A 72,089-nucleotide genomic window follows, 5' to 3' on the forward strand; every position below is an offset into this window, starting at 1 on the left:
ATTTTCCCCTAGTCCCATCTACCTGCACTCAGACCATAACCCTCCATTCCTTTCCCATCCATATACCTATCCAATTCATTTTTAAATGATAAAAAAAACGAACCTGCCTACACCACTTCCACTGGAAGCTCATTCCACACAGCTACCATATAACCATATAACCATATAACAATTACATCACGGAAACAGGCCATCTCGACCCTTCTAATCCGTGCCCAACACATAATCTCCCCTAGTCCCATCCCCTCATACCATAACCCTCCATCCCCTTCTCATCCATAGTCCTATCCAATTTATATTTATATGATACCCATGAACCTGCCTTCACCACTTCCACTGGGAAGCTCATTCCACACAGTTACCACTCTCTGAGTAAAGAAGTTCCTCCTCATGTTACCCCTAAACTTCTGTCCCTTAATTCTGAAGTCAGGTCCTCTTGTTTGAATCTTCCCTACTCTCAATGGGAAAAGCTTATCCACGTTAACTCTGTCTATCCCTCCCATCATTTTAAAGACCTCTATCAAGTCTTAACCTTCTGCGCTCCAAAGAATAAAGACCTGACTTGTTCAACCTTTGTCTGTAACTTAGTTGCTGAAACCCAGGCAACATTTTAGTAAATCTCCTCGTACTCTCCTCTATTTTGTTGACATCCTTCCTATAATTAGGCGACCAAAATTGTACACCATACTCCAGAATTGGTCTCACCAATGCCTTGTACAATTTTAACATTACATCCCAACTTCTATACTCAATGCTCTGATTTATAAAGGCTAGCATACCAAAAGCTTTCTTTACCACCCTATCTACATGAATTCTCTGCATGTATAATGTTCTCGCAGGTTTACGAAAAACATGGCTAGGAGTCGGTGCACCTTGAACGAAGGGAAGCATAGTTGTATACTGAGCAACAGAAGAGGCACTCCTAAGTGGTTGTGCTTATACATAGACACTTCAAATAATCTGACTGTGACGCCGATGAACTGCATCCAACTGCAGGGACATGGTATGAAGAACACAGCTGTGTTGAATGTTAGATGACCTCTAAAATAATAACTCTTGAATATCTGGCCCGTAGAGTGGCGCAGCGGTAGAGTTGCTGCCTTACAGCGCCAGAGGCCCTGGTTCAATCCTGACCACGGGTGCTTGGCTGTATGGAGTGTGTACACTCTCCCCGTGACCTGCGTGGGTTTTCTCTGGGTGCTCCGGTTTCTTCCCACACTCCAAAGACGTCCAGGTTTGTAAGCCCGGTTTGGTAAAATTGCAAATTCTAAATTGTCCTTATAGTGTGTGTATGAGAGTGTTAGTGTGCAGGGATCGTGGGTCAGCACGAAGTCGGTGGGCCGAAGGGCCTGTTCCCACACTGAATCTCTAAACTAAACTAAACTAATCTGTGCTTTGACCTATGTGTATTATTAGTATTGTTCATGAAAGGAAAGGACCAACAGATTTGGGTACCAAACTAAGATTAAAAATGTATGTTGATAAATGATAGGAGCAGAATTAGGCCATTGAGGTCTATTCCGCTATTCATTCATGGCTGATCTTTCTTTCCCTTTCAACCCCATTCTCCTGCATTCTCCCCATATCCCATAACACCCTTGCTAATCACAAATCTGTCAATCTCCGCCTTTCTCCCCATAAAAAATACCCAATGACGGCCTCCACAGCCGTCTGTGGCAAAGGATTCCATGGATTCACCACCCTCTGACCAAAGAAGTTCCTCCTCATGTCCTTTCTAAAGAATTGTCCTTTTATTCTGAGCCTATGGCCTCTATTCCTAGACTCTCCCACTCGTGGAAACATTCTCTCCACATTCGCTTTATCCAGGCCTTTCACTATTCCCTAAGTTCCAATGAGGTACCCCTTCATCCTTCTAAACTCCAGCGAGTAGAGGCCCAGTGCCGTCAAACGCTCATCATATGTTAACTCAATGATTTCCTGGGACCATTCATGTGAAAGAAAGAGGATTTGCCCACTTTAGGGAAGGCTAGCCCTGGAGCAGATTGGATGCAGTTTATAACATGATTAAAGTAAGAGATTTTTTTGTGCTAACTACTCTTCCCGAACAAGGAAATAAGGGACGGCCAGGGTAGAGTGATAGAGTTGCTGCCACACAGTGACAGAGATAAGTTTATAACGTGCCCAGGACTACCAATGAAGGAGGGCCAGACATACAATGGGATAGAAGATTGCAACCTTCACGTGATCCACCCTGTTTCGACGAATGTCGACCATGGAGGGTTATGGTACGAGTGCAGGCAGGTGGGACTAAGGGGAAAAAAATTTGTTCGGCATGGACTTGTAGGGCCGAGATGGCCTGTTTCCGTGCTGTAATTGTTATATGGTTATATGGTTATATGGAATGCAATCAACCCGGTGTGCACAATCAAATAAGATCAAATAGAACAAGTTGTCATAGAAAATAGAAATTAGGTGTAGGAGGAGGCCATTCAGCCCTTCGAGCCTGCACCGCCATTCAATATGATCATGGCTGATCATCCAACTCAGTATCCTGTACCTGCTTTCTCTCCATACCCCCTGATCCCTTTAGCCACATCTAACTCCCTCTTAAATATAGCCAATGAACTGGCCTCAACTACATTCTGTGGCAGAGAATTCCAGAGATTCACCACTCTCTGCGTAAAAAATGTTTTTCTCATCTCGGTCCTAAAAGATTTCCCCTTTATCCTTAAACTATGAACCCTTGTTCTGGACTTCCCCAACATCGGGAACAATCTTCCTGCATCTAGCCTGTCCAACCCCTTAAGAATTTTGTACGTTTCGATAAGATCCCCCCCTCAATCTTCTAAATTCTAGCGAGTACAAGCTGAGTCTATCCAGTCTTTCTTCAAATGAAAGTCCTGACATCCCAGGAATCAGTCTGGTGAACCTTCTCTGTACTCCCTCTATGTCCTACAACTTTAGGCCGTGCACGCCATACGCAAGAAGAAGAAGACATACTATCAATAATGGCCCCCACCACTTTCACAACCAATATACCACATGTTGGAATAATAAACACATAAGACCATAAGCCCATTAGGCATAGCAGCAGAATTAGGGCATTTGGCCAATCGAGCCTACTCCGCCATTCGCTCAACCCCATCCTCTTCCCTTCTCCCCATAACCAAAGAAGAAGCAGGTGGAGTAGTTTTGAGCAGGTGACTTTCAGCATTTGACTTGGTGACTGAGGTAGATATAACCATATAACAATTACAGCACGGAAACAGGCCATGTCGGCCCTTCTAGTCTGTGCCGATCACTTACTCTCACCTAGTCCCATCTACCTGCACTCAGACCATAACCCTCCGTTCCGTTCCCGTCCATATAGAAACATAGAAACATAGAAATTAGGTGCAGGAGTAGGCCATTCGGCCCTTCGATTCCTGCACCGCCATTCAATATGATCATGGTTGATCACCCAACTCAGTATCCCGTACCTGCCTTCTCTCCATACCCTCTGATCCCCAATACACATCTAACTCCCTCTTAAATATAGCCAATGAACTGGCCTCGACTACCCTCTGTGGCAGAGAGTTCCAGAGATTCACCACTCTCTGTGTGAAAAAAGTTCTTCTCATCTCAGTTTTAAAGGATATCTATCCAATTTATTTTTAAATGATAAAATCGAACCTGCCTCCACCACTTCCACTGGAAGCTCATTCCACACAGCTACCACTCTCTGAGTAAAGAAGTTCCCCCTCATGTTACCCCTAAACTTTTGCCCCTTAATTCTCAAATCATGTCCTAATCATTTGTTTGAATCTTCCCTACTCTCAATGGGAAAAGCTTATCCACGTCAACTCTGTCTATCCCTCTCATCATTTTAAATTTTAAGATGGATAGGAAAGATTCCCATCAGCAACATTAATTTAGAAAATAAATCCATATATTTAATATGACGCTGGATGACGCCTGTATGGTCGTGAGTGATCGCCCAAAGAGTCGTACCTTTTTCTGGTCGCCGCTGGATTTTCACCGTGTTGAAAATATTCGGCGACCTGCTGCGACTTTGACGGGTGTCGGCAGTCGCTGAGAAAATTGCGTAAGTGGGACAGGCCCTTTATAAAAGGCACCAATGCAATGCGCTGGGGAGATGGGTCAATGAATCACAGTTTCAATGCGTAACATGGTTGAGAAACACATGAGGCCATGTGTGCTATTAAGACTGTGCTGACACTGAGGAAGACGGTCAGAAACAAACAATTTTCAAATCCATGCCTTCAAATTATGAAAGGAAATGGGAGACAAAACAATGAAAAAAATGGGGGGGAAAGGCGAAGAATTGACAGAATAGAAAGCAAATGGAACCAGGTAATTCAGCCCAAATTATCCATGCTGGTGCTTGTGTTCTGCAGAGACTTGACCCATCCATCATCTCCATCAGCCAATTGTATCCCTTTATTTTCCTTTATAAGTTCATAAGGTCATAAGTGATCGGAGCAGAATTAGGCCATTCGGCCCATCAAGTCTATTCAACCATGGCTGATTTATCTTTCCCTCTCAACCCCATTCTACGACTTCTCCTCATTACCCCTGACACTAGTGCTAATTAAGAATCTATCTCCCTCTGCCTTAAAAATATCAATTGACTTTCCCCACCACAGCCTTCTATGACAATGAATTCCACAGATTCACCACCCTCTGACATTATTTTCTCATTTCCACATTTGGTTCCCTTTTAAAACTATTGATCTTATGCTGCTTAAACTTCCTACCACTCCTGGAGTAGAGGTCATGCCTTTATCCTCCAATAGATTTATTGATTGTCTACCCAAAGGACTTTAGGAATTCCCACTGTGTGTGCATATTTCATTCTGTGTCTGTGTGACCTGCCTAATGCAATGTTCTTTTGTCGATGCAGGACCGAAGAGACTGGTACTTAATGGGACTTATGTTTTTGACTGCCTGTATTCAGATGATAACCTCTTCAACTGCTCAGTGGACCAAGGCAAAGACGTAATGCAAAGTGTACGCTATGAGGTTAAATATAAGTAAGTCTTCTTGGATTCATGTTCCACACAGTACAATAGGGATGGGCTATGTTCATAGAGTGGGTTATGCATAATTAAAGGCCATAGAGTCGTACAGCGTGGCCACAGGCCCCTCGACCCAACTTGGCCACACTGAGCAACATGTCCCACCTGCCAGTGTTTGGTCCATATCCTTCCAAGCCTGTCCTATCCATGTACCTGTCTAAAGGGTCTGTCCCACCAGCATGCGATTGCATGCGTCTAGCGCGGCCAAACAGAAGTGGAGTTTGCGCTAAGTTTGCGGTAAGTACGTGCAAAGTTCACGTGTGACGTAATTTATGTCAGACTCACCAATCAGCTGGGCAGGAGGCGGGGCAACGGAATTTGGACGTCGCACTGCGTCGGGCGGTGACGTCATCACGCAACAGCACGCGCTAGGCGTACGCTGTCAAGACGCTGCGTACGCCCTCAATGCGCCTGCGGGCGGACAGGCCGTTGGCGCGCGGAATGTTCGGTCAGTGCGGGATTTTCGGAGCCCCGCACGATGTCGGGACAAGCCCCGCACAACCTCATACGCCTCCGCGCTTGGAAGTGGGACCGGCCCCGCGAGGCCGTACGCCTCAAGCGACCACGTTTGGTCGCGCTAGACGCATGCAATCGCATGCTGGTGGGACGGGCCCTTGAGTGTTTCTTAAACGTTGCGATTGTCCCTGCCCCAACTACATCACCTCATCACCTTGTCTCTGCCCCAACTACATCACCTCATCACCTTGTCCCTGCCCCAACTACATCACCTCATCACCTTGTCCCTGCCCCAACTACATCACCCGGCAGCTTGCTTCACACACCCACCACCCTTTGTGTGAAAAAAAATTACCCCTCAGGTTCCCATTCAAATCTTTCCCCCCTTCACCTTAAACATCTGGTTCTCGATTCCTCTTCTCTGGGCAAAAGACTCTAGGCGTTTTCACCAATAGGTTCTTATCTTGATTTTGCTGCTCGAGCTGCTGTCTCACAGCACCAGAGACCCAGATTCGATCCTGGCCCTGGGTGCTGCCTGGGTGGAGTTTGCACGTTCTCCCTGTGACAGAGTAGGCTTCTTCCTGGTGCTCAGGGTTCCTCCCACATCCTAAAGACATGCAGGTTTGTAGGTTAATTACCCTGACGTGTTTTGAGTGTGGATGAGAAAGTGTAATAACATAGAACTCATAGAGTCTTAGAGTCATAAAGTTATACAGTGTGGAAACTGAGCCTTCGGCCCAACTTGCCCACACTGGTATAGTGTATAAGTATAGAAGCTGGGATGTAATGTTAAAATTGTACAAGGCATTGGTGAGACCAAATCTGGAGGATGGTGTACAATTTTGGTCGCCCAATTATAGGAAGGATGTCAACAAAATAGAGAGAGTACAGAGGAGATTTACTAGAATGTTGCCTGGGTTTCAACAACTAAGTTACAGATATAGGTTGAATAAGTTAGGTCTTTATTCTCTGGAGCGCAGAAGGTTAAGGGGGGACTTGATAGAGGTCTTTAAAATGATGAGAGGGATAGACAGAGTTGATGTGGACAAGCTTTTCCCTTTGAGAATAGGGAAGATTCAAACAAGAGGACATGCCTTCAGAATGAAGGGACAGAAGTTTAGGGGTAACATGAGGGGGAACTTCTTTACTCAGAGAGTGGTAGTGGTGTGGAATGAGCTTCCAGTGGAAGTGGTGGAGGCAGGTTTGTTGGTATAATTTAAAAATAAATTGGATAGGCATATGGATGAGAAGGGAATGGAGGGTTATGGTATGAGTGCAGGCAGGTGGGACTGGGAAAAAAAGTTGTGTCGGCACGGACTTGTAGGGTCGAGATGGCCTGTTTCCGTGCTGTAATTGTTATATGGTTATATGGTTATATGGTCAACATGTTTGGTCCATATCCCTCCAAACCTGTCCCATCCATGTGCCTGTCAAACTGTTTCTTAAATGTTGGGATAGTCCCTGCCTCAACTACCTCCTCTGGCAACTTGTTCCATACAACAGCCTCCCATTATGTGTGAAAAAGTGACCCCTCAGATTCTTATTAAATCTTTTCCCCATCACCTTAAACCTTAGAATTAGTGAGAATGACCGCTGGTCAGCATGGACTCGGTGGGCCAAAGGTCTTGTTTCCATGCTGTATCTTTTAATCAATTTATTATAGCAATAAGAAAGGAGGCTGGCAAACTGGTAGCAGATTTATGAGGAGATGGCGAGCTAAAGAAAGATGTAAAATTCCAAAGGAATTTGACAGGCTAGATGCAGGAAAATGTTTCTCCTTGTTGGGGGAGTCTAGAAACAGGGGTCACAATTTAAGAATAAGGGGTAGGCCATTTAGGACTGAGATGAGGAAAAATATTTTCACCCAGAGGGGCGTGAATTTGTGGAATGCTCTGCCACAGAAGGCCAATTCATTGGAAGCATTCAAGAGAGAGTAAAGGGCCTGTCCCACTTACGCGACCTTGGTTTGCAAATTACGCGACCTCGTGGTCACTTGAGGCATACGGGCGCCGTATGGTCGCGCGGGGCCGGTCCCACTCAGAAGTACGGAGTTGTGCGGGGCTGGTCCCGACATCGCGCGGGGCTCCGAAATTCTTGCAGTGGCCAAACTCTTCGCGCGCCAATGCAAGCGCATTGAGGGGGCATGCAGCGTCTTGACATCGTATGCAGCGTCTTGATGGTGTACGCCTGGCGCGTGGCGTTGCGTGATGATGTCACCCCCCAGCGTGGAGTTGCATGATGACGTCATCGCCCGACACTGTGTGACGCCCAAATTCAGTCGGCTCGCCTCCTGCCCAGCTGATTGGTAAGCATGACACAAATGACGTCACGCGCGAACTTAGCGCGTACTTAGTGCGAACTTGGCGTGAACTCCGCTTCAATTTGGTCGCGCCAAACGCACGCAATCGCATGCAAGTGGGACAGGCCCTTTAGATATAGCTCTTAGGTCTAATGGAATCAAGGGATATGGGGAGGAAGCAGGAACAGGATATTGATTCTGGATGATCAGCCATGATCGTATTGAATGGCGGTGCAGGCTCGAAGGTCCGAATGGGCCTACTCCTGCACCTATTTTCAGTGTTTCTATGTATCTTCTGTGTGATATTTCTGCTTGGTTTAGGATTCACTAAACATGCGACGATGGTTATGCTGTTCCAAGAGTCAATTCTTTTGAAAACACATTGAAATAGGCACGGAAGCAATTAAATTTAGCAGTTTCTGTTCATGGAATACTAACCAACTTAATCAGTTCCGTGCCTGCCATTCAAAGAAATTCTTGGTTATTCACAGCTAATGTGATAATAGACCACAAGCATCCCATGGTTTGTCTTCGGCTTGGTACAGGAGAGGCCATTTATTGAAGAATTACACAGGTCCCTCAGGCTAGTGATTTACGATTGTCCCTTGGATTTACCACAGAGCATCCAACTGTACAACATGGAACTGTACTGCTGGAAAAATGTTCCCCATGTTGGGGGAGCCCAGAACCAGGGGTCAAAGTATAAGAATAAGGGGTAGGCCATTTAGCACTGAGATGAGGAAAAACCTTTTCACCCAGAGAATTGTGAATCTGTGAAATTCTCTGCCACAGAAGGCAGTGGAGGCCAATTCACTGGATTGTTTTCAAGAGAGAGTTAGGGCTAAAGGACTCAAGGGATATGGGGGAAAAGCAGGAACGGGGTACTTATTTTGAATGTTCAGCCATGATCATAGTGAATGGCGGTGCTGGTTCGAAGGGCTGAATGGCCTACTCCTGCACCTATTTTCTATGTTTCTAACATGGAATAGGCCCTTCAGCCCATGATGTCTGTGCCGAACATGATGCCATATTGAACAAATCTCCCTGGCTGCCCATGATTCAAATCCTTCCATTCCCTGCGTGTCCTCGTCATAAGGTCATAAGGAATAGGATTGGAATTAGGCCATTCGGCCGATCAAGTCTACTCCGCCATTCAATCATGGCCGATCTAACTCTCCCTCCGAACGTCCACCTCCAGATTCAGGGACAGTTTCTTCCCAGCTGTGACCAGGCAACTGAAGCATGTCCGAAGATCCTCGGGACTATCTTTGATCGGACTTTACAGTAATTATCTTGCACTAAATGTTATTCAGAAGGTCATATGGTCATAAGATCATGTGATGGGAGCAGAATTCGGCCATTCGGCCCATCAAGTCTACTCAGCTATTCAATCATGGCTGATCTATCTCTCGCTCAGAAGTCAGTTGGACAGTTCGTGAAATTCATGGGATTTCATTGTGCATTTATTTCCCTATGAATTTTCTCTCTACAATTACCTAGGGACAGGAGAGTGGAGCAGCGGTAGAGTTGCTGCTTTATAGCCCCGGGGACATGGGTTTGATCCTGACCACAGGTGATCGTCTGTCTGCAGTTTGTATGTTCTCCCCACGCCTTGCGTAGGTTTCCTGCATTTTCCACCCAGGCACTAAAGAAGCACAGGTTGGCAGGTTAATTGACTTGGTATAATTGTAAATTGTCCCTAGTGTGTGCAGGATAGTGTTAGTGTGCAATTCAGTTTGATTTAGTTTAGTTTATTGTCGCGTGTACCGAGGTACTGTGAAAAGCAGTGATCAGTAGGGACCGCTGGTCAGGGCGAACTCGGTGGGCTGGATGTCCACACTGTCTCTCTAAACTCCAAACTATATTCCGCACCCATATTTCATTAGCTCTTTGGGAATATCCAGAGGTAGCAAAAATAAATGTTACAGCTATTTTGCCAATTGAATAATTAATTTTGAGATTTCCAAACAAAAGGTGAAGGTATTTCGAGACCTGGCAGCGAGACCTGGGTGTCATGGTACACCAGTCATTGACGGTAGGCATGCAGGTGCAGCAGGCAGTGAAGAAAGCGAATGGTATGTTAGCTTTCATAGCAAAAGGATTTGAGTATAGGAGCAGCGAGGTTCTACTGCAGTTGTACAGGGTCTTGGTGAGACCACACCTGGAGTATTGCATACAGTTTTGGTCTCCAAATCTGAGGAAGGACATTATTGCCATAGAGGGAGTGCAGAGAAGGTTCACCAGACTGATTCCTGGGATGTCAGGACTGTCTTATGAAGAAAGACTGGATAGACTTGGTTTATACTCTCTAGAATTTAGGAGATAGAGAGGGGATCTTATAGAAACTTACAAAATTCATAAGGGGTTGGACAGGCTAGATGCAGGAAGATTGCTCCCGATGTTGGGGAAGTCCAGGACAAGGGGTCACAGCTTAAGGATAAGGGGGAAATCCTTTAAAACCGAGATGAGAAGAACTTTTTTCACACAGAGTGTGGTGAATCTCTGGAACTCTCTGCCACAGAGGGTAGTCGAGGCCAGTTCAATGGCTATATTTAAGAGGGAGTTAGATGTGGCCCTTGTGGCTAAGGGGATCAGAGGGTATGGAGAAAAGGCAGGTACGGGATACTGAGTTGGATGATCAGCCATGATCATATTGAATGGCGGTGCAGGCTCGAAGGGCTGAATGGCCTACTCGTGCACCTAATTTCTATGTTTCTATGTTTCTATTTCCATCTCTAACCTACAGGCGAATATTCTCACAGTAGGTGCCCAGTATATTATTAATCAAAATGTGTAACGCCAATTAGTGTGAAGTTTGTTTAAGTTTTGTTTTTAGTTTAGTCTGGTTTATTACTGTCATGTGGTGCTGTACAAAGCCTTTATTTACATGCTCTCCAGTCAAAGAAGAGATTTTTTAAATTTAATTTAATTCTTTATTTTTTTTATTAGAAGTACAATAATATGGCACCTTTTTAGTATATATTGGCATGTTACAATTCATGTACAGTTTCTTCTTATTTTTATTTTAACAATAAAAAGGAGACAGAGAAAGAATAGAAAAGAAGTAGAAACGTGTGTGATATCAGAAAGTAAGAAAAGAAAAATGAGGAAAGAAATGAGAATGAAAAGGAAAAGAAGCAGCGGTAGAAAGTAGAAAAATAAAGGAGAGATAGATAGCTATTTGTTGTTCTTGGCCACCATTCACCCAGTCCTGAAATGGACTGTTTCTATGTTTGTATTGCACCGTCTGCTTCCAAGAAATCCACAAATGGAGACCAAATCCTTTGGAATTGGTCTACTTTGTCTGTTAGGAGGAAGAGTCAAAGAAGAGAATCCAATAAACCCATCTGCAGTGCACTGATAAAGGATAAAGGGCACAATATTTAGTGCAAGGTATAACATTGAGGTCTGGTAAAGTCCGATTAAAGATAGTTTGAAGGTCACCAGTGCGGTAGATGGGAGGTCAGTCCCGCTGAGTTACTGCTGCATTTTGTGTCGGCCTTAAAGTCCGATCAAGGATAGTCTGACGGTCTCACCAATGAGGTAGATGGTGGTTCAGCACTGCTCTCTGGTTGTGGTGGGATGGTTCGGTTGCCTGACAACAGCTGGGATGAAACTGCTCTTGAATCTGGAGGTGTGCGTTTTCACACCTCTGTACCTCTTGCCTGAGGGGGGGGGGGGGGGGGGGTGGGGGCGGAAGAGGGAGTGACTGAGGGGTGAGACTGGTCCTTGATTATGCTGGCGGCCTTGCTGAGGCAGTGTGAAGTGTAGATGGACTCAGTGGAAGGGAGCATGAATGGAAAGACCCAGTGACTCCATTTATACCCCAAGGCCAGCAGCATAATCAAGGACGAGTTGCACCCTGATCACTCCCTCTCCCCCCCCATCTCCCATCAGGCAAATGATTTAGAAGCAAAGATCCGCTATAGGATCTTTGTTTAGAAGTGTGAAAACGCCCAACTCCAGATTCAGGGACAGTTTCTTCCCAGATTTATTCAGGCAATTGAATCACCCCTTAACAAGGGGTCACAGTTTAAGGATAAGGGTGAAATCTTTTAGGACCGAGATGAGGAAAAGCATTTTTCACACAGAGAGTGGTGAATCTGTGGAATTCTCTGCCACAGAAGGTAGTCGAGGCCAGTTCATTGGCTATATTTAAGAGGGAGTTAGATGTGGCCCTTGTGGCTAAAGGGATCAGGGGGTATGGAGAGAAGGCAGGTACAGGATACTGAGTTGGATGATCAGCGATGATCATATTGAATGGTGGTGCAGGCTCGAAGGGCTGAATGGCCTACTCCTGCACCTATTGTCTATGTTTCTATGTATCTCTATCCTACCACAACCAGGCAGCAGTGCTGAACTGCTATCTATCTCATTGGTGACCCCCCCACTATCCTTTATCAGACTGTACTGGCTTTACCTTGCACGAAACGTTATTCCCTTGTCATGTATCATTTATACAGTGTAAATGAATCGATTATAATCATGTATCGTCTTTCTGTTGACTGGTTAGCACACAACAAATGCTTTTCACTGTACCTCAATAAACTGTGCACGTGACACATAAACTAAACAGAACTGAATTGAATGAATGGAAGAATGAACACCAATGAGTAATTCCTGCAAATGTATTTCTTGCTTAAATGGACTGTTCTATCCTGACTTTCCTCCAGATTCACAAAACGCATGCCGTTGGAACAATGCGAACAATATTTACAGCAGGGAAATCATAACGTTGGCTGCCACTTCACCAGCCATGTTAAGACCATCAAACAAAACCTCCTCTATGCCTATGTTATAGATACCAAAAACCGAATCAGAATAAGACCACAGACTTTTATGCTTGAAGAACAAGGTATGCTATTTTTTAGGATTTCCTTAAAGTCATTAAAGTAACTCAGCGTGGGTTTTCCTGTGGTCCTACGCTGTATCTCTAAACTAAAGTAAACGTGTTGGAACTGGTGTCCAACAGCATTAGTTTACTGAAAAACTGGAGAAACTCAGCGGGTGCAGCAGCATCTATGGAGCGAAGGAAATAGGCAACGTTTCGGGCCGAAACCCTTTTTCAGACCAACGTTGCCTATTTCCTTCACTCCATAGATGCTGCTGCACCCGCTGAGTTTCTCCAGCTTTTTTGTGTAACCTTCGATTCTCCAGCATCTGCAGTTCCCTCTTAAACATTAAGCATTAGTTTACTGCCCACTAGTGTGTGTAGGATAGTCTTAACGAGCTGGATCGCTGGTCGGTGCGGTGGGCAGAAGGGCCTGTTTCCGCATTGTGTTTAGTTTCGAGATATAGCATGGATACAGGCCCTTCAGCCCACCGAGTCCGCACCGACCAGCGATCCCCGCTCATCAACGCTATCATGCACGCTCCAGGGACAATTTACATTTAAACCAAGCCAATTAATCCACAAAGCAGTACGTTTTTCGAGTGTAGGAGGAAACCGAGTCTCTTGGAGAAAACCCACGCAGTCACGAGGAGAATGTACAAACTCCGGACAGATAGCACCCGTAGTCAGGATTGAACCTGGGCCTCTGCGCGCTGTGAGGCAGCAACTATACTGCTGCGCCACCGTGCCGCTCATCTCGAAACTAAACGAAACTGTATAGCACAAAACAGGCCGTTCGGCCCACAAACTATCCCTCTGTGCACATAAACGCTCAGTAGCATCTGCTGGATCCTACAGTGGGTTCCAGGACTACATTTTGCGATCATTCTAATTTTGTACTGTACCTTATTATCCCAGTGAAAATGAGTCCACCACAAAACCTGAGAGCCGAACTTATCGGGAATGAGACACTTTTCTTGATGTGGGATGTACCAAAGGAAAATGTTTTACACTATTTTCACTATGAGATGGAATACAGAAGTAACCTGAACTACAAATGGCAGGTATGTAGATTTGAAGCTGATGCAAGAGCATATCAGTTCCGTTCAGTTACGTTTAGTTTATTGTCACATGTAACGAGGTACAGTTAACAGTTTTTGTTGCATGCTAACCAGCCGGTGGTTAGATAATACATGATTACAATCGAGCCATTCACAGTCCGCAATTAGGGAATAATGTTTAGTGCAAGGTAATGCCTGTAAAGTCCAAATAAAGAATGTCCAACAGTAGTTCAGGACTGTTCTCTGATTGCAGTAGGATGGTTCAGTTCCCGATAACAGCTGGGAAGAAACTGTCTCTGAATCTGGAGGTGTGCGTTTTCACACTTCTATATCTTTTGCCCGATGGGAGAGGGGAGAAGAGAGAGTGAGTGGCCAGGGTGGGACTTGCACAAGTTTAAATGTGTGGCTTGTCACTATAACTTTCTCCAACTCCACAACTCCGACGACGTACAGGTTTGTAGGTTAATTAGCTTGGTAAATGTTAAAAAAGACACGTATTTGAAGTAACATAGTGAAGAATAAAGAGACATCAATTATCAGTTTGATCCATGTAATGAGGGTGGGAGCGGAGGGCACGTAATCCCTCATCGTAACTCCTCATAAAATACAGATCAAACTTCAAACTGGTAAGTTCTCGTTTAATCTTACTATTTTACTTCGGAGTCACGTGAGTGATTCCGTGAAGATTTCAAAGCTCTGTGATTTCAAACCGTGTAACAGTTTATATCACTCGCTGCCGAAGCCTTTGAGGGAGGAAGCGTGTTATCATAATCAACCAATGATTCTGTTTATAGAAAAACCCAATGGTATTTTACAATAACACTGAAGAATTTTAAAAATGCTCCCCTTGGCTAATTTGAATATTTGCAGATTGGAATCTTTCCTGCAAATGAAAAACAGGTTTTGTCAACAGTTTATAATAAATCATTTCTCTCTGAACGTTTTACCCCCACTATTCTGCTGGAGCCAGGATGTGGTTTATAGGTACGTCCATTCTTTTGCCGTTGACGTGGAAGCTTCTCCTGTGGGATGACAACTTTGACATGTTAGTTTTTTCCCCAAGAGCTTTAACCTGCTTGAGCCATTTCAAAAAAGGCTTGTTACCCGACCACAAGGTTTTTTGTAACCAACCCACAAGGCTTTTCATCTCCCTCGCATAATTAGGTTGTGTCTATGTAAGGTAAAAAAGGGTCTTGGTACATTACCGTGTTCTCTGGCGGGTAAGCCCGGATTTTATGACTGGATAAAGTATTCCTGGTCTGGTTTGACCATTCCCTGGACAAATGATAGAGATCTGGTCTGAAGCTGTGAGCATGGTGTCCAGTTGAAATAGGAGTAGTGACTGGACCCTCTGTGCTTCTCCATGTGCCTTTAACATATGTTTTAGTGCATAGAAGGTTCAGGTTTCGGACTCTGGCTGGTGGGATCCCCTGAAGTGTGGTTAACCACTGTGACATCCCATATATAGGTGTACATTGTCTAGGGGTTTAGAGTTTTAATACCCTTCATTACCACCAGCCAGTGACCCCATGGCCTGTTGTCCTGTAGCTGTTTTGAAAAAGAACAGGCAGGGCAATTCTAGCTGTGTTGATGGCACTGTAGCCGAATCCTTCATCATGATGAAGGTTCTCCAGGAATTCCAGTTCGTAGTACCTGATTCGGATGAGTAGGTTTTCCCCTTTATCCTTGCAGTACTTCTCTTGATGCTGGACAAGTGTTGTAGTCCAGTGGATGTTCAAAAGGATGCTGACATGGTGTCGATTATTCAGTATAACAATCCCAGTCCCAGACGTTTGCGCAGAATCTGCAGCTCAGGAGCTTATTTTCTCATGGCACAGTTGATTTGTGCCCGGCTCCGATTGTTAATAATCCTGGGTACTGGAAAAAACTCCATGCAAGTTGATTGTTCAGTATAACAATCCCAGTCCCAGAGGCTTGCGCAGAATCTGCAGCTCAGGAGCTTATTTTCTCATGGCACAGTTGATTTGTGCCCGGCTCCGATTGTTAATAATCCTGGGTACTGGAAAAACTCCATGCAAGTTCCAACAATCATGTCATAGCGTAAGTTCTGAAACAGAATCCTTTTGTACTGTGCGTTGTTCTCGATTGGTGAGGCAGAAGGGAAAAAATACATAGAATTAATTTCACCAATGCAACATGAACGCATTTGTCTATCAATATTATAAATATATTGTTGAATGACAACATGACCTATAGGTCAGAAAAGTTAATATATATAGCTGACAAGCTTTCTGCTGGCACTATCTGTCCCAGAGAAAATTTTATATATATATGAGGATTCCACTGCCCCAGGGTCTGGTTTCCCCCCGCGACATACATAGGACATCCCCGAACCTCTGGTGATATAGCATTGATGCAAATAATCGATATCAGATTCACATTCCATTTTAATTGTCATTGTCAGTGTGCAGTACAGAGACAATGAAATGCATGGTATAGCTTGATAGCTTTGTTAAACTTTATATGAAAACATCTACTTGATGTTGTCCTTAATTTTTGTGACCTGGTGTCTGTCACTGTATTTTGCTTACCAGGCAGGTAAGTTGTTGATAGTCCAATACCTCTATGGATATACCATTGCCAAATTGTTTTGACCAACTTGTCATACGATACCGACTTTATGCTGCCATATGGTTAATATAGGCCACCTCCATAGTGTAGTTTATTTATACCCATACATGCAAGTGCTTAAACTCATGAATTTCACCCGAGCATTTTTAGATACTTAATGCCCAGTGTAAGTGGTAACCCCACCACTGTCTTTCTGATATTATTTCAGTCGGTAACTTCATGAGATGCTCAATGACAACCTATATGTTGTTCTTGATACTAACATCTGAATCATGTAGACAGCAAATGGTATCATTTTCCCCCAACCACTCTGTTATTTGTCGAGTAGTTGGTAGTTTGACCATTAATTTGTCCCTTGTTTGTGCCAATTCAACTATGTTGTCTCTTGGCAACATTATAGTTACGTGGACTGAATTAATATGAAAGCCAAGATAGTCCAAGAAAGCGCTCTATATGCTGGTAGGAACCAGACCCACCTACCTCCATGGTTATTGGCGGGGTTGATTTTTTCCTTTTTGAGTGTTCTTCCCTGTCGACGTGCTGGCGATGTTGGGGGGAGGCGCATTTTCCAGGGGGTCCGCTGCAGGCCCTGACCTAAAAAGGTCTCTGGGGATAGTGCGGCCCACAGCTTTGACCAGTCGGATGTTCGGGCCGCCGACTGGTAGATACAGTGGTGTGCTGCCGCCTGGGTGGAAATGAAGAAGCTTTGGTATGTTCGTTGCCGGTGGTGCCCTCATGAGGCTGAAGGTCTTAGACGCCTCTTCCATCTCTTTGAGCTGTTTGTTCAAGTCCTTCCCAAATAAGAATGAGTCGGTCTCTACTGATGGAGTTTTGCATAAACCTGTAAATTTAGGATTGAGGGCCGGCTTGATGTTGTCTCTTCTTGGGTTATTCAACTCACATTGTGCCGTGCACAAGAGTGCCAGGACATCCTGTTGGTGAGTGGTCATCTCTACGGTCTCGACTCCCCGCGCATAGGCTGTTATAGCCGCCGTGAGGAGGCGAAGTATGCGCTGTAGTTTGACCTCCTGCCCCTGCAGAGGTTTGTTGGAGAGATGGTTTATGCTGGCAGCCATCCTTGGCTCCAGCGGTGCTCCAACCCGTGGGGTAGCGACAAAGCGGCTTACAACCCCTGGCAGCTCTTCCTGCACACCCTGCTCTCTTTCGGCTCCTTCCGCCTGCCCCATACTCAGACCAGCCTGCCCCTGGTCACCAATGCTAACCTCCCATTCCTGGGCCGAGGTTGCAAAGGGAGGTGCCGGACTCAGCACCATGGAGGGGGCGCCTGTCCTGTCTGTCCGAGAGCGCTGCTGCTCTCGGTAGACCATCCCCTCCAATAGCTGCTGGATGCAGCTTAGGCGGCTGTCTCTCCCCCGCTTTGGGGTGGACATTTCCCCTCCCTCCGACGAATCGGAGACGACCGGCCGTATGGCTTCCTAGCCCCTTTCCCAGTCCGCCGTGTAGGCTCTGGCGAGACTGGCTTGGCTCGGTCTCAGGGATAGCGAAAAAACGCTCTATGAGCGACGCTGCCGCCGGTTGCTGCCCCGCTGGTAGAGTTGGAGCGGGGCAGTTCCTCTTTGCGAGTTCTGCGTAGTGTTCCTGAACTCTGTAATAAAACACAATTGCAAACTCACCTTCCCAATGCCTAAGAGTCGTTCCTGCAGCTCAGGCAGCTGTCTCTCCCCCTCCTGGGTGGAGGAGAGACTTCCCAGTCCAATGTCGCTCCACTGCCGGGTTTTCCACACATCCAGTCCGCATCCAGCCCGCATCCATCCACTGCCGGGTTTTGCACACATCCAGCCCGGTTTTCCACACACCAAGGGCCTCAGGTGCTAGCGGGCTGGCTCGGTCCCGATGTCGGGTTTACGGACCGCCCGGTAAGTGGTCCTACCGCCTGTTGCTGCCCTGACTCTCTCTTGAGCAGGCAGGTGCAGCATTTCCCTCCCAGCCCGCAGCTGATGCTGACGGGCTGGGGCAGAGTCGGGAGCGGGCCGCCGATTAGCGGTCCTCGCTCTCTCTCTCTGTCTGTGAACTCGGGCTGCTGCACTCGGGCTGCTGCTCACCTGCACTCGGGCTGCAGCGCACTCACGCCAGCACTGCACAGTGGGTTCCCCTAACGGCTCCGCAAATGTCGGAAGCCTCCGCCCGCCCGCCTGCCTGCCTCACCTGGACAGTCCTTGAGGGCGAGCGAGGACTGAGGGGAACCCCAGAGTAGTGCTAGCGCCGGCTTCCTGCGCTCTCTTGCGCCCTGTGGAGAGGTATCGGCACCGGCACAGCTCCCATCTATGGTCCGCCGGCCCTGCGGGGAACAAGCAGACGCAAAAAAGGGCTGCCATAGATTTTCAAAGTATTTTTGGCCATGTTGGGCAGGTGGGGTACTTTATCCCCACAAACGGGTGATGGGCGTAAGGAACAAAGCTTAGGGGTTGAGGCAAGGGGACCCGCTACAGGATAGGACAGGTGGGAAGGTATGGACCAAAAGCAGGTGGCGTAGCTGGGACATGTTGGCGGGTGTGGGCAAGTTGCACCGAAGGGCCTGTTTTCACACTGTATCACTCTATGACTACATTATACCTCCATCATGCATGAATGCTTCAAAATCAAGTGATTGAGTTTTATTGCCATATACTCAAGCATAGAAACATAGAAAATAGGTGCAGGAATAGGCCATCGGCCCTTCGAGCCAACACTGCCATTCAATATGATCATGGCTATTCATCTAAAATCAGTGCCTCTTTCCTGTTTTTTTCCCCATATCCCTTGATGCCGTTAGCCCCAAGAACTAAATGTAACTCTATCTTGAAAACATCCAGTGTATTGGCCTGCACTGCCTTCTGTGGCAGAGAATTCCACAGATTCACAACTCTCTGCGTGAAGAAAGTTTGTCCTCATCTCAGTCCTAACTGGCCCGCCCTTTATTCTTAAACTGTGACCCATGGTTCTGAATGCCCCCAATATCGGGAACATTTTTCCTGTAGTTACAGTAGGTGACAATCTAGCAGGCAAGCAGGATGCTTTCACCAACCACCCCCATTTGAAGTCCACTATCTTCCACCGTATCTACCCAGTGCTTGGTACTTACTTCCAGCAGCCACTGGTTGTCCTCAAGGATGCACCGAGCCGCAGCCTGATCCCTGCCGGTCACCTGGGCAAATTCGGCACAGAGACTCTCACGGCAGCGGCGCAACGCTTCGACGCCTCCGACGGCCCGGGACTCTTGCACTGAGGCTGCAGTGAGCGACTCGCCAGCCCGGCAAACACTCGCCAGCCCCGCTCCCCGTCCGCATCTGTCCCCGCCGCTGCTTCCGCTTCCAACACCCGCGGCCCATGCAGTTGATATCAGTTTTGAAATTTTCGTTAATCACAGAATTTCTCACAACAGAGCGAGAGAAATTTGTGATCAGCGTGAGAATTTGGTGAAATGCGTGATTCTCACGCTTAATGCATGGGAGTTGGCAGCCCTGCCTCTCTCTATCCCCCTCTCCCCCCCCCTCTCTCCCCCCTCTCCCAAACTTCCTCTCTCCGCCCCCCCTCTCCCTCTCTCCTCTCTCCCCCACCCCCCTCTTTCTCTCTCTCCCTCTCTCCCTCCTCCCCCCCTCAATCTCTCTCTCTCCTCCTCTCTCTCTCCCTCCCCAAACACTCTCATCCCATCTCTATCCCTCTCTCCCTCCTCTCTCCACTCCCTCCCGTCTCTCCCCTCCCCTCTCTCCCCTCTCCCCTCTCTCCCCCTCTCTCTCTCCCCCTCCCCTTTTCTCTCTCTCCCCCGCTCTCTCTCTCCACTCTCTCCCCTCTCTCTCCCCCCTCTCTCCCCTCTCGTCTCTCCTCCCTCTCTCCCTTCCACCTTCTCTCCCCTCTCTCCCCATCCTCTCTCTCCTCTCTCTCTCCCTCTCCCCCTTGGTCTCTCTTCCCCCTAAATCTCTCTCCCCTCCCTTTCCCCCCTATCTCTCTCTCCCCCATCTCTCTGTCTCTCTCCCCTTCTCTCTCTCCTCTCTTCACCTCTCTCTCCCTCTCTTTATTCCCCTCTCTCACACACCTCCCCCTCCATCTCTCCCTCTCTACACACTCTCCCCCCTCTCTCTCTCTCCTCTAACTCTATCCCCCCCCCCCCCCTCTCATCTCTCTCTCTATCTCTCTCTTCCCTTTCTCCCACCTCACTCTCCCCCAGGCTCTCACTCTCCCCTCTCTTTCTTTCTCCTCTGTCTCTATCTCCTCTTTCTCTTTCCCCCTCTCTCCCTCTCTCTTTTACCACCCCTCTCTCTTCCCCCTCTCTCTCTCTCATTCTCTCCTACCCTCTCCTCCCTCTCCACCCACTCTCTCCCCCTATCTCTTACTCCCTCTCTCTCCCCTACCTCTCTCTCCCCACCTCTCTCTCTTCTCTCTCTCCATTCACGCCCCCTCTGTCTCTCCCCTCTCTCTCTCTCCTCTCTCTCTCTCCCCCCTGTCTCCCTGTCTCCTTCCCCTCTCGCTCTCTCTCCACCTCCCTTTGAGAGTCTGTCCCATCGGCACAGAGACTCTCACGGCAGCGGCGCGACGCTTCCGACGGCTCCGCGGCCCGGGACACTCGCACTGTCCGGAGTGCTCCATGGCCAGAGCTGCAGCAAGCGACTCGCCAGCGCCGCAAACACTCGTCACCGCTGCAAACACTCGACAGTCCCGGCTCCCCGCATCTGTTCCCGCCGCTGGTTCTGCTCCCATCCCTCCCGCAGCCCCTGCTCCCCAACTCTCTAACACCCGCGAACCATGCAGCTTACCCGAGTTTTTACATTTTCGTTGATCACCACTGAGCGTGAGAAATTTCTGATCAGCGTGAGGGCGTGAGAGTTTGCTTGAGGGCGTGAGTCTCACGCTCAAAGCGTGAGTTGGCAGCCCTGCCATGTACCTGTCTAAATGCTTCTTAAATGTTGCAATAGTACCTGCCTCAACTACCACCTCCGGCAGCTCATTCCATACCACCACCACCCTTTGTGTAAAATTCTTACCTGTGTGTCCACTAGTCCTCGATTCCCCTGCTCTGGCCAAGAGGCTGTGTGTCCACCCAATCTATTCCACGCTGTTAGTAATTCTCTCCCTGACTCTTCTCTCCCCTGAAAATCTCTCCTCCCTCAACCTCCCTCTTTTTTTCACACAGTCTGTGCTAATATCTCCTTTAAACAGGCAACAAGGTGCTGGAGTAACTCAGCGGGGTCCAGCAGCATCTCTGGAGAATGCAGATAGGTGATGTTTCGGGTCAGAATCTTCTTTAGCCCTGACGTGAAATGTCCCCTGTGCATGTTCTCCGTAGATGCTGCCTGACCCACGCATTTACTCCAGCACATTGTGTCCTTTTCTGTAAACCAGCATCTGCAGTTCCTTGCTTCCAATATTTCCATTTATGGTTTCATGCCAAGTTTGCCTGATAACACGACCTTGGAAGTTCATAGGTTATGGGAGCAAAAGTAGGCCATTCGGCCCATCAAGTCTACTCCGCCATTCAATCAAGGCTGATCTATCTTTCCCTCTCAACCCCATTCTCCTGCCTTCTCCCCATAACCCCTGACATCCTAACTAATCAAGAATCTGTCAATCTTCACCTTAGAAAATCCATTGACTTGGCCTCTACAGCCTTTTGTGGCAATGAATTTCACAGATTCACCACCCTCTGACTAAAGAAATTCCTCTACATCTCCTTTCTAAAAGGATGTCCTTTTATTCTGATGCTGTGGCCTCAGGCCATAGACTCTCCACACCACATCCACTCTGCCCAGGCCTTTCATTTTTGGTAAGTTTCCTTCTAAGCACCAACAATTACAGGCCTAGTGCCGTCAAATGCTCATCAAACGTTAACCCAATCATTCCTGGAAGACCGTGAGAATTTCTGTAACCATGTTAGATTTATTGTATCAATCAAACATTATTATTGGACAAAAAAAAACTAACTGCCAGAGGAACTCAGTGGCTTATAACAGCACTAGCACAAAACAAAGACAAATGTTGACTTAGAAGAAATCACAGTTTAGGAGTAAGAATTACTGGGGAAATAAAGTGGTACAAAGTCTTTTGAATAATAGGAGGTCGATTCATTAAAAAAAATTAATGTTGTAAGATACTTTCAAATCTATTACATTTTAATTCAAACTGAACAAGGTTCATTCTAAATGAGGGAAATGTAATATGATTCATAAGATCCATCACAGGAAAAAAGGGCTTAATTTCCCCTGGTTCGTGTATTTGCATAAGACTCTTTTGTGGACGATTTTAAGATTTAAAATAAGATCTCCATCCCAATGTATTTGAGAAATGGCTGGCCCTTAATACCCTTTCTAATTCTCCCTCCGAGCTGCATGTAATTCTTCCTGGAGGCACGAGATGATTGCAGAAAGATTACAAAAGACCTCGAGGACAAAGTCCAAAAAGATTCAATTAGTTTGGAAGGCGTGAAGAAAAACTCTGTTGAAATTCAGCCCCTGAGAAGGGCTAAGTTCACCACAGACAAAAAAAAAGTTGAATGTCCTTATCTCTGCACTAAAACCTTTGGGCTTCGAAACGCACGGAAACGCTACCCCTTTCCGTGGCCATCCCTTGACGTGGAGGGAGTTTAATTTTGTTTTTAAGTGATCGGATGTGAGACGGGTAATTTCGACGAGGCCTAGACCTTTCTGATTTCCATTTCCAAATGGAAGTGGAATTGGGAAGAGGTATTTAATTGTTGGCACGGACTATCATTGCTCGTTTGACGGTTCCTCCAGCCCTGCAGGGAGCAGAAACAAAGGCTGCTGCCTGGGCTTCTTGGCTACACACTGTACAATGGAATTTCTTTCCGATTCATCCTGTCAAGCACCAGGGGAGATCAGAAAGACTCCGGGAACCAAAGGCCATTATGAAACCGCGATCTAATCATGAATTTTGGCATCCGATCACAATCACCCCTCCTACCCTTCTGCTACATATTGGAACATTGTTTGAAACTCAGCTTATTAAATTCCCTCTATTCTTATTAAATAATTTTATATTTCGCTGCAGAGAATTCTCAAATGGGTGTAGCTGGGGAATGGCTATCACCTGGCCCTTATATTCTCAGGCCGAATTCATTAAAGTTTAGACTCATTAAGCCATAGAGTGAGAGAAACATAGAAACATAGGCAATAGGTGCCGGAGTAGGTCATTTGGCCCTTCGAGCCTGCACCGCCATTCAATATGATCACGGCTGATCATCCAAGTCAAGTCAATTCTATTCGCCACATACACATACGAGATGTGCAGTGAAATGAAAAGTGGCAATGCTCACGGGATTTGTGCAAAAAGACAAACAAACAAACAACCAAACAAACTATAAACACAATCATAAACACACACATATTCTTTTACATTAAATATTGTGGGCGGAAGGAAAAACGTTCAGTAAAGTCAGTCCCTGGTGAGATAGGAGTTTACAGTCCGAATGGCCTCTGGGAAGAAACTCCTTCTCAACCTCTCCGTTCTCACAGCATGGCAACGGAGGCGTTTGCCTGACCGTAGCAGCTGGAACAGTCCGTTCCAGTGGTGGAAGGGGTCTCCCATGATTTTATCAGAATCAGTACCTCCGTTCCCTCACAGTGGGAAACGTTGATTCCTCTGTGGTGGACGTTCATGTCAAATTCTATCGTGTACTGTGTTTTTTTTATTCGTATCGCTGCATGGTAACCCAAATCTCACTGTACCAATTGGTGCGTGGTAATAAATGTCTCTTGAACTCGTGCTTTCTCCCCATATCCCTTGATTCCGTTACCCCGAAGAGCTATTGAATACATCCAGGAAATTGGCCTCCACTGCCTTCTGTGGCAAAGAATTCCACAGATTCACTACTCTCTTGGTGAAAATTGTGTTAAGAGTGTGGAAACAGGCCCTTTGGCCCAACGTGCCCACACCAACCATGTCCCAGCTACACTAGTCCCACCTGCCTGAGCTTAGTCCATATCCCTCCAAACCTGTCCTATCTATGTACCTGTCTAACTGTTTCTTAAACATTGGGATAGTCCCAGCCTCAACTATCTCCTCTGGCAACTCGTTCCATACACACTGTGTGTAAAAAAGTTACCCCGCAGATTCCTATTGAATCTTTGCCTCTGCTCTTCTCTCTATACCTACTTCCTCTGGGCTCAATTTTAAGAAGGCATGGCATCTCCTTTCACTTTTACGCAGATGATAGCCAGTTATATATGCCACTCAGGAAGGAAGACGCCTATTCTCTAAAATCACTTCAGTCTTGTCTTGAGGACATTAAGTCCTGGATGGCTTTAAACTTTCTGGGACTTAATGAAAAAAGGACAGAGGTGATTTTGTTTGGTCCCAATGGCTGCCGTGCACCTCCCTTTGTTGACTTGGGTCCACTGGCATTGTCCGTAAAGCCAACAGTTTTAAACCTGGGTTTTAGGATGGACGGTGATTTTAAACTAGATAAACAAATAGGCGCGGTGGTTAAGTCCAGCTTCTTTCACCTAAGGAAGCTGGCAAAGGTGAAACCCATTCTTGAGTGGCAGCATTTTGAAACAGTAATCCATGCCTTTATTACATCTCGGCTGGATTACTGTAACGCACTCTACTCTGGAGTCGCACGAGCTTCATTGGCTCGTCTCCAGCTGGTTCAAAATGCTGCCGCTCGCCTTTTAACCGGAACTCGAAAGAGGGAGCACATTACGCCAATTTTGGCCTCCCTTCACTGGCTCCCAGTGCACTTTCGAGTTCATTTTAAAATTATTTTATTTGATTTTAAATCGTTGAATGGGCTCGCCCCGCCTTACCTCTCTGAGCTGCTCCACCCATACGCTCCTGCCCGGTGCCTCAGGTCAGCTGATCAGCTGCTCCTGGAGGTACCGAGGTCTAAGCGGAAGCTCAGAGGGGATGGAGCCTTTTCTGTTGCTGCTCCGGCACTCTGGAACACCTTGCCGTTGCACATCAGACAGGCCCCCTCACTGTCCATCTTCAAATCCGTCCTAAAAACTCATTTTTATTCTCTGGCTTTCGACACTGGCTGAGACATTGCTCCTGTTTTTAGTGCTTTTAATGTCTTTTAATTTTTACTGTTTTATAGTCCTTTGTTTTACGGTTTTTAATGGTTTGTAATAACTTCTTGTCCATGAGTTCTCATGTACAGCACTTTGTGGCAACTGCAGTTGTTTAAAGTGCTTTATAAATAAAGTTATTATTATAGTTATTATTCACCTTAAACCTATGTCCTCTGGTCCTTGATTCATCTACTCTGGGCAAGAGGCTCTTGCATCTACCCGATCAATTCCTCTCATTGTTATATACACCATGCCAAATGTGATACCATCACCATGTGATTGAAATATCACAGGCAAAATGTGAGCAGTTCGACCCACTAATTGGCCGCGGAAGTCGGTTATGGGCACAGATCTGCCGGCTCTGGCTGGGCCAGAGTTCCAGAACACCAGCCGCAGGGAGCAAATTCGACCCCACTGATCAACGCGGAAGTCCCGTTGAGGTCGAGATCGGCCGTCTCACCCGGCCCAGGCGCCACATTTTCATAACGTCATACGTGACAGGAGCAGAATTAGGCCATTCGGTCCATCAAGTCTGCACCACCATTCAATCATGGGTGATCCCAATTCTCCTGCCTTCTCCCCATAAACCCTGACACCTGTATGGGGATTTTCGTGGACTTCCTGCGTATCTCCACGTGCATTTTGTTGCCTCTTCATCAAATGGACCAAGTTCAGTAGACAGGCTGACAGAAGAATGGCAGGGAACAGAAAATACAGATAGGTTAAACTGCATTTATTTCAATGCAAGAGTTAAGAGTCAAGAGAGTTTTATTGTCATGTCATAAACGAGGGAGGAAAAAAAAACTGTTCAGTGTGTGTACATACACACACATATATATAGATCATACATCTATAGATCATATATATATACACACACACACATAGATACGTACACACAAAAAGCAAACAATAATAGTGCAATAGTCTATGTAGTTCAGAGCTTATTTGAGGTTGTTTTGTTTAATAGCCAAATGGCTGCAGGGAAGAAGCTGTTCCTGAACGTGGGTGTTACAGTTTTCAGGCTCCTGATGGCAGGCAGTGGTGAAATGACAGGGTGTGGACAGGGTGGTGTGGGTCTCTGATGATGCTGGTTGCTTTTTTGAGGCAGCGACTCCGGTAAATCCCTTCAATGGTGGAGAGGTGAGAGCCGGCCGGCCTGTGATGGACAATGCGAGAGGCTTAATCTAAGATAGGTGAACTCTGGGCATGGATAGGTACTTGGGACTGAGATATTATAGCTATCGCTGAAGCATGGCTGGGGAACGACGAGACAGGCACCTCAATGTTTAAACACTGTGGGAGCAACAGAGTTGGAGGCAAGAGAGAAGGGGATTTGCATTTTGATTTGGGAGAACATCACGACGGTGTCACGGTGCACGTGACAATTAACTAAACTAAACTAAACCACTTGGAGGGGATATTCCACTCAGGGGATCATCTATTTGAGGCGTTATGAATGGAAATGAGAAATAAGAAGGGGGTGATTATGCTGATGGCCTTTTATTAGTCCTCCTCTAACATCTACCTAATAATCAGTGGAATTTTTTTTTTTTTTTTTTTTTAAATACATTTTTATTAGAGGCATCTGCATATCATAATCCAAACCAGTACAGACTTTGTTTAACGGTTACATATTAAGTATTCAGGTTTCCAGGGACCCAGTTATCCAAAGTAGCTGGGATCCTCCTTCATCGGTTAACTATTAACATTGCCTCTAATTATTTATTTATATTTATAGATAGAAAAAAAATAAAGAAAGATAGAAAGAAATTAGAAAAATAGGATAAACTATCAATAATACAACTTGGGAGATAGGTCCGTAGGTCTGAGAACATAACTATTCATCTAGTCCTGGGTTCAGGCTTCAGTTCAGCCTCCGTGCTGCCCGAACTACCCCTTCAAGTAATCTATTAATGGAGACCATATTCTAATGAATAATCAGTGGAATTTAAAGGAGGAAATATGTATGGAGACCACAGATCGTTGCATCGTATCGTAACAATAATAGGGTTTAATAAAGGGGGGCAAATTTTAAATTCCCAAACATCGACTGTTTTAGTTTTTAGAGATACAGCGCGGAATAAGGCCCTTCGACCATCTGAGCCTGCGCTGACAAGCGATCCCTGTCCCAGGGATCACCTAGTATGTGGTTCCATTCGAGTGGCAGCAGAGCAAGGCCGAGTGGTGAAGAGGAGGTTTAACACACTTGCCTTCATCAGTCAGTGTACATCTTGCAGCCGTACAAGACATTGGCCACGACATTTTTGGGGCACAGTGTATAGGGTCCTGGCCATCCTGCTATAGGCAAGATGTAACGAAACTTTAAAGGGTGCGATAAAGATTTACGAGAATGTAACGCGGTCTGGAAGTTTTGAGACTTTAGGAAAGGATGGACAGACTTTAGACTGGAGATCCAGTGTGAAACAGGCCCTTCGGCCCACCGAGTCCGTGCCGACCACCGATCACCCCGTACACTAGAACTGTGCTGCCGACTAACCTACACACCTGTACGTCTTTGGAGTGCGTATGGAAACCTTCGCTGCCACAGGGAGAATGTACAAACTCCATACAGACAGCATGTGTAGTCAGGATCGAACCCGGGACTCTAGCGCGGCAAGGCAGCAACTCTACAACACTGTGCAGCACTTATTATGCGGTGGCGTGGTGCAATTAATGCCCCATCCCTCTCTGCCCTCCCTCTCTGCCCCCTCCCTCTCTGCTCCCCCTACCTCTCTGCGTCCTCCCTTTCTGCCCCCTCCCTCTCTGTCCCTCCTCCCTATCTTCACCTCCCTCTCTGCTTCCAACCCCCCCCCCCCCCCCCCCCCCCCTCCGATAGATTGGGTTTTTTATCCTTGGACTGCAGGAAGCTGATGGGTGTCCTTATAGAAACATAGAAAATAGGTGCAGGAGTAGGCCATTCGGCCCGTCGAGCCGCGCTGACCAGCGATCCCCGCACATTAACACTATCCTACACACACACACACACAGAGACAATTCTTAATTCTACAATTTTAACCAGCCAATTAGCCTACAAACCTAGAAACATGGAAACATAGAAATTAGGTGCAGGAGTAGAGGCCATTCGGCCCTTCGAGCCTGCACACACACACACACACAAGGGACAATTTTTACCAAGGCAATTAACCTACAAACCTGTACGCCTTTGAAGTGTGGGAGGAAACCAAAGCACCTAGTAAAACCCACGCAGGTCACGGGCAGAACGTACAAACTCCATACAGACGGCATTCGTAGTGAGGATCGAACCCGGGTCTCCGGTGCTATGTTCGCTGTTAGGCAGCAACTCTACCGCTGCGACACCATGTTTGGAGGGATATAGGCCAATAACAGGCAAGTGGGACTAGCTCCATTGGGAAGGAGATAAGGAGGAATTTCTTCAGTCAGAAGATGGTGAATCTATAGAATTCTTTGCCTCAGAAGGCTGTGGAGGCCAAGTCAGTGGATATTTTAATGGCAGGGATGGATAGATTTTTGATTAGTACAGGTGCCAGGAGTTATGGGGAGAAGGCGGTAGAGTGGGGTTGAGCGGCAAAGATAGGTCAGCCATGATTGAATGGCGGAATAGACATGATGGGTCGAATGGCCTATCACTTAAGAACTTGTGAATTTGGTTGGCTTGCAGTTATTGGTCATTTGTTTATTGTCATGGGTACTGAGGTACAGTGAAAATCGTTCTAACCAGTTAGCGGAAAGACAACACTTGATTACAATCGAGCCGTTCGTAGTGTACAGATAGATGATAAGGGAATAATGTTTAGTGCAAGGTAAAACCTGTAATGTTTGCTCAAGGATAGTCTGATAGTAGTTCAGGACCACTCTCTGGATGCGGTGGGATGATTCAATTATAACCAAATAACCATATAACAATTACAGCACGGAAACAGGCCATCTCGACCCTTCTAGTCCGTGCCGAACACGTATTCTCCCCTAGTCCCATACACCTGCGTTCAGACCATAACCCTCCATTCCTTTCCCGTCCATATAACTATTCAATTTATTTTTAAATGATAAAAACGAACCTGCCTCCACCACCTTCACTGGAAGATTCAGATTCAGATTCAGATTCAATTTTAATTGTCATTGTCAGTGTACAGTACAGAGACAACGAAATGCATTTAGCATCTCCCTTGAAGAGCGACATAGCAAACGATTTGAATAAAAAAAAAAAAAAATAAGTGTCCGGGGGGGGAGGGTGATGATTGGCAGTCACTGAGGTACGTTGTTTAGTAGAGTGACAGCCGCCGGAAAGAAGCTGTTCCTTGACCTGCTGGTTCGGCAACGGAGAGACCTGTAGCGCCTCCCGGATGGTAGGAGGGTAAACAGTCCATGGTTGGGGTGAGAGCAGTCCTTGGCGATGCTGAGCGCCCTCCGCAGACAGCGCTTGCTTTGGACAGACTCAGTGGAGGGGAGCGTGGAACCGGTGATGCGTTGGGCAATTTTCACCACCCTCTGCAGTGCCTTCCGGTCGGAGACAGAGCAGTTACCATACCATACTGTGATGCAGTTGGTAAGGATGCTCTCGATGGTGCAGCGGTAGAAATTCACCAGGATCTGAGGAGACAGATGGACCTGGAAGCTCACTGGAAGCTCATTCCACACAGCCACCACTCTCTGAGTAAAGAAGTTCCCCCTCATGTTACCCCTAAACTTCTGTCCCTTAATCCTCAAGTCATGTCCCCTTGTTTGAATCTTCCCTACTCTCAGTGGGAAAAGCTTATTCACGTCAACTCTGTCTATCCCTCTCATCATTTTAAAGACCTCTATCAAGTCCCCCCTTAACCTTCTGCGCTCCAAAGAATAAAGCCCTAACTTGTTCAACCTTTCTCTGTAACTTAGTTGCTGAAACCCAGGCAACATTCTAGTAAACCTCCTCTGTACTTTCTCTATTTTGTTGACATCCTTCATATAATTAGGCGACCAATATTGTACACCATACTCCAGAATTGGCCTCACCAATGCCTTGTACAATTTTAACATTACATCCCAACTTCTATGCTCAATGCTCTGATTTATAAAGGCCAGCACACCAAAAGCTTTCTTTACCACCCTATCGACATGAGATTCCACTTTCAGGGAACTGTGCACAGTTATACCCTGATCCCTCTGTTCACCTGCATTCTTCAATTCGCTACCATTTACCATGTACGTCCTATTTTGATTTGTCCTGCCAAGATGTAGCACCTCACACTTATCGGCATTAAACTCCATCTGCCATCTTTCAGCCCACTGGCATAAATCTCTCAGTAGACTTTGAAAATCTACTTCATTATCCACAACCCCACCTATCTTAGTACCATCTGCCTGATAACAGCTGGGAAGAAACTGCCCCTGAATCAGGATGAGTGCATTTTTGTTGTGTGCTAACCAGTCAGCGGAAAAGACAATGCATAACTCCAATCATGCAAGCTGAAATGCAGGCCTATTTCCATACTGTATATTCTATGACCAAAACATTGTGTTTCCTTGCAGAGACAATTAATACCTGATCGGTCATTCTCCTTGCCAAATGTTGATCCTGCAAAGTGCTATTTTTTCCGTCTAAGATTCACAATCCATGAAAATTATGCGACCAGAGGCTACTGGAGTGAATGGACGCCCGCTCTTATTTGGAAAGGAAAGACTGCAGTAGGTGCTGAATTTTGTTTCTTGATCTTGTAAACACTGACCTAGAAATTAATTTTTGTTTCCCATTCATAAACTTGTCTTCTGAACCACTGACAATAAACATGCAACAAAACTGTCCATTCACTTAAGCTAGAAATTAATCTTCAAATATTTAATTTAGAGAGGTACGGCAGCCAGCGATCCCCGCACTTTAACACCATCCTACACACGCTGGGTATCATTTTTTATTTTTTTTCCAAGCCAATTAACCTGCAAACCTGTACGTTTTTGGAGTGTGGGAGGAAACCGAAGATCTCGGAGAAAACACATGCAGGTGATGGGGAGAATGTACAAACTCCGTACAGACAAGCACCCGTGGTCAGAACACGGGTCTCTGGCACAGTAAGGCAGCAACTCTACCACTGGGCCATGCGGATGACTCGAAACTTGAAAGTGCATTGAATTGTGAAAAGTGCAATTATCATCGCTTCAGAGAGTAACATACATGTTGGTGGAAAGGGAGGATGCATCGAAAGGAGGAAGACAAAAGGATGAGTACTGCAGTAGCTCAGAAGACAGACACAAAAAAGCTGAAGTAACTCAGCGGGTCAGGCAGCATCTCTGGAGGAAAGGAATAGGTGACTTAGAAACATAGAAAATAGGTGCAGGAGTAGGCCATTCGGCCCTTCGAGCCTGCACCGCCATTCAATAGTTTAAGGATAAGGGGGAAATCTTTTAGGACCGAGATGAGGAAAACTTTTTTCACACCGAGAGTGGTGAATCTCTGGAATTCTCTGTCGCAGAAGGTAGTTGAGGCCAGTTCATTGGCTATATTTAAGAGGAAGTTAGATGTGGCCCTTGTGGCTAAAGGGATCAGGGGGTATGGAGAGAAGGCAGGTACAGGATACTGACTTGGATGATCAGCCATAATCATATTGAATGGCGGTGCAGGCTCGAAGGGCCGAATGGACTACTCCTCCATCTATTTTCTATGTTTCTATGTTTCAATATGATCATGGCTGATCATCCAACTCAGTATCCTGTACCTGCCTTCTCTCCATACCCCATGATACCTTTAGCCACAAGGGCCACATCTAACTCCCTCTTAAATATAGCCAATGAACTGGCCTTAACTACCTTTTATGGCAGAGAATTCCACAGATTCACCACTCTCTGTGTAAACATTTTTTTTCTCATCTCGGTCCTAAAAGATTTTCCCCTTATCCTTAAACTGTGACCCCTTGTTCTGGACTTCCCCAACATCGGGAACAACCTTCCTGCATCTAGCCTGTCCAACCCCTTAAGAGTTTTGTAAGTTTCTATAAGATCCCCCCTCAATCTTCTAAATTCTAGCGAGTACAAGCCGAGTCTACCCAGTCTTTCTTCATATGAAAGTCCTGACATCCCAGGAATCAGTCTGGTGAACCTTCTCTGTACTCCCTCTATGGCAAGAATGTCTTTTCTCAGATTAGAAGACCAAAACTGTATGCAATACTCCCGGTGTGGTCTCACCAAGACCCTGTACAACTGCAATAGAACCTCCCTGCTCCTATACTCAAATTTTCAGGTCGAGAACGTTCTTCATACTGAGAGTCAGAGGCAAGGGGAACAAACGATACAGACGATGCTTAGGTGATAATGAGTTAATCAGACCTATCCCACATCCAACAATGGACCATTGTGGGCTCCATTTATCCTTGATTATCGTTGCTTTCTGCATACCATCCATTCATATGTCCTGAGTACTGTATATCTCTCTTGGTCATTGGACTGAAGAAGGGTCTCGACCCAAAACGTCACCTGTTCCTTTTGTCCAAATATACTGCCTGACCCGCTGAGTTCCTCCAGCATTTTGTGTCTATCTTAGATACATAGATAGATGGATACGTGGATAGATTATTGATCTATCTACAGATAGATAGAAACAGAAACATAGACAATAGGTGAAAGGGTAGGCTATTCGGCCCTTCGAGCCGGCATCGCCATTCAAAATGATCATGGCTAATCATCCAAAATCAGTAGCCCGTTCCTGCCTTTTCCCCATATTCCTCGATTCCATTAGCCCAAACAGCTAAATCTAACTCTCTCTTGAAAACATCCAGTGAATTGGCCTCCACTGCCCTCTGTGGCAGAGAGTTCCACAGATTCACACCTCTTTGGGTGGAGAAGTTTTTCCTCATCTCAGTCCTGAATGGCCTACCACTTATGACCCCTGGTTTTGGACTCCCCCAACGTCGGCAACATAGCAGCTGAATAACATACTACGCTGTTCTGGCAAATCACCATCGACCTAGAACATCGATGCTGTTGTTGGGAAGAAGTTATTCTAGAATCTGGTGGTCACAGTATACTGAGAACTTGTTGGTGTTCCCCTGAGAAGGGAGAAGGTTGAGAGTGAATTTGATGTAAGTTTTAAAACTCTGAAGTGCAGATGGAAAAATTCAGTTCCACATGGTGAAAGGGTCAAGTTCCAGAAGACGGAGCGTGAGGGTGATTGTCAAATGAATCAAAGAACCTGAGCAAAAATATTTGGGTGGCACAATGATGCAGGTGGAAAGACTCCAGCATCTACCTGGTTTCAGTCCTAGCCCTTGGTGCAGTTGCCCTGTGACTGCACGGCTTACCCCTGCGCTGTTATGGTTCCCACCAACATCCAAAAACACAGGCTAGCCCTTGCTGTCTCCTCCCATCCCCCCGCCCTCGGGCTCCTCCTCCTCCCCTTTTTCCTTCCTTCTCCCCTCCCATCCCCTATTAGTCTGAAGAAGGGTTTTGGCCCGAAACGTCGCCTATTTCCTTCGCTCCATAGATACTGCTGCACCCGCTGAGTTTCTCCAGCAATTTTGTGTACCTTCGATCTTCCAGCATCTGCAGTTCCTTCTTGAACACTGAAAACACATGTAGGGTTGTTGACTGGTCACCCAGCGGTCACTGCAAATGACCCGTTTAGATGGAGAGTGGATTGCATGGAAAATTTGTGGTAGAGTTGGAATGGCCCAAGGGCCTCATAGACTAGATGGAACTGAATGGCCTCCTTCTAGGTTGTTAGGAAATAGAGACATTTTCCTTATTTTGCACTGAGTGCCTCCAATCTGGAATGGACTGTCAGGCGTGGCAGACGGAGCACATGGTGAACTTCAGAAGGGATAAATACTTGAAAGAAATATATTTTTGTAGCGCGATGGTGAGGGGGTAGATTTGAACTGATTGGACATGTTGAACAGTAGCTAGCTTGGATGGGACATCTTGCTCAGCATGGACAAGTTGGGCTGACTGACCTGTTCCCATGCTGTATGACTCCATGACTTGTGGACAGGTGGGCCCTGAAGCGATGGCCCTTCGGACTACAGAAATATGCCCTTGCATAATTCACCAATCTCTGTCCAAAAGTTTGAGACGTGGAATACAAATTCGCACCCATGGAATTTACTTGAAAAAGTCAATGATATGGCATGATGGCGCAGCGGTTGAGTTGCTGTCTCACCGGGCCAGAGACCCGGGTTCGATCCAGATCATGGTTTTTTCCCAAAGGCACGCTGGTTTGTCGGTTAACTGTCCCCAGTGTGTGTCGGATAGTGTTGGTGTGCAGGGATCACTGGTCAGTGTGCGAAAGGGCCTGTTTCCATGCTGTATCTCTATAACGATAACCTAAGGATGGGCATGTCTGAAGCTTTAGGAAGTTATTCAGAAGTTCACAAGTTATAGGAGTAGAATTAGGCAGATTAAATTCAGTGCAGCAGAGTCACGCATATTGGTAAGAAAATTAAAGGCGTCGATTATTTTCTAAATGGAGAGAATCCAGAAATCGGTCCCAGACTCTCCCACCAGTGGAGACATCCTTTCCACATCCACTTTATCGATACCTTTCATTATTCTGTAAGTTTCAATGAGTTCCCCCCTTCAACCTTCTAAACTCCAGTGAGTAGAGGCCCAGGTGCAATCAAACACCCATCATATGTTAACCCACTCATTCCTGGAATCATTCTTGTCAACCTCCTCTGGACCCTCTCCAGAGCCAGCACATCCTTCCACATATGCGGGGCCCAAATTTGCTCACAGTACTCCAAATGCCGCCTGATCAGCGGCTTATAGAGCCTCAGCATTCCATCTCTGTTTTTGTATTCCAGTCCTTTTGATACGAATGCTAGCGTTGAATTTCCCTTCCTTACGACTAATTCGACTTGCAAATTAACTTTTTGGGAATCCTGCACCAACACTCCCAGGTCCCTTTGCACCTCCGATTTCTGGATTCTCTCCATTTAGAAAGTAAGCTACGCCTTTATTCTTCTTACCAAACATGCGTGACTTTGCTGTACTGAATTTCATCTGCCATTTCTCTGCCCACTCTCCTAACCTGTCCAAGTCCTTCTGCAGAGTCCTTGCTTCCTCTGCACTGCCTGCCCCTCCACCTATCTTAGCATTTTCTACAAACCTGGCCACAAAGCCTTCAATCCCCTTGTCTAAATCATTAATATACACCGTGAAGAGAAGTGGCCCCAGCCCCGACCCTTGTGGAACTCCACTAGTCACTGGCAGCCAACCTGAAAAAGCGCCTTTTATTGCAACTTTGCCTTCTGCCATCCAGCTAACCTGCTATCCATGCTAGTATCTTCCCATTAATACCATGGGCTCTCATCTTCCCTCGCAGCCTGATGAATGGCACTTTATTGAACGCCTGAAAATCTAGGCGAACATCATTTCTGTCTGATCTGCTATTAACTTCCTTAAAGAACTCCAGCAGATTCGCCAGGCAAGATCTTCCCTTCACAAAACCATGCTGACTTTGGCCTGTTTTATCGTGAACTTCGAAATACTGTGCAACCTCATCCTTTATAATTGACTCCAAAATCTTACCTACCACTGATGTCAGGCGAACACAAAGGTTTCCACTCTTTGACATTGATAAATTATGTTTTTTTCTTCTTCTTCTGTCGTGTGTCTTTTAGACCTGTAGCTCCGTTGAGGCGAGCCAGGCCAACGTGTCATCCTCCAGGTCAATCAGACCTCGTTCACCATTGGGTGGCCGGTGTTTGGGGCAACTGGTGACCATGTGCTCCACTGTCTGTGTTGGGTACCCACACTCACAGGAGGCGCTGTCCACGAGGCCCCACCTCTTCATCGCTACTCCATAGCGTCCGACGCCAGTCCTCAAGCGGTTGAGGGTTGTCCACTGCTTTCGGGGGCAGGTCCTGGCCAGGGACGTCCATGGAGTCATCGATGTACTGGTGTAGCCTAGATGGTTCCGCTGACTTCCACTAGTCTCTCCATCTCGCCTTGACCCAGGCGGATTATTTAATACAATCCTTCATTTTGTTCCCCCAGAATCATGTCCCGTGCCGGGGATGAGGACAATTTTCCTGGTTTTCCTGCCAGCGACAGCTCTAGTTTTAGCCATATTTGTTTGCGTGGTCTGTCGAATGAAGAGGTAAGTGAAGGGTTAATGAGCAGGGAGTTGTCATAAGTGTCTCGTTGTCTTCCCCGACACAACGAACAGCGATCACTCTGTTACAGTTATCTAAGCCAGAGTTTCAGTATAGAAGTATAGAAGTTTGAGTATTGAAGTTGGGATGTAATGTTAAAATTGTACAAGGCATTGGTGAGGCCAATTCTGGAGGGTGGTGTACAATTTTGGTCGCCTAATAATAGGAAGGATGTCAACAAAAATAGAGAGAGTACAGAGGAGATTTACTAGAATGTTGCCTGGGTTTCAGCAACTAAGTTACAGAGAAAGGTTGAACAAGTTAGGGCTTTATTCTTTGGAGCGCAGAAGGTTAAGGGGGGACTTGATAGAGGTCTTTAAAATGATGAGAGGGATAGACAGAGTTGATGTGGATAAGCTTTTTCCATAAGAGTAGGGAAGATTCAAACAAGGGGACATGATTTGAGAATTAAAGGACAAAAGTTTAGGGGTAACATGAGGGGGAACTTCTTTACTCAGAGAGTGGTGGCTGTGTGGAATGAGCTTCCAGTGGAAGTGGTGGAGGCAGGTTCGATTTTATCATTTAAAAATAAATTGGATAGGTATATGGACGGGAAAGGAATGGAGGGTTATGGTCTGAGTGCAGGTGGATGGGACTAGGTGAGAATAAGTGTTCGTTACGGATTAGGAAGGGCCGAGATGGCCTGTTTCCGCGCTGTAATTGTTACATGGTTATATGGTTAAAGAATTTAAAAAAAAATTCTGCAGGTTCCACTCTTAAACCATATAACCATGTAACAATTGCAGCACGGAAACAGGCCATCTCGACCCTTCTAGTCCGTGCCGAACACATAATCTCCCCTAGTCCCATCTACCTGCGCTCAGACCATAACCCTCTATTCCCTTCCCGTCCATATAACTATCCAATTTATTTTTAAATGATAAAAACGAACCTGCCTCCACCACCTTCACTGGGAGCTCATTCCACACAGCCACCACTCTTGGTTCTTAAATTGTCCAAGGAATGGAATCACACAGCTCCGAAACAGGCCCTTCGGCCCTACTTGTCCAGAGACCAGGGTTCGATCCTGCTTGTGTGCTGTCTATGCTGATCATAAAATCATAAGTGATAGGAGCAGAATTAGGCCATTTGGCCCATCAAGTCCACTCCACTATTCAATCATGGCAAATCTATCTCTCCCTCCTAACCCCAGTTTGCACGTCCTCCCTGTGATCAAGATGTCCCATCTCAGCTAGTCCCATATGCCTGGCTTGGAGAAATATCGGCTGAACACAGGCAAATGGGACGTGCTTAGATGGGACATCTTTGTCAGCATGGATGAGTTGGGCCAAAGGATCTGTTTCCATGCTGTTCACTCTATGGCATGTGTAGGAAGGAACTGCAGATGCTGGTTTAAACCGAAGATAGACTCAAAAAGCTGGAGTAACTCAGCGGGACAGGCAGCATCTCTGGAGAGAAGGAAGGGTAACGTTTTGGGACGAGACCCTTCTTCAGACATCTCGACCCGAAACGTCACCCATTCCTTCTCTCCAGAGATGCTGCCTGTCCCGCTGAGTTACTCCAGCTTTTTATAACTCTGTGGAACGATTCCAACTCTCGCGTTAAACAATTGTGAACCTGCTTCATCTGTCTCTGAATGTGGGACTGATCATATTTATGTGTTTAGGGTAAAGTCCCTGCTTTTTCCAGGAATACCAGATCCAAAACGTGTCTTCAATGACCTCTTTGATGATTACAATGGCAACTTCCAGGTAATACCGAGTGTATTAAATTATTTTAGTCTACCCAGCCCTTTGTTCTTGTATCCTCCACACCCAGGCTGTAGCATGGCCAGAGAACATTGTGAATCTGTGGAATTCTCTGCCACTGAAGCCAGTGGAGGCCAATTCACTGGATGTTTTAAAGCAAGAATTCGATTTAGTTCTTAGAGCTAATGGAATCAAAGAATATGGGGAAAAAAGCAGGAACGGGGTACTGATTTTAGATGATCAGCCTTGAAAATATTGAATGGTGGTGTGGCTCGATGGGCTGAATGGTCTACTTCTGCATCTATTTTTCTATGTTTCTATGTTTCTATACAAGCTCCTTATTAATTTGTTGGGGATCCATGTTAATGGACTCAGCTTGTACTCGCTAGAATTTAGAAGATTGAGGGGGGATTTTATAGAAACTTACAAAATTCTTAAGGGGTTGGACAGGCTAGATGCAGGAAGATTATTCCCGATGTTGGGGAAGTTCAGAATAAGGGGGTCACAGTTTAAGGATAAGGGGGAAGTTTTTTAGGACCGAGATGAGAAAAACATTTTTTACACAGAGAGTGGTGAATCTGTGGAATTCTCTGCCATAGTTGAGGCCAGTTCATTGGCTATATTTAAGAGGGAGTTAGATGTGGCCCTTGTGGCTAAAGGGATCAGGGGGTATGGAGAGAAGGCAGGTACAGGATACTGAGTTGGATGATCAGCCATGATCATATTGAATGGCGGTGCAGGCTCGAAGGGCCGAATGGCCTACTCCTGCACCTATTTTCTATGTTTCTATGTTTCTATCTTAATGTGAACTTGATAACTGTACCATGAAGGCCACAGAACAGTACAACAAAGATCTTGGGTAGTAATCTATTGAATAGATGCTGGCTAATCATTTAGTTTTTCTTTCTGGTTATCAATAGTATCCATAATGTCTTTATTGAGATTATAGAAGGGGAACATGCCCTTCAATCCAAATGGTCAATGCTCAAAATATGCACTCCACATAAGTTCATCGGTGATAGGAGCAGATATAGGCCATTCGGCCCATCAAGTCTACTCCGCCATTCAATCGTGTCTCAACTATCTCTCCCTACTAACCCCATTCTCCTGCCCCATAATCCCGTTACCCCTGACACCCATACCACCCAACAATCTATCTATCTCTGCCTTAAAAATATCCATTGGCTTGGCCTCCACCGCCTTCTGTGGCAATGAATTCCACAGATTCACCACCTTGTGACCAAAGAAATTCCTCCTCATCTCCTTCCTAAAGGAACGCCCTTTAATGCCTCTGGTCCTAGGCTCCCCAACTAATGGAAACATCCTCTCCACATCCACTCTATCCAGGTCTTTCACTATTCAGTGCCTTTCAATGAGGTACCCCCTCATCCTTCTAAGCTCCAGCGAGTAGAGGCCCAGAGAGGTTAAATGCTCATCTTATTTTAACTCAATCATTCTCGTAAACCTCCTCTGGATCCTCTCCAGGGCCAGCACATCCTTCATCAGATATGAGGCCTGAAATTGCTAACGACACAAAAAGATGTGGCCTGACCTGCAAAAGATGTGTTCCCGTCCTCTGGAAATAAATAAATCACCTCTCATCCCATTTACTTCGGTCTGAAGAAGGGTTTCGGAGCGAAACGTTGACCATCTCCATCGCTCCATAGATGCTGCTGCACCCGCTGAGTTTCTGCAGCATTTTTGTCTACCTCATCTCAACCATTTGGCAGTCCTTTCTATCTCTTCAAACCTCACAAATTCATTTAATTGATGTCAAAAAGCAATTGAGCATTAAGCTTGAACAGCATTTCTGCCCTGGGCCTGTTCCATTGCCAGAGCGAGGCCACATGCAAACTGGAGGTACAGCACCACATTTTCCATTTGAGTACCTTATCACCCAACAGTATGAACACTCCAACAGATAGACACTCCAAAGGCGTACAGGTTTGGAGGCTAATTGGCTTGGTATAAATATAAATTGCCCCTTGGATAGGTAGGATAGTGCTAGTGTGCAGGGATCGATGGTCGGCATGGGCTCGGTGGGCCGAAGGGCCTGTTTCCGCAATGTAAATCTAAGCTAAACTATAGCTTAATAAATAATAGATAATAATATTATTCATTCCCATTTCTTCTCTCCGGAGATGCTGCCTCACCTGCTGAGTTACTCCAGCATTGTATTGAATAAATAGTTCAGTTTAATTTATTGTCACGTGTACCGAGGTACAGTGAAAAGCTTTTGTTGGGTGATGACCAGTGAGCAGGAAGACGATACATGATTATAATCGATACATTTACAGTGTGTAGATGCACGATAAGGGAATCATAGTTAAAGTAAGAAGTGTTCATAAGGCCATAGGGAATTGGAGTAGAATTAGGCCATTCGGCCCATCAAGTCTACTCTGCATTTCAATCATGGCTGATCTATCTGTTCCACCTAACCGCACTCTCCTGCCTTCTCCCCATAACCCCTGAAACCCGTATTAATCAATGTTGCTGTAGGAATTGAGATTTAAGTGCATGGAATGATTGTAATATGAGTTTGTAGAATTGCCTCTGTGGCCAGCGAGCGAATAGTCGTCGGGGTTGGGCGGGGTTGGGCTGATCTGGAGGTCCGGGCCGGTGAGGATGTTCTCCGTCGTGGTTCGGCGTCGGTGTACCATCATCCCGGCGTGAGGGCCTGAGCATCGAGCCGCCCGTGGTGGCGACTGCAGGTGCTCAGGAGGCCCCGACCACGGGTGAACATCTGGGAAGATCGGCGGGGAGGCTGGCTGGGCTATGGTACCTTCCTCAACTTTGGTGCCACTGTAGGTACACAAAAAAGCTGGAGAAACTCAGCGGGTGCAGCAGCATCTATGGTGCGAAGGAAAAAGGCAACGTTTCGGGCCGAAACCCTTCTTCAGACTGATCGGGGGGGGGGGGGGGGGGGGGGGGGGGGAGAAGAAAGGGAAAAAGGAGGAGGAGCCCGAAGGCTGGGGGATGGGAGGAGACAGCAGGAGGGATGAGGAAGGGGAGGAGACAGCAAGGACTAAGAAGATTGGGAGAATTCGATGTTCATGCCCCCAGGATGCAGACTCCCCAAACGGAATATGAGGTGCTGTTCCTCCAATTTCCGGTGTTGCTCGCTCTGGCCATGGAGGAGACCCAGGACAGAGAGGTCGATACGGAGTGGGAGGGGGAGTTGAAGTGTTGAGCCACCGGGAGATGCCACTGTGTTGTGTTGTGGTTACGTTGTGTCGTTGATTTCTGTGTTAGTGCTTTTTTAAACTTCAATATGTTTTATATATTTATTATTTATTTTTATGATACTTGACTGTAAGGAAAATTCATTTCGTTGTCTCTAATATGAGATAATGACAATAAATTGAATACAATACAAAAAAACACCCAATACAATCTTGGATCAGTAACTGTCGTAAATCTTTCAACTTTTACTGAAGGAATGGATCGGTGCTTCTAAAGATCTAAATGTGGACTGCCAGTCAAACTGTATTCCAGTTGAGTGCCAGATTGAAGAGGAGGCGGTGAGAGTGAAGACAGAGTGTGAGGATTCTCCCGCGGATATGAGTGGAAGCAAGGAGCCTGCCCCACAGAGCATGAATGAAAACAGTGAGAGCTCCAGAGAGGATGCATCAACATGCACCAACCAGTTGCTGGTCCATCACACTGACACTATAAACATGTCTGCAATTGTCATGGATGCCAACATGTACATTAGACTATGAGACGGACGCTAGGTAAAGAATATGTTTTTGTTTTAAAACATAAGTTGCACCACAGTTGGATGTCAATATGAAACAGAAGGAGTTCCAGAATGTAATATCAATAGACAATAGACAATAGGTGCCATTCGGCCCTTCAATTTATTTATTCAAATCGTTTGCTATGTCGCTCTTCAAGGGAGATGCTAAATGCATTTCGTTGTCTCTGTACTGTACACTGACAATGACAATTAAATTGAATCTGAATCTGAATCTGAATCTGAATCTTCGAGCCAGCACCACCATTCAATGTGATCATGGCTGATCATCCCCAATCAGTACCCACCGTTCCTGCCTTCTCCCCATGTCCCCTGACTCCGCTATTTTTAAGAGCCCTACCTAGCTCTCTCTTGAAAGCATTCAGAGAACCTGCCTCCACCACCCTCTGAGGCAGAGAATTCCACAGACTCACCACTCTCTGTGAGAAAAAGTGTTTCCTGGTCTCCGTTCTAAATATCGATGGCTTTGTTTATAGAACTAAAGTTTCAGAAGGCTCTTGCAGTTCGCTGGTCAGCACGGTGGCGCAGCGGTAGAGTTGCTGCCTTACAGCGCTTACAGCACAAGGAACTGCAGATGATGGTTAACAGAAAAAGTGATGGAGTAACTCAATGGGTCAGGCAGCATCTCTGGAGATCATGGATTGATGACATTTCGGTTCGAGTCTGAAGAAAGGTTCTGACATGAAACATCACGTCCATTTTCTTCAGCAATGCTGCCTGACCCACTGAGTTACTCCAGCATTTTGTGTATTCTTTTTTGTAATATAATGAAAACTAGGAATGCAGGTGAAATTAAAAACAGGATCTTAAAGGTTTATAGAGTTAGGAAGGATTGCAAGCTGTGAAGTAAGAGAAGGGCTGTTTAAAAAATATCTTGTGAATTAAAGAGTTGCCATTCAATTCAAACAGTTCTGAAGCTCAACATGAATGCTAGAGTGCCAGAGACCTGGGTTCAATACTGACCATAGCTCAATGCTGTCTCCATGGAGTTTGTACGTTCTCCCAATGACCGCGTGGGTTTTCTCCGGGTGCTCTGGTTTCCTTCCACTTACCAAAGACGTGTAGGTTGGTTGGTTAATTGGCTTCTGTAAATTATCCCTAATGTGTCGGATAGAACTAGTGCATGGGTTCGTAGGTTAATTGACTTGGGTTGGTATACTTGGTTTCAGTGTAAATTGACCCTAATGTGTGTAGGGTAGTGTTAATATGCTGTGATCGCTGGCCAGTGCGGACTCGGTGGGCTGAACGGCCTGTTTCCGTGCTGTACCTCTAAACTAAATTAAACTAATGGACCTATCCCACTTGGGCGACCTAATGCGTGATTTCTGGCGAGTTTGCCCTCGACTCATTGGCGACACAAGGTCGTAGGAGGTCTTTGAAACTCTTCGTAACTCATCTTCATGCTCGAGAGTGGTCTCCACATACTCGAGGCCTCAGCTAGGTCGTTGCATTTTTTTCAATATGTTAAACATTGCCCACGAGTAAAAAAAAGGTCGCCATGGAAAAAAACAATATTTATTTTACTCGTAGGTTTAGTCGAGGTAGGTCGTAGTAGGTCGGCATGTTAGTCATAGGTAATCGACGATAGTCGGAGATAGACTTCATTTTAATCAAAGGGAGGTCAAAGGAAGGTCAAAGGGAGGTCAAAGGGAGGTCAAAGGAGATCGTCGTCACGCTCCACTATTCGGTGTCCAATTTTCCAAAAGTTAGTCGTAGCTACTCGTAGCTAATCAAAGCTGGTCTTCAACATAGTCTAAAGAGGTGGAAGGAGGTCTTGGAAACATAGAAAATAGGTGCAGGAGTAGGCCATTCGGCCCTTCGAGCCAGCACCGCCATTCAATATGATCATGGCTGATCATCCAATTCAGTATCCTGCACCTGCCTTCTCTCCATACCCCCTGATCCCTTTAGCCACAAGGGCCACATTTAACTCCCTCTTAAATATAGCCAATGAACTGGCCTCAACTACATTCTGTGGCAGAGAATCCCAGAGATTCACCACTCTCTGTGTAAAAAATGTTTTTCTCATCTCAGTCCTAAAAGATTTCCCTTTTATCCTTAAACTGTGACCCCTGGTCCTGGACTTCCCCAACATCGGGAACTATCTTCCTGCATCTAGCCTGTCCAACCCCTTAAGAATGTTGGTTACACAAAAAAGCTGGAGAAACTCAGCGGGTGCAGCAGCATCTATGGAGCGAAGGAAATATTTCCTTCGCCCATTGATGCTGCTGCACCCGCTGAGTTTCTCCAGCTTTTTTGTGTAACCTTCGATTCTCCAGCATCTGCAGTTCCCTCTTAAACCCTTAAGAATGTTGTAAGTTTCTATAAGATCCCCCCCTCAATCTTCTAAATTCCAGCGAGTGCAAGCCGAGTCTATCCAGTCTTTCTTCATATGAAAGTCCTGACATCCCAGGAATCAGTCTGGTGAACCTTCTCTGTACTCCCTCTATGGCAAGAATGTCCTTCCTCAGATTAGGAGACCAAAAGTGTACGCAATACTCCAGGTGTGGTCTCACCAAGATCCTGTACAACTGCAGTAGAACCTCCCTGCTCCTATACTCAAATCCCTTTGCTATGAATGCTAACATACCATTCGCTTTCTTCACTGCCTGCTGCACCTGCATGCCTACTTTCAATGACTGGTGTTGTATCTCCCCTTTTCCTAATCGGCCACCATTCAGGTACACCATGTCTGCTGCATAGTCGAAGGAGGTCTTCAACATGTCATTTTTTCAAACTATTTTAAATTCGCCAATTAGGTCACCCAAGTGGCACAGCCCCTTAAACGGCTCAAGAGTCAAGAGAGTTTTATTGTCATGTGTCCCAGATAGGACAATGAAATTCTTGCTTGCTGCAGCACAACAGAATATGTAAACATAATACAGAACAGGAGATAAACGTTCGGTGTCTATATGTTCGCCAGTGTCAGAGGCCCGGCCAGCGCGGCCTGAGAACTTTGGACATTGCAGTCTTCAGGGAGGAAGCGGCCACTTCAGTCCAGGCCGCTGAAGAATGTTCACCCGACGCCGATGATCCAGCTTCGCGGCAGAGGGCCTGAGAACTTCGAGTTGGCTGAGGAGGCCACATATAGACCCCGACCTCGGGTGGACTATGAGGGGGATAACTGGATATTTTTAGTGCCTTCCCTCACAGTGAATTCTGCTGTGGGGGGACGTTTCATGTTGATTTCTATAGTGTACTGTTCTGTGTCTTTTTTCTTTTTTCTCTTTTTTGTTTTTATGAATTTATTGACATTTGATCTGTTCAATTAATTTAATCAATCTCTGTAAAGCACTTTGGTTCAAATACTGGTTTTGTTGAAAAGTGCTATATAAATAAAGATTATTATTATTATTATTATTATTATTATTATTATTATTATTATTATTATTATTATTATTATTATTATATACCATAGACCATATATATATACTCAATAAATAAACAGACAAAGTTCAATAGGCTGTTATTGTTCACAGTTTGTTTGATGGTGAGTTTAATAGTAAGATTAAACGAGAACTTAACAGTTTGAAGTTTGATCTTTATTTAATGAGGAGTTACGATGAGGGAATACGTGAAGAAGGCCCGTTCAGCCACACGTGCGTCAATCTTCAAAGCAGCGGTGTGAAATCACAGATAATAATAACAGTGACTGAATTATGATAGTAAGATGAAAGAAGACTAGAACTACCAGATGAGCTTAACGAGGGCTGGGAGCGGAGGGCACGTAATCCCTCATTGTAACTCCTCATAAAATAAAGATCAAACTTCAAACTGGTAAGTTCTCATTTAATCTTACTATTTTACTTCGGAGTCACGTGAGTGACTACGTGAAGATTTCAAAGCTCTGTGATTTCATGCCATGAGAAAACAAGTCTACACAACCACAACTGCCTCATTGACAAAATGAGGAAAAACATTCATAATGCATACAGTCATGACATAGATTTAAACATGCTGATGCTGTTAAATAATCAATAAACGATCGAACCAGGGACCCTGGCACTGTAAGGCCGCAACTCTACCGCTATGCCACCGTGCCATGCAGCAGCACAACAGAATATGAATAGAATAGAATAGAATAGTTTCTTTATTGTCATTGTAACATGAACCATGTACAACGAAATTTTAAAATGTCAGCCAGTCAGTGCACCATTCAAACATTTCTAAAAGCTAACGATACATACAAGATAAAATATTAAAAGATAAACAACTAAAATAAATATCATGAAAATAGCACGCATAAACACCCAACCCTCCATCCTTCTGTCGATTTCAAAGTGTACCACAGTCCCTTAGTATGTCTCGCCCCTGCGTTCCTTGGCGGCTACATTTAGTGCTTTTATAGCAGTGGGGTAAAAACTGTTTTTTAGTCTGTTCGTCCTTGTCCTTGTAGATCTGTACCGTCTGCCTGACGGCAACAGTTCAAACAGGGAGTGTCCGGGGTGGGAAATGTCCTTTATGATACTCTGGGATTTTTTGATGCAGCGGGAACTGTGTAAGTCCTCCAAGGTAAGGAGAGGGCAGCCGACAATCCTCTGGGCGTTGTCAATAGCCCTCTGGAGCGCTTTCCTCTGAGCCGCTGTGCAGCTGGTGTACCACACGCATACACAGTATGTTAGTATGCTCTCAATGGAGCACGGATAAAAGGACAGCAGCAGTCTCTGAGTGATGTTATTCTTCCTGAGCACCCTCAGGAAGTGCAGTCTCTGCTGGACCTTTTTCAGCAGCGCAGTGGTGTTCACGCTCCACGTCAGGTCCTCCTCAATATGGATTCCCAGGAAGCGGAAATCCGCCACCCTCTCATAGAAACATAGAAACATAGAAATTAGGTGCAGGAGTAGGCCATTCGGCCCTTCGAGCCTGCACCGCCATTCAATATGATCATGGCTGATCATCCAACTCAGTATCCCGTACCTGCCTTCTCTCCATACCCCCTGATCCCCTTAGCCACAAGGGCCACATCTAACTCCCTCTTAAATATAGCCAATGAAGTGGCCTCAACTACCCTCTGTGGCAGAGAGTTCCAGAGATTCACCACTCTCTGCGTGAAAAAAGTTCTTCTCATCTCGGTTTTAAAGGATTTCCCCTTTATCCTTAAGCTCTGACCCCTTGTCCTGGACTTCCCTAACATCGGGAACAATCTTCCTGCATCTATCCTGTCCAACCCCTTAAGAATTTTGTAAGTTTCTATAAGATCCCTCTCAATCTCCTAAATTCTAGAGAGTATAAACCAAGTCTATCCAGTCTTTCTTCATAAGACAGTCCTGACATCCCAGGAATCAGTCTGGTGAACCGTCTCTGCACTCCCTCTATGGCAATAATGTCCTTCCTCAGATTTGGAGACCAAAACTGTACGCAATACTCCAGGTGTGGTCTCACCAAGACCCTGTACAACTCTCCACACAGTCCCCTCTGATAATCAATGGTACCATGTCCATTTTATTCTTCCTAAAGTCTATTATTACTTCCTTTGTCTTTAAGGTGTTGAGGAGCAGGTTATTTTCTTCACACCACACCGTCAGCTGCTCCGCCTCATCCCGGTAGGCGTACTCGTCCCCCCCGGAGATGAGTCCCACCACCATAGTGTCATCCGCAAATTTGACAATGGTGTTGCTGTGGTGGGCGGGGGTGCAGTCATGTGTGTAGATGGTGTAGAGCAGGGGGCTCAGTACGCAGCCCTGTGGAGAGCCGGTACTGAGGCTGAGGGCCGTGGATGTATGATGGCCCACTCTGACTCTCTGGCTGCGACCCGGCAGGAAGCTATTTATCCACGTACAGGTGGAGTGTGGAAGTCCCAAGTCCCCCAGTTTGTCCACCAGTTTGTGGGGAAGGATGGTATTAAAAGCAGAGCTGTAGTCCACAAAGAGCGTCCGCACGTGCAATATGCAAACATAATCTCAATAAAGATATTATGGATACTTTTGATGACCAGAAAGAAAAACTAAATGATTTGCCAGCGTCTACTCAATAGATTACTACCCAAGATCTTTGTTGTACTGTTTTGTGGCCTTCATGGTACAGTTATCAAGTTCACATTAACATAGAAACATAGAAAATAGGTGCAGGAGGCCATTCGGCCCTTCGACCCATAGTAAAGGAGAAAAAATGTTCAGTGTGTGTATATCATATATATGTACATATATGATACACACAATGTACAGACACATAAAAACAAACAATAATAGTGCTAAAAGATAAAACCAATGCCCCCGTCTATGTAGCTCAGAGCTTATTTGGAGGTTGTAGTGGTACAATATCCTGATGGCTGTGGGAAAGAAGTTGCTCCTGAACCTGTATGATACAGTTTTCAGGCTCCTATCCTTCCTTCCCAATGACATGAGTGCAGGGCCAGGCTGGTGTGGGTCTGTGATAATGCTGGCTGCCTTTTCGAGGCAGACTCCTGTAATACAAGTAGTCAGGTTTTAGCTTCAGGCACTTGTCAGCGAGGAGATAATGGGTGTGGTCGTCTGAATATTCATGCTTTAGATTTTAGAGATACAGTGCAGAAACAGGGGCCCACCAAGTCCATGCTGACCAGCGATCACACCGCACACTAGCACTATCCTACACACTAGGAACGCTTTACAACTTTACCGAAGCCAATTAGCCTGCAAACCTGAATGTCTTTGGTATGTGAGAGAAAACCGGAATACGGTCACGGTGGCGCAGCAGTAGAGTTGCTGCCTTACAGCGAATGCAACGCAGGAGACCAGGGTTAAATCCCGACTACGGGTTCTGTTTGTACGTTCTCCCCGTGATCTGTGTGGGTTTTCTCCGAGATCTTCGGTTTCCTCCCACACTCCAAAGACGAACAGGTTTGTAGGTTAATAGTTCAAGTTCAAGTTCAAGTGAGTTTATTGTCATGTGTCCCTGATAGGACAATGAAATTCTTGCTTTGCTTCAGCACAACAGAACATAGTAGGCATTGACTACAGAACAGATCAGTGTGTCCATATACCATTATATAAATATACGCACACATGAATAAATAAAATGTTATTAATGATCAGAGTTTTGTCCGAGCCAGGTTTAATAGCCTGAAGGCTGTGGGGAAGTAGCTTGGTAAATGTAAAAATTGTCCCCAGTGTGTGTAGGATAGTGTTAATGTGCGGGGATCGCTGGTCGGCGCGGACCCGGTGGGCCGAAGGGCCTGTTTCTGCGCTGTATCTCTAAACTAAACAATAGCAAACTTATGCGGCCATGGGGGGAATGTACAAAATCCACACAGAGCCCACCCGTAGTCAGGATCGAACCTGGGGTCGCTGGCATTGTAAGGCAGCAACTCTACCACTGCGCCACTGTGATACCGAAGATGGAAGAAGGAAGATATCTCAGTTCATCTCATCGAGACAAAGAGTCATAGAATGTATCAGTGTGGAAACCGGCACAGCTTTCCCACACCGGCCAACATGTCCCAGCTACACTAGTCCCACCAGCCCGCGTTTGGCCCATATCCCTCCAACCCTGTCCTATCCATGTATAGTACTCTGTGCTCATCTTGCAGATTCAACAACTTGGAAGCAAAGTTGTATGAGCTGGGGGTTGAGATAACGGGTTGCTGGGATGACTCATTGCAAGTATTTCACTCGCTGTAAAATACCTCAAAGTGCCCAGAGATGTGAAAAAAAGATGTGAATGCAATTTACTTTGATCAAATGTGCATTGGAAAAAGAATGGGTTATCATTCCAGGTCTCACATCAGATAAAGTCACATGCAAACTGCTGCTACACTTCCCCTTTATCTTAACCACATCTGACTTACCTGAAACACCATAGCTTCACATTTCCCGTGTTGTTCGTTAGAAAGGATGCACTGATAAAGACTTATTGTAATCAATCAGGAACTGATCCGGTCAAGATATCATCTAAACATGTCTGACAACTGTGTGTGACAAAGGCAATGGAAAAATGCATTGAAACAAACAAGTTTCTGAGCTATTAAAGTCGGTGAGACTTAAGAGGAACAATCTATTATAATTCTAACAATAAGCGAGTTCGGTATTCCGAAAAACGCAAGGAATCATGGGATTTGTCAAAGGTCACTCGCTATAAAGAAAAAGTGACCAAACAATAAACTCTGTATAAATTCTCATCTTTATTCATGATTTATGTGTAAAAATATATTTAATCTGAGGAACGGGGGAGCCAGGTAGCGGGAGAGCAGGGACAGATGCCAGTGGGGGACATTCTCGGCAGCTGCACGCACACGCACACAGACCCGCAGCCAGAATCGAACCCACGTCAACGGCGCCGCAAGCGCTACCGAACCGGCACTGGACTGTCCCTGTCCCAGTCCCCCCCCCCCCTCTCCTGAGTGTCCCATCCCCGAGACGTGCGGGGTGACCCCGGAACGACGGGACACAGGCCCAGAGCAGCGGCCCACAGGCCCACAGCCAGCTCAGAGAAGCGGCAACTCCAGCTCAACTCCACCCGCCCCACTGGGCCAACAAGAATTGTCCCTAGTGTGTGTAGGATAGTGTTAATGTGCGGGGATCGCTGGTCGCCGCGGACCCGGTGGGCCGAAGGGCCTGTTTCCACGCTGTATCTCTAAACTAAATTAAACTAAACTAAACTAAGGAGCGACACAATGGCACAGCATTAAAGTTGCTGCCTTGCATCGCCATAGACCCGGGTTCGATCTTGACTCGGGGAGCTGTCTGCACGGAGTTTGTACGTTCTCCCCGTGACCTCCGTGGGTTTTCTCCGAGATCTTCGATTTCCTCCCACGCTCCAGAGACGTACAGGTTTGTTGGTTATTTGGCTTGGTATGAATGTAAAATTGGCCCTAGTGTGTGTAGGATAGTGTAAGTGTGTGGGGATTGCCAGTCGGCATGGATTTGGTGGGCCGAAGGGCCTGTTTCTGCGCTGTACCTCCGAACTAAACTAAACCAAGAACACTGACGTTCTTGCCGCAGATGTACAGGTCCATTCTTAACTAAAGTTCATAGCAATAGGATTTGAGTATAGGAGCAGGGAGGTTCTACTGCAGTTGTACAGGGTCTTGGTGAGACCACACCTGGAGCATTGCGTACAGTTTTGGTCTCCAAATCTGAGGAAAGACATTCTTGCCATAGAGGGAGTACAGAGAAGGTTCACCAGACTGATTCCTGGGATGGCAGGACTTTCATATGAAGAAAGACAGGATAGACTCGGCTTGTACACGCTAGAATTTAGAAGATTGAGGGGGGATCTTATAGAAACTTAAAAATTCTTAAGGGGTTGGACAGGCTAGATGCAGGAAGATTATTCCCGATGTTGGGGAAGTCCAGAACAAGGGGTCACAGTTTAAGGATAAGGGGGATGTCTTTTCGGACCGAGATGAGAAAATCATTTTTTACACAGAGAGTGGTGAATCTTTGGAATTCTCTGCCACAGAAGGTAGTTGAGGCCACAGTTCATTGGTTGGTTTTAAGAGGGAGTTAGATGTGGCCCTTGTGGCTAAAGGGATCAGGGGGTATGGAGAGAAGGCAGGGATGGGATACTGAGTTGGATGATCAGCCATGATCATATCGAATGGCGGTGCAGACTCGAAGGGCCGAATGGCCTACTCCTGCACCTAATTTCTATGTTTCTATGTTTCTTAACGGCTCTGTGAAGTTTGCTCGATAGATTTCTTGTCCTCCTTGAGATTATAGTGAGAATTATTTCCACAACACACAAACACACCGACACCTCTGCTTCCTGAGTGGACTGAGGAAATTCCGTACCTTTCCAGTGACACTTACAATCTTCTACAGATGCACCATGGAAAGCATATGGTTAGGTTGCCTTACAGCTTGGTTTGTATCAGCTCTGCCCCGGACCGTGAGAAATTGCAGCGATGTAGATGCGGCCCGGTCCATCACACACACCAGATTTCCCACCATTGACTCCACCTACACTTCACGCTGTTTTGGGAAAGCAGCCAACATAATTAAAAACTTGTCCCACTTGATTCATTCCATCTTCTCTCTGCTTCCGACCAGCCGAATGTAATTAACTTGAAAGCCCGTATCACCAGACTCAGGAACAGATTCTTCCCCTCTGTTATCAGGCTTCTGAACAATCCTTCCATAGGCTAGGGTACTGTCCGATTCACCTCTACCCAATTGAGGGCATTCATTTTGCTGGTGAGGAGGTCAGCATTCAATAGACAATAGGTGCAGGAGTAGGCCATTTGGCCCTTCGAGCCAGCACCGCCATTCAATGTGATCATGGCTGATCATCCCCAATCAGTGCCCCGTCCCTGCCTCCTCCCCATATCCCCTGACTCCGCTATTTTTAAGAGCCCTATCTAGCTCTCTCTAGAAAGCATCCAGAGAACCTGCCTCCACCGCCCTCTGAGGCAGAGAATTCCACACTCACCACTCTCTGTGAGAAAAAGTATTTCCTCGTCTCCGTTCTAAATGGCTTACTCCTTATTCCTAAACTGTGGCCCCTGGTTCTAGACTACCCCAACATCAGGAACATGTTTCCTCCCTCTAACGTGTCCAAGCCCTTAACAACCTTAAAATGTTTCAATGAGATACCCTCTCATCCTTCTAAACTCCAGACTGTACAAGACCAGCTGCTCCATTCTCTCAGCATATGACAGTCCCACCATCCCGGGTATTAACCTTGTAAACCTATGCTGCACTCTCTCAATAACAAGAATGTCCCTCCTCAAATTAGGGGACCAAAACTGCACACAATACTCCAGGTGTGGTCACACTAGGGCTCTGTACAACTGCAGAAGGACCTCTTTGCTCCAATATTCGATTCCTCGTGTTATAAAGGCCAACATGCCATTCGCTTTCTTCACTGCCTGCTGTACCTGCATGCCTGCTTTCATAGACTGATGTACAAGGACCCCCAGATCCCGTTGTACTTCATTTGCCATTTAGATAGTGACGGACCATGCAATGTACACCACATTCTGCAATGCCGGGATGGCGGGACTGTCGTATGCTGAGGGAGCGGCTGGGCTTGTATACTCTGAAATTTAGAAGGATGAGAGGGAATCTATATTGAAACATAAAAGATTATTAAGGGTTTGGACATGCTAGAGGCAGGAAACATGTTTCCGATGTTGAAGGAGTCCAGAACTAACGGTCACAGTTTAAGAATAAGGGGTAAGCCATTTAGAACGGAGGTGAGGAAATACTTTTTCACACAGAGGGTTGTGAATCTGTGGAATTCCCTGCCTCAGAAGGCAGTGGAGGCCAATTCTCTGGATGCTTCCAAGAGATAGTTAGATAGAGTTAGTGGAGTCAGGGGAATGGCGAGAAGGCAGGAATGGGGTAGCGATTGTGGATGATCAGCCATGATCATAGAAACATAGAAACATAGAAAATAGGTGCAGGAGTAGGCCATTCGGCCCATCGAGCCTGCACCGCCATTCAATATGATCATGGCTGATCATCCAACTCAGTATCCTGTACCTGCCTTCTCTCCATACCCCCTGATCCCTTTAGCCACAAGGACCACATCTAACTCCCTCTTAAATATGGTCAATGAACTGGCCTCAACTACCTTCTGTGGCAGAGAATTCCAGAGATTCACCACTCTCTGTGTGAAAAATGTTTTTCTCATCTCGGTCGTAAAAGATTTCCCCTTTATCCTTAAACTGTGACCCCTTATTCTGGACTTCCCCAAAATCGGGAACAATCTTCCTGCATCTAGCCTGCCCAACACCTTAAGAGTGGTGGTGCTGGCTCGAAGGGCCGAATGGCCTACTCCTGGTGTCTATTGTCTAACATTATCTTACACACACAAGGGACAAATTACATTTACACCAAGCCAATTAGCCTACAAACCTTTGGAGTCGTTGGAGTGTGGGAGGAAATTGACGCTTCCCGGTCACAGGGAGAACGTAGAAACTCCAAACAGACAGCACCCGTAGTCAGGATCGAACCCGGGTCTCTGGCGGTGTAAGACGGTGCTTCTACCGCTGCACCACCGTGCCACCCTAAATCTCCCCAGATTCTACGACACACATATTTTCTTGGGATAATTTACAGTGGCAATTAATCTACTAACCCTGAACTGAAGTGGAGGATCAGCCATGTTGGATGATAGGGCAGGCCTGAAGGGCTGAATGGCCTCCCCCTATTTTTCTACGAGTCTATGAGAAAGAACTCGGCCACCATCGCTGGCTGAAATTCGGCTGCCCCAATCATTCACGGACCTGGACAACCAAACATTGTCATAGTCATTAGTTTATTGTCACGTGTACCGAGGTACAGTGAAAAGCTTTTGTTGCATGCTAACCAGAAAACGGAAAGCCAATACATGATTACAATCGAGCCATCCAAAGTAGACAGATACACGATAAAGGAAATATTGTGAATGACGTTTAGTACAAGATAAAGCCAATACATCTGATCAAAGATGGTCTGAGGGTCTGCCATGAGATAGATAGAGGGTCAGGACTGTTCTCTAGTTGTTGGTAGGATGGCTCACTTGCCTGATAACAACTGGGAAGAAACTGTCCCTGAATCTGGTGGTGTGCAATTTCACACTTTTGTCCAATGGGAGAGGGGAGAAGAGGGAGTGGCTAGGTTGTCACGTCCTTGATTACGTTGCTGACCTTTGCCAAGGCAGCGTGAGATGTAAATGGAGTCAATGGAAGGGAGTTTGGTTTGTGCGATGGTCTCAGCAGCGTCCAAGGTTCTCTGCAATTTCTTGTGGACTTGGATGGAGCTGTTCCCAAAACAAGCTGTGATGCATCCTGATAAAATGCTTGCAACGGTGCATCTGTGGAAGTTGGTGAGAGTTGTTGGGGACACACTGAACTTCCTAAAGGGCCTGTCCCACTTGGTGCTTTTTTTCAGATCACTGAAAAATTAGCGGCATGACACGGCGTGATGACGTACTGACGTGCGCTGTTTTTTCAAGTGTCGCAACATTTTTTTTGTCGCCGCTGGATTTTTGAAATTTTAAAATCTTTTGGCGACACTGATACGACACCGGCAGTCTCCGAAAAAAATTGCCAAGTGGGACAGGCCCTTAAGTCTTCTAAGGAAGTCGAGGCATTGCTGGGTGTTCCCGGTACCTACAGAAAACAAAGTACGACTGAGAACAGTCACAGAATTGTTCTGGCAGGCCATTCGTTCCATCAGTACTGTGCTTGCTGTCAGAGTTGCATTGTCATCCGCCTACCATCCAGTGATCCTACGAGTTTAAAAAACATTTCAGCAGGTGAAATGTTATAAAAAATCTCTTTGAAAATTAAATTGGAAATAAATGTTTCCTGAAATGATTTCTTTGTTGGCCCAAGCAAATGAGCTCTTTAGAACAGATGGTAATATTTTTCTGATTAAAAACGGACCATTTTATTTTTGTACGTCGCGCGAGATGAAACATCTTTAATGGATTAGTCATGGTATGTGCTATTTGATTTACTCCTAGGTCAGCTGTTTCTATGATTGCTTTATTGTTACAGGGAATCTGAAAGCACAACTCAATGTAAAATATAGTTATAACAGCCAAAACCTCTATTACTTTATTCCGTCTCAGCAGAATTTGTTAATGATATGTTGGTAAATGTTTGTGGAACTTTACTACTGATGTAATGAGACTGAAATAAGATTATGTTCTATTTTCTATGAGAAAAATATTCCACTTCTCTGTCTGGATTAGCTTGTATTCAAGAGAGAGTAAAGGGCCTGTCCCACCAGCATGTGACTCCAAGCGGCAAGCGCGACCTAACGTGGTCGCTTGAGACGTACGGCCTCGCGGGGCCGGTCCCACTTCGATCGCCGGAGCCGTATGGAGTTGTGTGGAGCTGGTCCCAACATCGCGCGGGGCTCCGAAAAACTGACACTGTTAAAAAATTCCGCGCGGCAACGGCCTGCCGGCTCGCAGCCGTATTGAGGCCGTACGCAGCGCCTCGATGGGCGTACGCAGCATTTTGACGCCATATGCAGCGTCTTGACCATGTACGCCTAGTGCGAACTTCCCGCGGACTTCGCTCGAACTTCACGTCAACTTGTACGGGATCACTCGACCTCCGCGCGGCCCCCGCTTCCGGTCTGGCCGCGCTTGCCGCATGCAGTTGCATGCTCGTGGTACAGGCCCTTTAGATATAGCTCTTCGGGCTAACGGAATCAAGGGATATGGGGAGAAAGCAGGAACGAGACACTGATTTAGGATGACCAGCCATGATCATATTGAATGGCGGTGCTGGCCCGAAGGGCCGAATGGCCTACTCCTGCAGCTATTTGTTTTCTATGTTTCTACGCCCACCCAAATATTTTGGTTCATTCAGCAACTTTTCCTTCGTTGTGGTTTTGTCGGGTGGAGAACATCTGATTTCCTCTCCTAAATGTTGTCAAAGTCTTTGTTGAACATGCAAAATGCGTGATGTAGTACATAGGTCTGTCAAGGTCCACGTCTGGGAATTGCTCCCATTAAGCCTCAGCGGAAGGGACTGCATTTATTTTTTACGGGTGTTGGCAGGAATGGAGGCCATTCATCCCATCGTGTCTAATCTAGCTCAAAAGGAATTTTACACAAATTGCTTCTCAGCTCTTGGCTTGCAGCACTGCAGGACATGACACATCATCCGCTTACCCTGGTGCTTTTGCAAATGTGATAGGAGCAGCATTAGGCCATTCGGCCCATCCAGTCTGCTCCGCCATTCAATCATGGCTGATCTATTTATCCCTCTGAACCCCTGCCTTCTCCTGCCTTCTCCTCATAACCCCAGACACCCGTACTAATCAGGTGAGGAGTTCTACCTTCAGTTAAGTAAAGGCAATAAGCCTCAAATCCTCCACTTCTTCTTTGGTGAAATAATTATTTCTCTCTGCTTGTTGAGTGATGAAACTTCCACTCAATAGGATCCTGCAAATTGCCCGAATGTTTTAATAAACCCTTTGGCCCACCAAGTGTTCAGCGACCAATGATCTCACGTACACATGTTAGAAACATAGAAGCATAGAAAATAGGTGTAGGAGTAGGCCAATCGGCCCTTCGAGCCAGCACCGCCATTCAATATGATCATGGCTAATCGTCCAAATTCAGTACCCCATTCCTGCTTTTTCCTCATATCCCCTAAATCCTTTGACCCAAGGAGCTAAATCTAATTGGTTCTATCCTACAATTTTACAGAAGCCAATTCTCCTACAAACCTGCCCATCTTTGGAATGTGGGAGGAAACTGGAGCATCCGGGGAAAACCCATGCAGTCAAGGGGAGAACATGCACAGATCATACAGACAGCACCCGTTGTCAGGATCGAACCTGGGTATCTAGTGCTGTTCGGCAGCAACTCTACCGCTGCGCCAGCTAGCTGCCCTTCGGCGTAGAGTGTCAAGTTAGATCTTGGCGTGTAGGATGTGAAACTGGGATACCATAGAACTGGTGTAGGGGTGATCATTGGTCAGCACCGAATCGATGGGCCAAAGGGCCAGCTTCTATGTTGTATCTCGAATCTCGAAACTCTAAATAAGTTGGGCTGGGAGAAACATAGAAACATAGACGTAGAAAAAAGGTGCAGGAGTAGGCCATTCGGCCCTTCGAGCCTGCACCGCCATTCAATATGATCATGACTGATCATCCAACTCAGTATCCTGTACCTGCCTTCTCTCCATACCCCCTGATACCTTTAGCCACACCGGCCACATCTAACTCCCTCTTAAATATAGCCAAGAACTGGCCTCAACTACCTTCTGTGGCAGAGAATTCCACAGATTCACCACTCTCTGTATGAAAAATGTTTTCCTCATCTCGGTCCTAAAAGATTTCCCCCTTATCCTTAAACTGAGACCCCTTGTTGTGGACTTCCCCAACATCGGGAACAATCTTCCTGCATCTAGGCTGTCCAACCCCTTAAGAATTTTGTAAGTTTCTATAAGATCCCCCCTCAATCTTCTAAATTCTAGCGAGTACAAGCCGAGAAAAGCTACCATCAAGCACAAACACTGGCATTGACAAGACAGACTGGGTCAGAAGTTTCATGTCAGAACATGTGTGGAGGCTGAACAAATTAAAATATCTGCATAGTGTTTAATGGGCATTTTATTTCAAAGGAAAGGAAAACGACCCCAGGAGCGACTTCCAGTGGCCAATTATCTTCATCAACACACACATTAACGGGATGTGGGAGGAAATTGGAGCACCAATTGATCACGTGGAACATGTGCAAATTTTCTACAGTCACGGGTTCGGTCCTGACTACGGGTACTGTAGCTACAGTGTTTGTGTGCTCTCCCCGTGACCGCGTGGGTTTTACCCCGGTTTCCTCCCACACTCCAAAGACGCACAGGTTTGTAGGCTAATTGGCTTCATTGAAATTGGAAATTGACCCTGCTGTGTGTGGGATAGTGTTAGTTTAGCTTAGATTAGTTTAGAGATACAGTGCGTAAACAGGCTCTTCGGCCCATCGAGTCCGTGCTGACCAATCATCCCCGCACACCAACGCACACTAGGGACAATTTACAATTCTACCAAGCCATTCAACCTGCAAACCTGTACATCCTAATATTGGGCGAGTCCAGAACCAGGGGCCACAGTCTTAGAATAAAGGGGAGGCCATTTAAGACTGAGGTGAGAAAAAACGTTTTCACCCAGAGAGTTGTGAATTTGTGGAATTCCCTGCCACAGAGGGCAGTGGAGGCCAAGTCACTGGATGGATTGAAGAGAGAGTTAGATAGAGCTCTAGGGGTTAGTGGAGTCAAGGGATATGAGGAGAAGGCAGGCACGGGTTATTGATTGGGGACGATCAGCCATGATCATAATGAATGGCGGTGTTGGCTCGAAGGACCGAATGGCGTCCTCCTGCAGGCGTGTGGTAGGAAACCGGAGATCCCGGAGAAAACCCACGCAGGTGATGGGGAGAACGTACAAGCTCCATAGCGACAAGCATCCTTAGTCAGGGTTGAACCAGGGTCTCCAGCGCTGTAAGGCAGCAACTCTACCACTGCTCCACCATGCCGTTAGTGTAGGGCATGGACTTGGTGGGCCGAAGGGCCTGTTTCCGCGCTGTATCTCTAGACTAAACGAAAGTAAAGGCAGGATTGGCATCAGGATTGATTCTGAATGGCTGGAAGTGTGAGGGAGGCTATTTGACTTTTGTGTCACTGCGCCTCCAATTCACGGTGACGCCACATTGGACAAAGAGTACCCATTGGGGACTACAACGAATACTTTGTATCTGTCCCTCTCCCATCAGGCCAGAGGTGCCGAAGCACGAAAACGCACGCATCCCGATTCAGGAACAGTTTCTTCCCGGCTACTGGAGTGTTGTCTTGACTAATCGTCCACCTCATTGGAGACACTTGGACTATCTTTAATTGAACATTTTTTAATTTTTTTTTTAATGTAATTCTTTATTTCGAACAGAATAAAAGAATAAAAAGCAAGTGTGAAACACACAAAAAAAACAAAACAAGAACATTTATAAAGTGTCATAAACAATATCAATAAATAAATGAAATCGTATTTATATCCTGGGATGTCAGGACTGTCTTATGAAGAAAGACTGGATAGACTTGGTTTATACTCTCTAGAATTTAGGAGATTGAGAGGGGATCTTATAGAAACTTACAAAATTCTTAAGGGGTTGGACAGGCTAGATGCAGGAAGATTGTTCCCGATGTTAGGGAAGTCCAAACAAGGGGTCACAGCTTAAGGATAAGGGGGAAATCCTTTAAAACCGAGATGAGAAGAACTTTTTTCACACAGAGAGTGGTGAATCTCTGGAACTCTCTGCCACAGAGGATAGTTGAGGCCAGTTCATTGGCTATATTTAAGAGGGAGTTAGATGTGGCCCTTGTGGCTAAGGGGATCAGAGGGTATGGAGAGAAGGCAGGTACGGGATACTGAGTTGGATGATCAGCCATGATCATATTGAATGGCGGTGCAGGCTCGAAGGGCCGAATGGCCTACTCCTGCACCTAATTTCTATGTTTCTATGTTTCTATGTATGTGTCCGAAAAGGAGCAGGAAGAAGCCAAAGCTTATTAATTCCCACCCCTTATTCAACTGCTTGTAATTATCTTATACAAATTTAGCAGCTTTATGTACACCATATGTACACCAGCCACTATATGTACACCAAATTATTATACGCTAATCAAATATTTACAAAGCCATACAAAAAAGAGAGAAAAAATAAAAAAAGAAAATAAAAAAACCCTCATATACTATACAGTATCTTAGTCATATATACAACCCATCACCCTATAATCACCCTTCCCAATACAATCAGTATAACAAATATCCCACTCACAATCACCTATCCTCATCCCAATATCCTTTTAAACATGTGTTATTGTACATCTTTTTAAACTGAATTATGTTTGTGCTAAGTGTTTTCTCCTGTTCCAGACCATTCCACAGATTCACACCACAGATTGCTATGCTCATACTTTTAAGAGTGGTTCTGACATTGAGTTTTTTTAAATTATGTTCCCCTCAAATTATACCCACGCTGTCTTTCCATAAACAGTTTTTGTATATTTCTTGGAAGTAAATTATTTCTTTCTTTGTACATGACTGCTTTATCTTACACTAAATGTTATTCCGTTTATCCTGTATCTGTAAAAGACACCATGCACTACTTCAATGGCTCAGTGGTTCTACGGTGCTTCATTGCTCACATGTGCAACTGCACAGTCACATTCTCTTTGTAGATTTACGCGTGGAGACGCCGCCATGTTTTGGCGCCTGTTCCAAAGTCCGGCCCGCTCGGTCTACTGGACAGGCTACCAATCCAGGTAACCCCCAGGCTCCTGCAGGGACATCCTCTGTTGCCTTCGACCAGATCGGCCCACGAACCGATGTCCCTCTCCTCGCACGGCCATCTTTGTGTCCTCCTACAGAGGATGGCGGTTATATGGAACACGCTGACAGAGGAGGTAGTTGAGACAGATAACAGAACAACATTTAGGAGAATGAGGTTCGGAGGGAGAGATAGATCAGCCATGATTGAATGGTGGAATAGACTTGATGGGCCGAATGGCCTAATGCTACTCCTATCACTTATGACCTTATGGAGTAGCATTAGGCCATTCGGCCCATCAAGTCTATTCCATCATTCAATCATGGCTGATCTATCTCTCCCTCCGAACCTTATTCTCCTGCCTGCTCCCCATAACCTCCCTATAACCTCTGACACCTAACTAATCAAAAATCTATCTATCTCTGCCTTAAAAATATTCACTGACTTGGCCTCTGCAGCCTTCTGTGGCAAACAATTCCACAGATTCACCACCCTGTGACTAAAGAAATTTCTCTTCAACTCCTTCCTAAATGAACGGACTTTAAAAGACATTTGGACAGGTACATGGATAGGAAAGGTTTAGAGGGATATGTGGGATTTACATACATGGGGCATCTTGGTCAGCATGGGCAAGTTGGGCCGAAGGGCCTGTTTCCATGCTGTATCTAGCCTATCCAACCCCTTAAGAATTTTGTAAGTTTCTATAAGATCCACCCTCAATCTTCTAAATTCTAGCGAGTACAAGCCCAGTCTATCCAGTCTTTCTTCGTATGAAAGTCCTGACATCCCTGGAATCAGTCTGGTGAACCTTCTCTGTACTCCCTCTATGGCAAGAATGTATTTCCTCAGATTTGGAGACCAAAACTGTACACAATACTCCAGGTGTGGTCTCACCAAGACCCTGTACAGCTGCAGTAGAACCTCCCTGCTCCTATACTCAAATCCTTTTGCTATGAAAGCTAACATACCATTCGCTTTCTTCACTGCCTGCTGCACCTGCATGCCTACTTTCAATCTGAAGAAGGGTTTCGGCCCGAAACGTTGCCTACTTCCTTCGCTCCATAGATGCTGCTGCACCCGCTGAGTTTCTCCAGCTTTTTTGTGTATCTGCCTACTTTCAATGACACACAGGTCCCATTGCATCTTCCCTTTTCCTAATCGGCCACCATTCAGATAATAGTCTACTTTCCTGTTTTTGCCACCAAAGTGGATAACCTCACATTTATCCACATTATTCTGCATGGTACAAGGAATGGAGGCGTATGGATTATGTGATTCCCTGGATGAGGGAATTGAAGGCAATATCTCCAAGTTTGCGGATGACACTAAGCTGGGGGGGCGGTGTTAGCTGTGAGGAGACTGCAAGGTGACTTGGATAGGCTGGGTGAGTGGGCAAATGTTTGGCAGATGCAGTATAATGTGGATAAATGTGAGGTTATCCATTTTGGTGGCAAAAACAGGAAAGCAGACTATTATCTAAATGGTGGCCGATTAGGAAAAGGGGAGATGCAGCGAGACCTGGGTGTCATGGTACACCAGTTATTGAAAGTAGGCATGCAGGTGCAGCAGGCAGTGAAGAAAGCGAATGGTATGTTGGCTTTCATAGCAAAAGGATTTGAGTATAGGAGCAGGGAGGTTCTACTGCAGTTGTACAGGGTCTTGGTCAGACCACACCTGGAGTATTGCGTACAGTTTTGGTCTCCAAATCTGAGGAAGGACATTATTGCCATAGAGGGAGTGCAGAGAAGGTTCACCAGACTGATTCCTGGGATGTCAGGACTGTCTTATGAAGAAAGACTGGATAGACTTGGTTTATACTCTCTAGAATTTAGGAGATTGAGAGGGGATCTTATAGAATCTTACAAAATTCTTAAGGGGTTGGACAGGCTAGCTGCAGGAAGATTGCTCCCGATGTTGGGGAAGTCCAGGACAAGGGGTCACAGCTTAAGGATAAGGGGGAAATCCTTTAAAACCGAGATGAGAAAAACTTTTTTCACACAGAGAGTGGTGAATCTCTGGAACTCTCTGCCACAGAGGGTAATTGAGGCCAGTTCATTGGCTATATTTAAGAGGGAGTTAGATGTGGCACTTGTGGCTAAAGGGATCAGGGGGTATGGAGAGAAGGCAGGTACGGGATACTGAGTTGGATGATCAGCCATGATCATATTGAATGGCGGTGCAGGCTCAAAGGGCCAAATGGCCTACTCCTGCACCTAATTTCTATGTTTCTATGTTTCTATGTGCAGGCAGATATGATTGGTCTTGGTATCATGTTAGGCACAGAGATAGTGGAGGAGATGGGTCTGTTCCTGTGCAGTACTGTTCTAAGTTCGATATTGTAGGTTGTAACACAAACCTACCCATTGCACCCTGACGGTGAACTGGTGGCTCCATCTGCTGGTAAAGTATGGAAGCACGGAGAGAACAGCAAGATGGTCGGAAACCAACATTTCCATTAGGTGAAATATTCTGAGCAAGAAATTGGGCGGCACAGTGGCGCAGCGGTTGCTGTCTTACAGCACCAGAGACGTGGGTTCAATCCTGACAATGGTGCTGCTGTACGGAGTTTGCACAGAGTTTCTCTCCGTGGCCACGTGGGTTTCCTCTGGGTGCTCGGATTTCCTCCCAGACTCCAAAGGCGTACAGGTTTGTCGATTAATTGGTTTCGATAAAAACAGTAAATTGTCCCGAGTGTGTGTATAGTGTAGAAACAGGCCCATCGGCTAAACCTGTCCACCCCAACCAACATGTCCCATCTACATTAGTCCCACCTGGTTGTGTTTGGCCCATATCCATCTAAACCCATTCTACCCATGTACCTGTCTAAATGTTTCTTAAATATCACAATAGTACCTGCCTCAACTACCTCCTCTGGCAGCTCGTTCCAGACACCCACCACCCTTTGTGCGAAAAAGTTGCCCCTCATGTTCCTATTAAATTTTTCCCTCCTCACCAGAAACCTATGTCCTCTGGTTTTCAAGATTCAAGATCAAGATTCAATTTAATTGTCATTTGGACCCCTTGAGGTCCAAACGAAATGCCGTTTCTGCAGCCATACATTACAAACAAATAGACCCCAGACACAACATAATTTACATTTTACATAAACATCCATCACATCGCTGTGATGGAAGGCCAAAAAAACTTATCTCTCCACTGCACTCAATTTCCTAATTTCGGGACACCAGCGTGCGACGCCAATGCGTCAGCGTGCGTACCCAATGCGTCAACGTGCGTACGTGATATGTCATGCAGGTGGCGCGCGAGGATTTCGTACATCCTGGAGCGCCGCACAATACCGTGCGCAACTCCACACTCCTCCACGCCTCTCCATGCGCCCTTCCCGCGCTACCCACACAACGCGACAAACACATTTTTGGAGGTCGCGTAAATGGCGTGCAAATGACGGCCAAGTGGGACAGGCCCTTATAAGATCACCCCCATCCTCCTGCGCTCCAGGTCCTAGCCTGCTTAACCTCTCCCTATAGCTTGGCCCTCTAGTCTTGGCAACATCCTCGTAAATTTTCTCTGTACCCTTCCCAGCTTGACAACATCATTCCTGTAATATGGTGCCCGGAAATGAACACAATTCTCTAAATGCAGCCTCACCAACATCTTATATACCTGCAACATGACCTCCTAACTTCTGTACTCAATAGACACAAAAAGCTGGAGTAACTCAACGGATCGGACAGCGTCTCTGGAGAAAAGGAATAGGAGACGTTTCGGGTTGAGACCCTTCTTCAGACTGGGGAAGGGGAACCGAGACATATAGACAGTGATAGAGAGATAGATATAGACCAAGTGATCAAAAAAGTAACGATGATAAAGGAAACAGGCCATTGTTAGCTCAAGGCTAGATGAAAACAAGTTACAAACAATGAGAGCGGCACAGTTCTTGGTTCTTGGTTTCTTAATCCTCCAAAATATTCCAAATGGAATTTAAACTGGAGGTGGTGGAGGGTGGGATTAAGCCAGAAAGGGTTATTGGGAAGAAAGAGCTACTTTAAATTTAGTTGCATCTGGTTGGGTAACTATAGTTTGGTGGAGATTATTCCATGCCTTAATTGTGCGGGGGAAGAACAAATTGCTGTACACATCGGTCTTGGTAGCTGGGATCACAAATTGGATCGAATGCCCTCGTCTTCTCCTAATTGGTTTGGGTTTGGTGTAGGTCTTGTAGTCTATGTCGAGCTGACCATTTAACATTTTGTAAAAACAGGTCAAACGGTGAGCTTCACGTCTGTGTTGGAGAGGGTTCCACCCCAGAGAATTCAGAAGTTTGGTAACACTCGCTTCTCTCTCGTAGGTGTTAGTAACAAATTGAGCTGCCTGTCTTTGGACACGTTCGATGGAAGAAGCGGTGGTGGAGCGGTAGAGTTGCTGCCTTACCCGGAATCCTGAGTTCAATCCCAACTACGGGTGATGTCTGCTACGGAGTTTGCACATTCTCCCCGTGACCGCGTTGGTTTTCTCCAAGACCTTCGGTTTCCTCCCACGCTCCAAAGACGTACAAGTTCGTAGGTTAATTGGCTTGAATTTGTATACTTGGTATAAGTGTAAATCGTCCCTAGTGTGTGTTTAGGATAGTGTTAATGTGCGGGGGATTACTGGCCAGTGCGGGCTCAGTGGGTCGAAGTGCCTGATTCCACATTGCATTTCTAAAACTAAAACTAAAAAACAAAAATCAAACAATGACTGGTGAAGGCCAATGTGCCGAAAGCCTTTTTGACCACCTCATCTACCTGTGATGTCACTTTCAAGGAACTATGTCTGAGCACTCCTAGATCCCTCTGCTCTACAACACTCCCCAGAGCACCAACCATTCACTGTGTAGGTCCTGCAAATTGCAACACCTCACATTTGTGGATACAATGCATTCAGAAAGTATTCAGACCCCTTCACCTTTCCACATTTTGTTACGTTACAGCCTTATTTTAAAATGTTTTTTTTTAAATCATCAATCTACACACAATACCCCAGAATGAAGAAGCGAAAACAGGTGTTTAGACATTTTTGCAAAGTAATTATCAATTAATAACTGAAATACCACATTTACTTATATATTCAGACCCTTTGCTATAACACTCAAAATTGAGCTTAGGTTTCCATTGATTATCCTTGAGATGTTGATACAACTTGATTGGAGTCCACCAGTGGTAAATTAAATTGATTGGACATGATTTGGAAAGGCACACACATGCCTATGTAAGGTCTCACAATTGACAGTGCACAGGGCTGCTAACATTGTGTGAGAGTTGAGAGAGAGAAATTATGAGGGAGTGTAGGGACCGAGGGAGGGTGAGGGAGGGTGAGGGAGGGTGATGTCTCCCCTCCCATGGTAGGGAGCTTTTGCATTTTTCAGCTTGGAATTGTGCAATCTGGTGCATACTGTAGTGAGTCTTTTAACTTACACTTGAATGCAACATTTATGCTTTAAATTGGATTAGGTATGAATAGGTTAGGCTAAATTACATTCCTAATTACATTCCACAGTAGAGCCAGGCTCTGATCAACAGGTGCAGCACATGAGTGTATTCATGTATGGAAATCAGATTATAATTCATGCTGTTATGCATATAAATAGAGAAAAAACAGAGAAACATGGCAAGATTCGGACTTCCATCACTGTTCTGCACAAATAAATCAATCAACCTTACCCTTTGACTTTAGAAACAAGACGGAAATACTCAATCGAATATGGTTCAATTAAATTAAGATATATATGTAAAACATATATATGGAAACAGCCCACCAAATCCACACCGACCAGCAATCTACCATACACCAGTTCCATCCGACACGCCAGGGACAATTAACCAACACACCTGCACTTCTTTGGAAGTGGGAGAATCCGGAATAGCCAAAGAAAACCCATGTGGTCATCGGGAGAATGTACAAATTCTGTATAGATAGCACCCGTAGTCGGGATCAAATCTGGGTCTGAGGTGCTGTAAGGCAGCAACTCTTCCACTGCACCAGCGTGCCACCCCATTAAATTATATTTTCTGTAATATATTTATTATGGTGTCACGTCAATAAAGATTCTGATTTCTGCCCTTAGTTGGATAATACGCCTATCCAGTCATTGGGTTTTATGGCTGGTTTTCAACCTCATCAGTCTGAAGGTCTCGACCCAAAACATCGTCTATTCTTTCTCTCCAGAGATGCTGCCGGTCCTGCTGAGTTATTCCAGTTTTTAGTGTCTATCTTCAGTTTAAACCAGCAACTGCAGTTCCTTCCTACACTCTTTGTTAAGCGAAACAGGTCCTATTGCCATAACATTATTCACCTCAACTACATCTTTTCTTCACCTCCATTGAGAATACAATCCCAATTATCAAATCGTTCTTCAAAGTGAAAAAAAAAATTTCCAGCCCAGCCAACATCTTGATAAATCGCCCCTGGATCCTCTCCAGAGCAATTGTACCCTTTCTACAATGTGTCATAGTCTTACAGCATGGAAACAGGCCCTTCTTCCCAACTTGTTCATGCAGATCAAGTTGCCCCATCTAAACTAGTCCCATTTATCCGCATTTGGCCCCTATCACTTTAAACTATGCGTGTGCCAGTGTGCGTGTGTGAGAGTGTGTCAGTGAAGGGGCGACTACATCCAGAGTGAGCGGAGCCTTGGCAATAACCGGGGAGCCTTTCCCTCTCTACCCCCCACCCCCCTGTCTCTTCTCATTGGTGAGTGTGGAGGAGATCTGGAAGCCTTGGGCGAATTGAATTGTCCGTGACTTTATTTATTTATTTATTTAAAACATTTTGAGCGTGAGAAATTTGTGATCAGCGTGAGAGCGTGAGAATTTCATGAAATGCGTGAGTCTCACGCTCAATGCGTGAGAGTTGGCAACCCTGCAGTGCATGTCAGAGCACAAAGGTGCCTCAACAAAGTACTAGAGGGTCTGAATACTTTTGTAAATGTGAGATTTCAATTATTTATTCTTATTTTAAATGAATTTAATCCGTTTTAGAATAAGGCTATAACATAATAAAATGTGGAAAATGTGAAGGGGTCTGAATACTTTCTGAATGCACTGCCGGTCCTGCTGAGTTATTCCAGTTCTTAGCTAAGAGCATAGCTAAGAGCATATCTAACAACATAGCTAAGGATAGCAGAATTCTTCCCTCGTGGGGCATTAGTGCACTGGAGGGGGTTTTAAAATCAAACCAGGAGTTTACCGCAATGGGGACTGGCTTTCCTCTTTCTTAACACGTCAGATTTATTTAATTTCTCAGAATTTAAATTCCTTAGCTGCTACGGTGGGACTCGAACTCCTGTCTCCGTGGTAAGTGTCTGGAACTCTGGATGTAGATGGAGAAACTTAACCACCGCATTCACCACAGCCCTGACAAGGCCAGCACAGTTCTCCAAACACCAGTCTCCCTCAGCTGTTAAGCTGCGGCCCAGCTGAATTCTGGATATTGTCATGGTCCTTGCATTGAAACATTTGTGAGTTTCAAGAGCTGACATAAACCAGGCAAGCGATTCCTGGGGAATTGTAGTGAACATGTTAATTGGGAGGAATATTCCCTTTGGTCAGCATATTAGTCATCTTGTAAAAACAGTGGGACGTTTTCCTATCTGCTTTATTTCTACCGAACTGTAAAAGTGTCAAAAGCAACAGGTCTATAATTTCATGAGAGGGGGAACTTCCTTCTTTATAAACAGCGGCCTAGAATTTCAAAGAGTATGATTGTAAAAAATCATAGGCCTGCAAACAAAATCAAATCTTTATTTCCCAACGTGGACTGAGGAAAGCGAGAATTCAATTCCCTGGGTTCCATCTCCATATTCAAGATGAGTTCATCTCAGAGTGCGACAAAGGGGAACAGTAGTCCTTTTCACTTAAGGGCAGCATGGTGGTGCAGCGTTAGAGTAGCTGCCTAACAGCGCCATGGGCCCGGGTTCGACCCCGACTACGGGTGCTGTCTGTATGGAGTTTGCACGTTCTCCCCATGACCTGCGTGGGTTTCTTCCAGGTGCTCAGGTTTAGAAACATAGAAACATAGAAACATAGAAAATAGGTGCAGGAGTAGGCCATTCGGCCCTTCGAGCCTGCACCGCCATTTAATATGATCATGGCTGATCATCCAACTCAGTATCCCGTACCTGCCTTCTCTCCATACCCTCTGATCCCCTTGGCCACAAGGGCCACATCTAACTCCCTCTTAAATATAGCCAATGAACTGGCCTCAACTACCCTCTGTGGCAGAGAGTTCCAGAGATTCACCACTCTCTGTGTGAAAAAAGTTCTCCACGTCTCGGTTTTAAAGGATTTCCCCCTTATCCTTAAGCTGTGTCCCCTTGTCCTGGACTTCCCCAACATCGGGAACAATCTTCCTGCACACATGCGCACACACACACACACACACACACACACACACACACGCACACACGCACGCACACACGCACACACGCACACACGCGCACACACACACACACACGCACACACGCACGCACACACACACACACACACACACACACACACACACACACACACACACACACACACACACACACACACACACACACACACACACACACACACACACAAATCGCATAGACGGGGCCAGGGAAAGCCCTCCCACACTCCAAAGACGCGCAGATTTGGAGGTAGATTGGCCCCTGTGAATTGTATCCTCGAGTGCAGGAAAGTATGAGTGTGCGGGGTGATTGTCGGTCAGTGCAGACTCGACGGGCCGAAGGGCCAGATTCCCCGCTGTTTCTCCAAAGCCTGAAGTCTCCACAGCTCCCCTTGTGAGGCAAGCAGATCCGTTCTGTCAGAAAAAAACAGAATGCTGATAGCACTCAGCAGGTCTAGCGGCATCTGTGGAGCGAAATAAATTCTATACAGAGTAAAAAAATATACAAGACAAAAACTGTGCAAAATAACCTCTTGAAATAAAAGGAGCTGGGGTGGATAAAATTACAAGGTTGTCTCGATATAGTAGCAATGTTACAAAATTTTGAGATTTAAAAAATCAAGTCTGTAATTTATCCCATCAGATAAAGCATAAAAAGAAGTTTAATTTGGCACCTAATTCACTTTCATATCTCAAGTATTTAAAAAGTTATGGCCATTTTCATACTCGGAAATTAGCATCTTGTTCCCTATTGATTTTCTATGGACATAACAAAAAAGCTGTGATCGTGAACAGTCAAAAGCACATAACCTTCTTAAAAATTAAGAGAACTGAATGAAATTTTCAGTTATCATAGATTGAACCATTCTGAAACAAATATAAAATAATCTTACTCGAAAGACCTGAAATTAAAGCATATAATTAGTTAGTTACCCACTTGTAGCTAATTTCAAACTTCAATTACTAGATCTAAACATCTATCCATTTCTTAATAAATGATTAACATTTTTAAATAGCCTAAGTGTCCAAAAAATATTCACAAATAATTCACAATAAAACATGATTTTAAAATCTCATTTACATTAATTTATAGGCCAAATGGAAGGAATTTAGTGTTCAATTGCTGTGAATTAAAGTCCATTTAAATCAGCTTTCTAGTGGGTTCCTGTGAACGCGCTGGTTTAGAACGTTCACATTGCAGCGGATTTGTGCCCTCAAATGCCCAGAAAAATACTGCGGGATATAATGGGCCCAAAATTAGCTACTCGCAATATTAAACTTTGTATAAAGTGATCTTAAGAAGCCCTTTTTAATGTAAAAATATACTGCTACCCTTCAGATTTCTGCTCTATAGACCCAGCTGGTTGCGAGCCGTCGGGGGTTTAGAGGTTAATTTTTAAACTACTATAGCACTTAGGAAAAACTCGTAAAACTAATAATAGCTCATGTGAGGGAACCTACCAGCGAATTTTTGTTAATAATTAACTAGGCTGAACAAACTCGATTTGAACAGCCTAGAGAAAATCACGTTTTAAACCCGCTCCCCTCTAAACGGCGCCAAAATAGAGCACACGGGCTGGGGCAGATTTTCAGCGACACTTCAGGTACGCTTTGCAACATACCTAGATATAGTAAATCGGAAGACCATATTCTCCTTAGCAGAAGGATCAAGAACCAAGGGCCTAGATTTCAAGTCTAGGCCCACCACCGTTTTTCCATCAACAAGGTCTGGCACGAAAGTATGAGAGTGCACTTGAAATACCCCCACCCCCCTCCCCCCACCCACCTCCTCTCGGAAGTCGCCCGAAAATGTGGTGCCTAGGCCGGGTGACGTGACCGATCTTGACCTCATTGGGACTTCCATGGCCCCCTTGTGGCCAGAGCTGACAGGTGAATTCTTGCCATGCGGCATCGCGGCTCCCTGGTGGCCTAGGCTTACCGTTCCGGTATCTTTCCACTCCCCTCGGAGGCCGTGATCTCTGTTGGTCGGCAAAATGGATAATCTGGCGAGGATCTGGAACCAAGGGTGCCGGAAAATCAGTGGTGGAGAAATGGTAGAAGAAATTCAAGGGAGAGGAGGAAAAGTATTTTCAACTCGAGGGTGGTTGGGGTCAGCAATTCCCTTCCTCAAAGGGTTGTGAAGACAGGCTGATGACTGCGGCACAGCGGAGTAACTGGTAGAGCCTCTGCCTCACAGCGCCGGAGACCTGGGTTCGATCTTGACCTCGGGTGCTGAGTAAAGTTTTCACACCCTCCTTGTGACCACGTGAGTTTCTTCCCAGTGATTCCACAGCCCGAAGATTTAGTTTAGTTTAGAGATTCACTGCAGAAACAGGCCCTTCGGCCCACCGAGACCGTGCCGAGCAGCAGGCCCCCGTACATTAGCACTACCCGACATCCTACGGATGAATTTACAATTTTGCCAAGACAATTAGCCTACAAACCTGTACGTCTTTAGAGTGTGGGAGGAAACCGGAGATCCCAGAGAAAACCCACACAGGTCTCGGGGAGAACGTACAAACTCCGTACAGGCATCACCTGTGCTCTGGATCGAACCTGAGTCTCTGGCAGTGTAATAGACATTAGCTGCAGGAGTAGGCCATTCGGCCCTTCGTGCCAGCACCGCCATTCACTGTGATCATGGCTGATCATCCACAATCAGTACCTCGTTCCTGCCTTCCCATATCCCTTGACTCCGCTATATTTAAAAGCTCTATCTAACTCTCTCTTCAAAGCATCTGCCTTCTGAGACAGAGAATTCCACAGGTTCACAACTTCCTGGGTGAAAATGTTTTTCCTCATCTCTGCTCTAAATGGCCTATCCCTTATTCTCAAACTGTGGCCCCTGGTTCTGGACTCCCACAACATCAGGAACATGTTTCCGGCCCCTGGCATGTTCAATCGCTTAATAATCTTATATGTTTCAATAAGATCCCCCTCATCCTTCTAAATTCCAGAGTGTACAAGCCCAGCCGCTCCATTCTCTCAGCATATGACAGTCTCGCCATCCCGGGAATTAACCTGGCGAACCTACGCTGCACTCCCTCAATAGTAAGAATGTCCTTCCTCAAATTTGGAGACCAAAACTGCCCACAATACTCCAGGAGTGGTCTCACTAGGGCTCTGTATAACGGCCCCAGCTACGCCACCCTGTGAGTCTGTAGGTTAA

At 45.8% G+C, this 72,089-nt stretch overlaps 2 protein-coding genes across 2 annotated transcripts; both read left to right on the plus strand.

Moving 5' to 3' along the window:
* The first annotated feature begins 12,120 nt into the window (after window positions 1-12,120).
* LOC129697822 (cytokine receptor common subunit gamma-like) lies at window positions 12,121-31,001 on the plus strand. Its single transcript, XM_055636459.1, has 3 exons — window positions 12,121-12,649; window positions 13,544-13,689; window positions 30,786-31,001. Exons 1-3 carry the CDS (start codon window positions 12,481-12,483, stop codon window positions 30,972-30,974), a joined length of 504 nt encoding a protein of 167 aa, XP_055492434.1. The 5' UTR covers window positions 12,121-12,480; the 3' UTR covers window positions 30,975-31,001.
* Window positions 31,002-36,003: 5,002 nt separating this feature from the next.
* On the plus strand, window positions 36,004-43,052 carry LOC129697791 (cytokine receptor-like factor 2). The gene is made up of 3 exons (XM_055636419.1): window positions 36,004-36,342; window positions 38,025-38,109; window positions 41,544-43,052. The coding sequence occupies exons 1-3, from the start codon at window positions 36,260-36,262 to the stop codon at window positions 41,826-41,828; spliced, it is 453 nt and encodes a 150-aa protein (XP_055492394.1). The 5' UTR covers window positions 36,004-36,259; the 3' UTR covers window positions 41,829-43,052.
* Window positions 43,053-72,089: the final 29,037 nt, after the last annotated feature.

This window comes from Leucoraja erinacea, chromosome 6, assembly GCF_028641065.1.
Source record: "Leucoraja erinacea ecotype New England chromosome 6, Leri_hhj_1, whole genome shotgun sequence".
Taxonomy (NCBI): Eukaryota; Metazoa; Chordata; class Chondrichthyes; order Rajiformes; family Rajidae; genus Leucoraja; species Leucoraja erinaceus.

Excerpts from the sequence above, each read along its gene's own strand:
- LOC129697822 (XM_055636459.1), top strand. The coding sequence starts at position 12,481 with ATGCCGTTGGAACAATGCGAACAATATTTACAGCAGGGAAATCATAAC. Across the intron at positions 12,650-13,543 it reads TTTTATGCTTGAAGAACAAG|TGAAAATGAGTCCACCACAA; the intron begins GTATGCTATTTT and ends TTATTATCCCAG. Across the intron at positions 13,690-30,785 it reads ACCTGAACTACAAATGGCAG|AGACAATTAATACCTGATCG; the intron begins GTATGTAGATTT and ends GTTTCCTTGCAG.
- LOC129697791 (XM_055636419.1), top strand. The coding sequence starts at position 36,260 with ATGAGGACAATTTTCCTGGTTTTCCTGCCAGCGACAGCTCTAGTTTTA. Across the intron at positions 36,343-38,024 it reads GTGGTCTGTCGAATGAAGAG|GGTAAAGTCCCTGCTTTTTC; the intron begins GTAAGTGAAGGG and ends TTATGTGTTTAG. Across the intron at positions 38,110-41,543 it reads ATTACAATGGCAACTTCCAG|GAATGGATCGGTGCTTCTAA; the intron begins GTAATACCGAGT and ends CTTTTACTGAAG.